Source organism: Andrographis paniculata, unplaced genomic scaffold (genome assembly GCF_009805555.1).
Source record: "Andrographis paniculata isolate CXL003 unplaced genomic scaffold, ASM980555v1 Contig53END, whole genome shotgun sequence".
NCBI lineage: Eukaryota > Viridiplantae > Streptophyta > Magnoliopsida > Lamiales > Acanthaceae > Andrographis > Andrographis paniculata.
The window spans coordinates 3,433,309-3,505,397 of NW_026137588.1; the positions used below are offsets into that span (position 1 = coordinate 3,433,309).

At 33.1% G+C, this 72,089-nt stretch overlaps 4 protein-coding genes and 1 pseudogene across 4 annotated transcripts; 3 read left to right on the forward strand and 2 right to left on the reverse strand.

Annotated features, from left to right (window-relative positions):
- Positions 1-5,952: 5,952 nt before the first annotated feature.
- Positions 5,953-7,464, forward strand: LOC127255370 (uncharacterized). Its single transcript, XM_051280876.1, has 4 exons — positions 5,953-6,011; positions 6,090-6,197; positions 7,055-7,194; positions 7,286-7,464. The coding sequence occupies exons 1-4, from the start codon at positions 6,006-6,008 to the stop codon at positions 7,413-7,415; spliced, it is 384 nt and encodes a 127-aa protein (XP_051136833.1). The 5' UTR covers positions 5,953-6,005; the 3' UTR covers positions 7,416-7,464.
- Positions 7,465-25,835: 18,371 nt separating this feature from the next.
- Positions 25,836-26,930, reverse strand: LOC127255242 (1,4-dihydroxy-2-naphthoyl-CoA thioesterase 1-like; annotated as a pseudogene).
- Positions 26,931-32,871: 5,941 nt separating this feature from the next.
- Positions 32,872-34,368, forward strand: LOC127255266 (uncharacterized). Its single transcript, XM_051280737.1, has 4 exons — positions 32,872-32,888; positions 33,153-33,298; positions 34,052-34,137; positions 34,225-34,368. The coding sequence occupies exons 1-4, from the start codon at positions 32,872-32,874 to the stop codon at positions 34,366-34,368; spliced, it is 393 nt and encodes a 130-aa protein (XP_051136694.1).
- A 1,309-nt stretch (positions 34,369-35,677) lies between these two features.
- Positions 35,678-37,292, forward strand: LOC127255267 (uncharacterized). Its single transcript, XM_051280739.1, has 5 exons — positions 35,678-35,797; positions 36,062-36,201; positions 36,354-36,513; positions 36,779-36,870; positions 37,070-37,292. Exons 1-5 carry the CDS (start codon positions 35,678-35,680, stop codon positions 37,290-37,292), a joined length of 735 nt encoding a protein of 244 aa, XP_051136696.1.
- A 9,264-nt stretch (positions 37,293-46,556) lies between these two features.
- On the reverse strand, positions 46,557-53,475 carry LOC127255224 (flavonoid 3'-monooxygenase-like). Its single transcript, XM_051280671.1, has 3 exons — positions 52,980-53,475; positions 50,078-50,542; positions 46,557-47,392 (listed from the first exon to the last, which is right to left on the reverse strand). The coding sequence occupies exons 1-3, from the start codon at positions 53,430-53,432 to the stop codon at positions 46,742-46,744; spliced, it is 1,569 nt and encodes a 522-aa protein (XP_051136628.1). The 5' UTR covers positions 53,433-53,475; the 3' UTR covers positions 46,557-46,741.
- Between the last annotated feature and the right edge of the window lie 18,614 nt (positions 53,476-72,089).

Below are 72,089 nucleotides of genomic sequence, written 5' to 3' on the forward strand. Positions count from 1 at the left end.
ATATAGAAAAAATAGTGCAAGGGCTTAGAAGAACCAAGAAAGATTGCATTCGAGTTTGACACCAATGGCCGGAGGTATATTTTTTAGATTCATTTTAATTTTGATTCTTGAGTTTTATTCCGGATTGAATCAATTATTATGCTAACATATTAATCAAACATGGAAAAAACCATGATTCAAACTACACTATAAGATTCAATCTAAGAACAATCCAAATTCAACCGCAACAGTTCAAGAATTTTATGATCGAAAAATTATAACATAATCAAAATTAATTAAGCAAAACAGTTCCATATTAGGACTAATACATAGAAAATTGATCTCCCCATCCATTGAATAACAGGAATTCTATATCAATTTGTGCAAAAATCAATCGAGAATATCATGAATAAATTTGAGTTGGGTTGGGTTTTTCTGGTTAGATTTGAATTTTCTTGAATTGAGATGTTTGAATTGGTGTTTTGGTTGTAAGTTGGTTTTTATAATAATGATGTAATGATTGATAGTTGGTTAGTTAAAGTAAGATGTATTTGATTGATTTGATATTTTGTATAAAAAATAATAAATAAATTTAATTATATTAATGAAACTTATTATTTTTTCATATTATATATATATTTAAATATTGTTACTGTAAAAAAAAAAAAATTCAAACGTAATGAATTTTATCTTTTGAACAAGCTGTATTCAAACATTTTGGTTGCATTTTTATAAATATAATATTATACTTTCTTATGATTTTTTTAAGGAATAGAATATTATTTATTTTTAAAAATTTAAATTATAAATTTACAAAATATAATATAGATTATTTTTTACATTTGTAAATTAATTTTACAATAAAGTGGTACCCATGTACATAAGACGAAATCAAATCAATCAAAAAAGGTACTCAACTGCTAATATTGTTCATACAAAATAATTTCGAAAGTCAAATACTGCAAGTTATGGTACTCAGGCTGAAACTGAAAATATCAAGCAACCACAAATACATAGATGCACTTCAAACAACACCTCCCGATGTCAATCCACATAACGTGTCTCCCACATATTGTATGTCAGCGTATCTCTGAATTTTGAGTGAGCATCAATGTCCTCTCCGTTTGGATGAGGGGTAGGAATATTATGAATATTTGAAGATTCAAAACTACCTTCCATAACAAGATTCTCCTCAAGCACGTAAAACTCATCTATATCTTCTTTGTAGTGCAATATGATATTGTAAATGGTTGCACATGCAAAAATTAGCTGAACTTGCCTCGAGAAATTGTAATTAAGCATAGGTCCACGCACGATTGCAAATCGGTGTTTTAGACAACCAAAGCCTTGCTTGAAAATATTCCTTAACTGTGCATGGCGATAGTTAAAGAGCTCATGCGGTCTTCTTGGACTACCGCCGGCCTCTCAGTAGCTTTGCAAATGGTACCTATGCTGTCGGTATAGGATAAGGAATTGAGGTGCATTACAATACCTTGAATCAACAAGGTAGTACTTTCCTGGAAGATGAGTACTAGAATGTGAGTAAATATGTTGTAGATTGATTAAAATTTCATATTATAAAATGATGACTACAATTTCACCCCCAATTTAACCTGGTGTAAAGAATAGAAAATCTTATAACACATCAATAGCATAGGCGAGAACCCTTGCGTCATGCGCGCCCACTCGAACCCAACAAGCACATACACAGAATAAAGATCAAAGTCAACAACAGTCATACAATTTTGCATTGGGTTACCTTTTCGCCCTTGAAAACGGGGTTGGTCCGAGGTAGGAACACATGTATCAATAAGGGTGCCATTGATCGCACCGACACAATCTTGCAATATAGGACGATTAATAATTTAGGACATAACAATTAACAAGTGTTTCATAAGCATATAGGAGCAAGAAAATACCTTGAAGTAGGGGTAAAATTTTGTTGATGATGTAATCTTCGGATGCGTGTGAGTGACATTGCCTGGACGAATAAATTGTACCCGATCTGGGTTACAACATGTCTAACCATAGCCACATGGAAAAATACTATTTCGGTTGAAATTGGAAGCGCTCTGTAGTGACACGCATCCGTGTCGAATGGCCGATAGTATACAAAAACATCGTAACTGACTCGTATGGGGTGAGCCATTGATCTGGGCTTTCGTAAAAAAAGTGGGGTGCTACCATTTCAGTGAGACTGGTGAAATTAGACTTACTTACATGAAGGAGATTTTTTATTCTCATAGGATGACCATTGAGCAACTCTTTAACAAAGCCCTGCCCTAATAGCAACGATTTGTAGTATGGCATGGGTCTTATGAATGAGGTTAAAGGTAATGTTGTGGTCGCCCATTGTAAAAAGTGTTACGACATCTTCTTCGTCTATTTTCCATTGCTCTTGGTGTTGCGCAAGAAGCTCCTTAATTGTGGGCAAATCCATGAGACGTGAACGAATATGGGACATTCTAGTGTGACAACAACTAAAATATACGTTAGCACAATGGTAAATATGACAAGATCATATCTTATTTAAATCACAATAACACAATAATATCTCTGTCATACCAATAATTACCTTCAATCAAAGGATATGTAAAAGAAAGCTACGGCCGAGATAGAATCACGTGAGATTTGTCTTTATTTGACAACAATGATTCAAAAAAATATGATGGTAGCACAAACACGAGTTCACCCATACAAGCGAACTCGCCAACAGACCCGCACACTAGAGAGAAATTAAAAGCATAAACTATTGAACTACCATCTTACAAATACTAGGAAATGGGTATGGCATCCGTGATATGTCCAAGGCTATGGTATGTCTAGTTGTCTGACCCACTTTTCTTGCATCTCACGACTAAGGGACAAGAAGCATTCATGCATATTGGGTAGGATTAGGTTTCTATGTGCAACATAAATATTGCACATAGAAAGACCTGGAATAGAGTTCAACACGGTAGTGCAGCGATAGAGAGTGTTATCCTGGGCTTCCTCGTGTTTACTACGTCCACTGTAGAACATCTCAAAACCCTCCCACAGTCTCTCGAACCACATACATCATCTCTTCATTTGTAGCACGTTCTCCTCGACGGCGGTGATGTGGATGAGAATTCACCCTCGGGGGACTCCCCAGTGCAGAGATTCCAATTGTCGCCCCATCAACACTCCTCCCTTCTTCATCACCACTTCCCGATGTGTCGTCCAAATTTTCGGTAGCCGTACAAACATATATGGTCTAGCGAGCTAGTCTTCTTGCGAATGCATCCAATAAGCTACAATCATTCCCAATAGTGATGTACCCCTGCCATATTTCATTACATTGGTTGTAGAAAGGGAAGCCACGTGTTAACAAATTAGCATGCTTCGGATATTGCTAAAGGGAAGATCAACATGGCATAGTCAATAAAATTAATAATACACTTTTATTATCTCCTTGAAGTTAAGAAAAAATGTTTATAACTCACTTGTAGTTTAAAAGTTTTGCACAATACTCTCTTATGGTTTAAAAATTGTACGACGCTCCCCCATATTTTAGAAAATACTACACAAAATCCCATAAAAATTACATGAAACCCCCTCGTGTTTTTAAAAGTATTGCACACAATCCCCTAAAAAGGGATTTTGTGCAATGTTTTGGAAATATATGAGAGTCTCATGTAATTTTCAAAGTATAAGGGAGAATGGTGCATACTTTTCAAACCAAAAGTGGGTTATATGTATTTTTGCCTTGAAATTATTATGCGGTTGAGATTTACCCTTTTCCATTCTTCCATAAGCATTGGATCACCAATAAAAACCTCCCATTTGGCATCCCAACCTAACCCAGTTTGCCTGTTTGTAGCTCAGTTAGGAGGCGGAAGGCTTCTTGCAGACGGACGTACACTACCAAAAAAATGGGCTTTCATTACGGGACGAAGATTCGTAACAATATCGTTGTAATAAAAATTGGTTTTTGTTATGACTTTTATTGTGACAAAAGTAATTTTTATTAGTCAACGTCTTTTTTTAGTTATTACGATAAATGTTTCGTAAAAATTACAAATATGACAAAAAATGTCATAAATACAATAATTATGACTTTATTCTGTAACAAATGGAAATGTATTTTTATAATTTTTTAATAAAAAATTAAAAATTAAAAAAATAATCAAACTTCAAATATTGAAAATAATTTTTAACAAATTGAATGTAAAATAAATATAAATAAAAATTTATTATTAATTAATTATATATATATTATTTATTACAAATAAAATATATATAATAAATAAGTAAAAATATATTGCATTTCCTACCCGCCGCACTCCTCCTCTATTGAAAATATATTTTTAACAAATTAAATGTAAAATAAATATAAATAAAGATTTATTATTAATTAATTATATTTATAAAATTTACTAAGAATAAAATATATATAATAAATATCTAAATCACAAGCCCTTCCCACACCCGCCGCCCTCCCCCTTTCTTCTCCAACGCATCTTCATTCTTTCTTCGTTCTCTTCTTTTCTCTTCTTCTAACTTGCTCAGCCGCCGCCGCCCCTGTAGGTTAAAAATCGATAATGTGATAACATTTTTCTCATATCAGTTTTTTAATTTATTTTTCTTCTGTTTGCAGTTTCATCTGCCTTGGTCGCTGGTCGATTTCTCCCCGCCGCAGCGTCCCGTTAAAGTGAGGGCTTTTGGAACACGTCTCCAGCGTCGACCCATCAGGTAGGTGGTTTATCTAGCTTCTCCCTTCTCTTATTTCTGCTTGTCCTGCTTTCCTTCCTCGCCATGCCCTCGTCAGTGATTTTTATTTATTCTATTTTGCGTTTCCATTTCATTTGTTCATTGCTTGTTGTTGGAGTTGGTTGTTCAGCCACAACATCCAATGGCCGATAAGTGTGAAAGATTGTAGTATTTTACATTGTAGAATGTCCTCTAGGTTTGATTTTGAAGCTCCTTCTGTTAGATTTAAAATATGCTTTTGTATATTTTACACACTGGGTCATATATTTGGAAGTATGATGTTTTGTTAGAAGCAAACTCTGGTATTGCGTGATCCACCATGTTGGTGATGTGTTTGTAACACAGATACTAAAAGTTCATTTAGTCAGCAAAGTGCAGCACTTTTGAATTTTTACATTGTTAATTGTAATTGTATACTATTGTGCCAAGTGAATTTATTGATTAAGTTAAGTGTGATGTTTTGTGTTGTTTGGTTTAGGGAATTTGGGCATCCTACACTATGATAAATATATGCGAAATTCCATTGGTGTATGGTTCTGTTTTAAGTTTTATGAAGATATGACGGCTTCTCTGTTTTTGTAATTGTATTGCATTTTAGTCATCTATAAGGCTGCTTTTTGGAATATTTGGGAAAGGGTGCTTGTGTTGTGGATTTTTTGGATTTGAAATTTTTCGAATGGAAAAAGGTTTTTTGGATATTATGTTTTGAATAGAAAATAGGTGTCGGATGTGATAATTAAATAAAAGGAAGAGGATTATTTTAGTATAGATTATATAATGCAACAAGGTTTTTTTTTTTTTTTTAAAAAAACAAAGTGCACACACAAGCAAAGTTAATAAAACACTATATCACTACAAAAAAATAGTATATTTGTAACGGAATTCCGTTTATAAAGTTCACGTAGCTAACGTAATTTCATCCCTAATTCCGTCTCTAATATCATTAGTATCGGAAAAAGTAGATTTAAGAATGAAAAAGTCTTGTTACAAAATTGATATTTTTTTGTAGTGTATGATTTGATGGTTTTGTGAATTTTATTTATTTATTTATTTATTGGTGTACCCTCCTAAGACTTTCACTCATTTTATCTTTTCATCCTGCAATAATTGCAATGAAGTACAAAAATGATCTAGTAACACTATCCAATATAGAGTGCTTCTTTCCAAAACAACTTTAATTGCATCCCACGAGCTTTGAATGGCTAAAAAATTCACTACGATCCGTTTATTCTTCATAGGCCACAGGTCGTATTGATACGGTCTCTGAGCTTCTTAGGCCTGTCTCTGAATCACCTATGACGGTATGATTTTGTGAAACCCTAAAGTTAACTAAGTGTCAACTTTAGGCTAACTTTCATTTCCAACCTGTATGCTTGCAGCTCTTCTGCAATCTCTATTGTAGGTTGGCACCCGTGTGCTTATATTATCTCATACCGGAGAGAAGAAAGTTGTTGTTGAGGGACTTCTACTCAGCCCCCCTGCACCAGGTTCGTGGCATGGTGCCTTAGTTTTATTCTTTTGAATCCTTCAATATGATGTTCATACCGCATTGTCGATGTTGTGACCGTACAGGTCTCATAGTGCAGTTGATTATGGTTTTATTAAGTATGGGCATCTTTAATTTGACATATGTGGCAGTTAAAGTATTGTGTATATATAGGTTGTTATTGTAGGGACAGTGGCTATGTTGGTGTAATGCTGATTCTGTGCTGATCTTATATTTTTTATCGCTGACATGACATTATTTATGGCTATGTTGTTATTATACTATTTAGGAGACACACTACAGTCCCAAAACCGATGAATGGCTACTTTATTATTGAGTATTTGTGTAGTCTCGACCTGCACACAATAGGTTTTTATGTGATGAGGATCACTAACATATATTTTGATTTATCAGTGGTCGTTACTCTGAACTTGAACTCATCTGCAGGGATCTGCTCATATTTAGTGCATAAATGATAATTAATCTCCAATGGCATGATACTACAACACATACATGGAGCAGCCCGGGTTTGGGGGTAACCGTAAGGAATTATTAATTATTGAAATTATTATTTTAATATTGTACATGATCTACTGCATTACGTAGGTTTTATTTGTGGATGACTGGTTTATAGTTCGAGTTGCAAACGCATTGAAAATTAGAAAGTAGTGTAGTTTGGTGCCTAATTAATGGGTCAAATATCATGTATCCTAGTACATGTCCGAATGTACATACTCGTGGTATATAAGTTGGGAAATATACACTTCAAATAATTTATGACATGTTTTACGTACAGTTTAATGTGTTGATATATACGGTGAACTACATACTTTTAAATTGCTCTTGTGAATGTTGTAGGTGACATACTTTCCTTGGTCAAGGTTTTCGTTACATCCGCCGCGGTCCCGGACACACCCCTTATTTTGCCGACAAATGCTGGGGCGACTACCTTTCGCGAGGTGGTCGGTGAAGATCCTATTGAGTGGAACTATAAGGATGTATGGATCTACTTTCACAACTTCCACATATGGCTTCCAAAATTAAAATAATTATTGCTTAAACTAAACCTTTTTTTGTTCGTAATTGCAGCTCATGCGCCACCCCTGAAGCATATCAACCGGTTCCTTTATGTTTTGCCTCTGTTTGCATTATCAATTGCATGTCGTGGATGTGCTTGGATAGTAGGTTCTTACGCCTATGTGAAATACATATGGAATAGATGCATAGACATTTGGATGTATCTTTTGTGTGGTAAGAATTGTTGCTATGGATTGATGGATCTCCCCACTTGCTTATTACTAGGTTGGATGTTTGAAATGCTTGTGTTTGACGGAACATAATGTCGAAGTGGAGATGTTGCTAGCCTTGTTCGATTGGTTAATTTACTTTGTTGTTTGCTGGAGGACATCGACTAGTAAATACTGTTATGTTAATATCCTATGTTAGGATTTCCTTATAGTGTTTGTTGTTTGCAATTATGACCAATCGTAATATTTATAGTATGGTTGTATAAGAAAGATCACAGCAGGTTAATTTGTTACGCACAAATTCAACTGTTCCACAACTACTCATTTTTATGAGACGTTTTTTTTTCGTAACAAAAATGAGAAATGACGTAACAAAATGTTTGTTTTGGTGTTTGTTGTTACAACCGGTTCTGTGACCATAAGAATGGATATTTTTGTTAAGGGTTCAATGACGTAACAAAAAAATAAATGACGTAACAAAAATATAAAATGTTGTAACGAAAAGTTGTTTTTCAACGTAACAAATATGAGGGATATTTTTGTTACGGTCAGTTTCGTGACCATAAGAGAATATATTGTTAATTACGGCTTCAATAACGTAACAAAAAAGCGTAACAAAAAGCGTACTCTGACAAGGGGTCAGAGTAAAATGTTTTGGTAACGCGAGGCATTGTTGTAACAAATATCGTGAGTAAAAGACCTGGCACACGCGTGGAAAGCTCAACTTTTTATTACGAGGAAAAATTTGTAACAAATATCGTAACAAAAAGCTTGCCATAAGGATCGTTGACCAAGAGTAGTAGTTACGAAAATGTGCGTGGAAAAAAACATTCGTTACGGATAAAAGTCATCACTAAGGCGTAGCAAATACGCAAATTGCATGAAAATTGGCTTTTTGTTACGAATTTCCGGCCGTAGCAGAAAACTGATTTTTTGGTAGTGGTACCAATTAATCCAAATAATAACTAAAGAAAACAAAGAAAAAAATGTGCTATAATTTTAACAAAATATCTGGAATAATCCAATAGGCTCATAACACAGCCACTCTGCGCGAACTCCAAGCTTTCCGATGAGGCAACACCACAAAGGGGAGCAATCCAGGGTCTCAACACCAAAGGACCCGGAATCCCACAAAGAACAAGGAAGAGCACAAAGTCTAGGAGGGATAAGACCCGATAGAACTCCGGAGAGCACTATGTAAGGAAGAATACAAAGAATCGACACCAAACGACTAATTTCTCACTCCTACCCACAAAACCCATGAACACCTATTGATTTATATAGCCACTGCGAGATTGAGGATAAGACCTATAAAAGGGGAAAAAAACTTACCTTATCACGAGGACAAAACAATTGGAACAATAAACCATTTGAATGGAGCCGAAGAAGATGATATCACCAAGGTTCATCCTGTTGTCATCAGAATGGGAATAAGAAACTAAGGGAAGAATTGGTCTGTTCGATATAGATAAGATCTCATCAACTGCTTGTTTTTCTTTCCCATTAACCTACTAGTCTAATACCTTACTCTTTAGTCCACTCATAACTGTTTGAAAAGTTTTACTATCTCTACCATACTTAATAGTAGATTTGACATCAGAAAAAATTTAGGAATGACATCCAAAATGTATTTTTAATATCCATTATATATTTTTAATATCCACTAACCATATTCTTATACATTAGATATATATATATATATTAATATCCACTAACCATCCAATTTAACATCCAGTTAAAAATACATTTAAGTTTATTCAACAAAACTCCCCCGTAACTTAAATGCTTCGGCCATCCACCGTGCCAATCATTTTTCCTGAAATTTTTGAGAAGTTCCTTCGGTAGTGGTTTTGTAAACATATCCGCAACTTGATCTTGACTTGAGACATGCACCAATTCAACACTTTTTTCCTTCACTTGATCTCGGATAAAATGAAAGCGAACATCAATGTGCTTACTTCTTTCATGGTTCACCGGATTCTTTGCTAACTCAATCCTGATTTTTTGTCAACTTGAATTATAGTTGCACATGGTTGCTTCAATTCCATATTGCTCAAAAAATTCCTTAGCCATATCGCATGACATACACACCAAGATGTTGCCACATATTCAGCTTCACACGTTGAGAGCATCACAATCGGTTGCTTCTTTGAAAGCCAAGTAAAGACGGTATTGCCTATGAAAAACGCATATCCCGCCGCGCTTTTCCTATCATCTATGTCACCACACCAATCACTGTCGGAATACCCAATCAACTTGTAATCATCCAATTTCGTGTATAACATCCCAAGTGATATTGTTCCTTGAATGTACCGTAGGATTCGCTTCAATGCCTTCCAATGTGAATAAACCCGCTCCTCATGAACCGACTAACAATGCCATCACTTAATAAAATATCCGGCCTTGTGCTTGTGAGATAACAAAGGCTTCCTACCGAACTCCGGTATCTACTTGCATCAACACGCTCTCCTCATCAAACTTTGAGAGTTTTACACCCGGTTCCATGGGTGTTGATACGGGGTTGCAATCCACCATATTGTACTTCTTCAAAATCTCTTTCGTATATTTTTCTTGTGATACAAATATGCATGTCTCTGCTTGTTGAACCTCCAATCTAGGGAAAAATTTCATCAAGTCCAAATACCTCTTCTTCAAGTACACCATTCAAGAATGCCGATTTGATATCCATTTGATATATCGGCCATTTTAATTGAGTAGCTTGTGAAATGAGTAATCAAATGGTTTCTATTTTTGCAACAAGAGCAAATACCTCGTCATAGTCAATTTTCACCTTTTTCTTGTATCCCTTTGCAACGTGTCGCGGTTAATTGCCTCAATTTCCGCCAACTCCCATGTGTTGTTGCGGTTAATTGCCTCAATCTCGTCATTCATGGCAAGTTGCCATTTTTTGTCATGCACCGCCTCTTCAAAGCTGATATATCTGCCAAAAGACATACAAGTTGTACCTCATTAGTCAATCATACAACTCTTTCACTTTTCACATTCGGGGATGTCGTGGTTTATCTTCATCATTGAAAATTTCAGCATGTATTGGCATGCTTGTTGGTGTAGCAATTGATGATTCTCCCACTCCATGAATAGCCTCCACCGAATCATTCCGATTCCACTCGCTTGCTTCGTCTATTCGCACATCACGGCTCACCATCACCTTCTTGCTTATTGGGTCGAGCAGCTTGTATCCTTTTGTCTTCTCATCAAATCCAATGAAAAGATACTTTTTGCTTTTATCTTCAAGCTTCATTCTTCTTTGATCTGGTACATGTGCATAAGCCACACTACCGAACACTTTGAGATGAGACACTGTCGGCTTTTGTCCGCTCCACGCCTCTTGAGGTGTAAGATCATGTTGCTTTGCATGTGGAAATCTATTTTTTATATGTATGGCACATTGTACAGCTTCCGCCCAAAACTCCTTCGGCATCCTTTTGCTCTTGATCATTGATCGAACCATGTCAAGAATAGTTCGATTCTTTCTTTCCGCCACACCATTTTGTTGAGGAGAGTATGGTGCCATTAGAAATCTCCATATGCCTTGCTCTTCACAATACTCCAAAAAAGCCCTCGAAGTATACTCGCCACCTCGATCGGATCGTATGGCTTTGATTTGTCTACCAATTGCCTTCTCCACCATCACTTTGAATTTCTTAAACACCTCGAATGCCTTAGATTTCTCTTTCAAAAAATAAACCCAAGTTTTTCGTGAGAAATCATCAATAAACAAAATGAAGTACCTTTTGCCGCTGAAAGATTCAAGGCTGACTGGTCCACATATATCGGTATGAATCAACTCGAGAGGAAATTTAGCTCGATATTCTGCCTTCTTTTGAAATGATGTTCTTGCTTGCTTGCCAAACACACATTCCTCACAAAACTTTCCATCATAATCCATGTCCGGCAGCCTGTGCACCATGCTCTTCTTTGCCAGCTGTTTTAGACCACCATGATGTAGGTGACCAAAACGAAGATGCCATAGTGGTGCCTTGTCTTCTATATTGACTTGCAAACACCTTTCTTTCATGCTTTCAAATTCAATTTGTACATTCGATTTATTCCCATCTCAACTCGAGCAATCAAACGCCCTGTTTTTTCCTTCAAGAATAGTACCCGATCTTTTAAAAGTATTAAGTAGCCTTTTTTTGTGAGTTGCTGACACTTAAATATTTTATTGCAATTTATCGGAAGTGTACGATATCGCATCAAGTAATAAATTGGTAAGTATACCGAGTCGAATCCACAGGGAATTAAAAGTATTCATTCACATTCTGGAAATTTTGTGTCATTTAAAGATTAATTGAGTTGAGTTAAAATAAATAAACATCGATTTGACAATTTGAATTCCTAAATTACAGAAAATTAATATAAGCAACTAAATTCTATTGATCAAAGATTGCATAACCTGCTAGATTATAATGAATTATATGATTTAATGATTCAGATTCAACAAATTTTAATGTCATTATGAAACTTCAGATTCAACATATTTTATGCATTCCCATCTCCCAACATGAAAGCAATTCAAGTCAAATGCTATAAGTTTGCAACATTCCCAGAAATGGTACTAGTTATAAGATAATGAATAGTTCATTTAACTTGAGAATAAAACCATTAAAACTTATGAATTACATCCAACCAATTCATCATTTTATCCGGAGTAAAATTAAACATATTCAGAAATTTAATACATATTAGAAATATTAAAGAAAATTCAGCAACTTGGATTAAAAATTAAAATTCATATTAATCACACCAATTTATTATTCTCTTATTCATGAATATAATTTATTAATTGTGTTCTCTATCTTTCCCAAGATCATGAGACATTATTAAGAATAACGAATGGAAATAGTCTCCCGAAAAATTCCCATTATTAATATTTGCATATAAAACCGAATACGCTCCCAAATCTGGTACTCATATCCATAAATATGTGGTGTTTCCCAACAATCAACACATCAATTAAATGTATGCAGAAATTTAAATTTTAATTCAAGAACAAAATAAATATTAATCTTTCATTAATTAATATCGCTACTTCCTGGATGTTATTAACAATTTAATACATCAAGATCCAATCCAACTCCCGTCTTTGATTGCAGAATGAAATATATATATATATCTATTCAATCCGGTCGCCAAACTTAAATTCCTAAACCAAAACTAATGTAGCAATCTTCGAACATAACTTCCTAATCTAAGGGAAGAAAAGAAAAAAAAACACGTATGTACAAGGATGAAGAAAAGTATTGCATGCGTCCACACTAGAGTTTCTCTAAATTCAAATTTTTATCTTTTTTTTTTCTTCTCTCTTTTTCCCGTCAAATCGATCCGCTTGTTTTTCCCTTTGCACAACGTTTCTCTGAAGAATCGCGTCTTTAATTTTCCAACTTCTTCACCAAGACTGTGCGTAGAGACTATCAACACCAAATCCCTAATTATTATTATTATTATTAATATTTTTATTATTATTATTATTATTATTATTATTATTATTATTATTATTATGTCCTGCCTCTCAGCACATTGCTTATCTTCTTTAACTCTTACACCCCCATCACGTTATTTCCGTCTTTGTTATTTTTTTCAACCTGAAACATATAGCCGAAACCTCATAAATTTTCTATACATAAATCAAGACATAGCGAAGGTTTTAATATAAAAGACATCCATGGTCAAATATATGCATAATTAACTAAATATTCTCCAAGCTATGATATTAAACTTAAATTAAAAAAACAAGCTAAAAATATAACATATTTACATAAAATAAAAGAAATTAAGTCTAAATAAACATACTTTTCAATGTAGATGACAACTAAAAGATAGCGTCCAATGGATGCTATCAAACATCCTCATTATTAAATGTTGCTCGGCCCTTGAGCAACAAAAATAAACATAGACCCAACACTCAAATTCATATCTCTATTAAGAGAAGAATAAATGCCTTCACAATATAGAAGCAAGTGGTTTTATGCAACATAAATGACTAAAGGCTGGAATTTCATAAACTTGATGAGTTGAATATCGCATACTCAGTCACACAAAATCCATAGGTGAGAAATTAACATCAAGACATTTATCTAGGACATGAGAGCTTCTAAATGAGGTATGATACAATTTTTCATTCATTTCTTCAAGTGATTGATAATTCGGTTTCACAATTTAAGGGAACCCCACTATCCTTATCATGGACGAGGCTTCAACCTTTTTGTTCATGACACTTTCACTGAGTCGCGACGGTTGAATTCCAAAAAGCTACTTGTGTCAGTGGAACAACGTGCCAATCATCATAGCCAAATTTAATCATTCTATATATTCTTTTCAATTTTTTTTTTTTTTTTTAGCTTTATGATAATCACTCAATAGTTAAGATGATTTTTTTTTTCATACCTCTATGATATTCCACTCTAGAAATAATTCACGTAGATTACAATCCCGATGCAACTTCTAGCTAAGATTATATACAACTTCCTATGTAGAAACTCAAGCATGACCTTGTTTAAAAGTAATATTCCATCATTTTAGTCATGTTAGCAACATAAAACATTACTCGATTCATCATTGTGAAGGCTGAAATTTTAATTTATTAAGTAATGGTACAAAGTGTTGAATCTTGGAAAAGTTATTTTTCAACAACGTTGAATAAGAGGTTTAGCCGTAATCTACACCAAAGATGTATGCCATTTCGACCCAAATATTCCCCAAACTACACCACAGTAGAAACAACACTATAACTTAATACAGTAGGATAATGAAATCCTTATTATCAGCTAATCTAAGCATACATTTCTATAAATCTTCCTAAACCTTTACTAAATGTACATGCCTAACATAACAACATCCTTACCAGAACTTAAGAAATAGACTATATATAGATGTCACCTGATACATTGCTAGCGCCTTGTTACAAGTCGAAAATTGAACAATTATCGGTACAGAGTGAATCTGACCATAGTTTTCCAGCCCGACCATTGCTAAGGGTGTATTGAGACTTTTACTTTGCATGCACTTACCAACAACACTTAAAGCTACAAAATAAATAAATAAAAAAATAAATTTACAGCATGTACAATATTTACAACAAAAACAGCGTGAAATGAGATATTTAGCAATGTGATTAAATCAAACTGATCAATCGATGGGTGGTCTCATCAATATTAGCTCGATCCTCCAAACTTCATGACCAAAATAGTGCTTAAGTCGCTGTCCATTTACTGTAAACTCCCTTCCATCATCAGCTTGGAGGACAATTGCTCGTGATTCAAGTACCTGCGATACTTTAAATGGACCCGACCACTTGGTTTTCAATTTCCCTGGAAAAATCTTGAAACGAGAATTAAATAATAATACCTTCTGTCCAGGTTCAAAACTCCTTGGTTTAATCAATTTATCATGATATTTCTTAGTTCTCTCCTTATAAATTTTTGCATTTTCATAAGCACTAAGACGAATCTCATCTAGCTCATTCAATTCCAATCTTCTCTATTCTTGAGCATCATTAAAATCAAAATTTAACCTTTTTTAGTGGCTAGAAAGAATTATGCTCAAGCTCGAGAGGTAAATGACATGCCTTACCATAAACTAATTTAAAAGGAGACATACCGATAGGAGTTTTAAAGGCTGTCCGATAAGCCCACAAAGCTTCATCTAATTTTACAGCCCACTCTTTCCTAGACTTACCAACAATGGCTTGAAGAATCTTTTTCAATTCTTTATGTGATATCTCGACTTGACCGTTGGCTTGTGGATGATAAGGTGTCGTGACCCTGTGATGCACATTAAATCTTGCAAGCAACTGGTTAAGTGATCGGTTACAAAAATGGGAACCATCATCAGTAATAATGGCTCGGGACACTCTAAAATGAGTAAAAATATTCTATTTCAAGAATTTTATTACTTGTTTTGAGTCATTGGCAGAACATGCATATGCCTCAACCCATTTTGATATATACTGAACAGAAACCAAAATATATTTCTTGCTATTTGATCGTGGAAAAGGTCCCATGAATCGATGCCCCAAAGATATTAGAAATAATTCTAATGTGCTGAAATATATATCTAGTATTTTAATCTACATTAAAATAGGTATTGCACGTTCTTTTTTCAGTGTTTAAGTGGATCAGTTTCTTGTTTGAAGTATGTAAGTTATTTATGCAGTTTTTATTGTGTAGCAAGAAGACAAGAGAGAAAGTTTTCTTCTTCTCCTTTTAATTTTTCGTTTGCCCCAATTTTTGTTCTGAATTTTGTATTGCGATACTTGGTATCAGAGCGAGGTTGGGCAAGCCGAGAGGTTGATGCCCAAATATCTCAAATTTAAAGATATGTCGATAGCGTCACAACAAGGTAAAGAATGCAGCGTTCTCCCTTTCCAATGTCCTATGTTAACCTCGACGAATTATACTAATTGGGCAATTAAGATGGAAGCCATCATGGATGCTCAAGGGATTTGGGAGTCCATCGAACCACCGGCCGGAGGTTGAATCATATCAAGTTTTTGCTCTTTATTTATGCATCAATGACGATAGATGCATTCGCCACAGTTTCAGCATTACGGCAAACCCGTGTCAAATATATAGCGGATTTGGGCGCATTCTTTTAATGCAAAAGATGAAAAAACTGTGGCTGTGGATGATAAGAAGAGCAAGATTGCTCAGGCTTTTATCTTCCAGGCAGTTCCAGAGGACATTCTCCTGCAAGTATCGAAGAAAAAGACAGCGAAGGAAGTTTGGAAGTTTGGGACGCACTAAAATTGAGGTATCTTGGAGCCGATCGAGTGCAGTAGGCAAGATTGCATTCGTTGAAGGGTGAATTTGAAAGGTTACGAATGATTGATGGGGAAACAGTTGATAATTTTTCTGGAATATTAAGTGGTATGACATCGAAATTCAGTAGCCTAGGTGCTACACTTGAAGACAGTGCACTTGTTCGAAAGCTTTTTGATTCGGTTCCAGACAAGTATCTTCAATTGGTTGCTTCAATTGAACAATATTCAGACATAGATGCGATGACATTCGAAGAAGTTGTTGGTCGTCTCAAAGCTTATGAAGATCGATTGAAACTTCAAAGTCGAAATGGAGTGGTGAGGGGAGCTTACTACTCACTAAAACTTACAACCAGTCGAATCAGAAGACTTCGGGAGAAAGATCGTCATCGACTGGAAGAGGGCGTGGTTTTTACCATAATGATAGAGGTTGTCGTAATGCAGGAGGTCGTGGCAGAGGCTTCGGACGAGACAGAGGTGGTCATGGGAATTTCACACCATCTCGAGACCATGGAAATGCCCAATATCGGGGCAGAGACAAACGGCATATAAAATGTTTCAATTGTGAGAAATATGGACATTATGCGTCGGAATGTAAGTTTCCGAAGGAGAAAAACAATGAAGCTAACTTAACCCGGGTTGAAGAGGAGGAACCAGCGCTGCTTCTTAGTATTTCTGGAGAAAATTCAACCAAATTTGTGTTGATTAATGAGTACAGCCTCCATCGAAATCAGAATGAAGGACTTGATGTTGATTTGTGGTATTTAGACAATAGTGCAAACAACCATATGGCGTGGAGAAAAGAGTTTTTTGCTGAGCTTAAAGAGGATATAACAGGGAAAATTCGGGTTAGCGATGGCTCCAAATTCAAATTGAAGGTAAGGGATCCATTTTATTAAATTGAAAAAATGGCGAGCAACAAATTATTTCAGAAGTTTACTATGTTCCAGCTCTACGGAGTAATATTTTGAGTTTGGGGCAATTAACGGAACAAGGGTGCAAGGTTGAAATGTTGATTGAATATTTGAAGGTGCATGATTCATTCGGGAAATTGATTATTAAAGTACAACGGTCAACAAATAGTTTGTACAAGATTTATCTTCACACTGCTCAACCCGTGTGTTTAGCTATTAGTCTTGACGATAAGGCATGGTTGTGGCATGCGAGGCTTGGCCATATTAATTTTCAGATCATGGAGTCGATGGTTGGAAAAGATATGGTGCGTGGTGTGCCAAGAGTGAAACACCCTGCTCAGGTATGTGAGGGGTGCTTGGTAGCAAAACAGCCCCGTCATCCTTTTCCAAAGGAAGCTAAATATTGTGCATCAAGCCCGTTGGAGTTAGTCCACGCAGATTTGTGTGGACCAATATCACCACAAACATGGGGTGGAAATCATTATTTTCTCTTGATCGTGGATGACTTCAGCAGGTTCATGTGGGTTTTTGTCATCAAAAGTAAAGATGAGGCGCTACCGGCATTTAAGAAGTTCAAGGCACAAGTCAAATCTGAAAGCATTAACAGAATGAAGATGTTAAGGACTGATAGTGGGGGTGAATTCACATCACAGAGGTTCAATGAATTTTGCAACCTTGAAGGCGTGAAAAGACAACTCACAGTGCCATACAGCCCACAACAGAACGGAGTGGTGGAGTGTCGTAACTGGACTGTTCTTGAAATGACGAGATCATTATTAAAGACAATGAAAGTACCAGAAAGCTTATGGGGAGAAGCAGTCCGTCATGCAGTGTACATTCTAAATCGAGTGCCAACAAAAGGGTTGAAGGGCATGACCCCCTATGAGGCTTGGAAGGGAAAGAAACCATCCCTCGCACATGTCAAGATCTTTGGTTGTGTAGCTCATGTGAAGAAGTCAGCGACACATCAAACAAAATTGAGTGATCGAAGTTCAAATATGGTTTATTTAGGAGTTGAGCCTGGTAGCAAAGCTTATCGTCTCTACAACCCCTCTCAAAACAAAGTATGTGTGGCACGTGATGTGGTTTTTGATGAGAAAATTAAATGGAATTGGGCAGATGCAAACTGTGATCAATCAGCAGCAAGTTCAGAGTGGTTTAATGTACAAATTCCCAACAGAGACGTAGGTGACAATCAAAATGAGTTTCGAGTTAATGAGGAAGGGGAAAATCTGAATCCTCAAGTTGAAACAGTCACAGAGATGCATAGAAGAACCTCTCCAGGTAGTTCTCCTCTTGCCACTGATTGTTCGACTGGAATAACTTCAAACAGCCGAGTAGAAGGTACAGCAGAATATGATCACACACCCATTCGTGGGTTTCGTTCCTTGTCTGATATTTACGGAGATTTCGGACCAGTCATTGGTGAGGAAGAAGAATTGATGTTGGCTGGGGAAGAACCAAGAACATTTCAAGAAGCGGCAATTGATAGAAATTGGGAAAAGGCGATGAAAAAGGAGATTGAGTCAATAAACAAAAACCAGACCTGGAAATTGACGACTCTCCCATCTGGAAAGAAACCTATTGGACTGAAATGGGTTTTCAAATTAAAGAAAGATGCCGAAGGGAATATAGTGAAACACAAGGCAAGATTAATGGCGAAAGGGTACGTGCAAAGAAAAAGAGTAGACTTTGAGGAAGTTTTTGCACCAGTGGCTCGACTTGAAACCATACGTTTGCTGTTGGCATTGGCAGCTTTGCAAGGATGGCAGGTTCATCATATGGATGTGAAGTCGGCATTTTTGAATGGCACAATTCAAGAAGAGGTATACGTTACACAGCCTGATGGTTTTGTTATCGCAGGAAAGGAGAACATGGTGTATAAATTACACAAGGCGCTCTATGGATTGCGACAGGCCCCGAGAGCGTGGAATATTCGCCTTGATAAAGCACTTAAGGGTCTTGGATTTCAGTGCTGCCCCCAAGAGCAAGCTGTCTAGAAGCAACAAAACTCTAATGACTTGTTAATAATAGGTGTGTACGTAGACGACTTGATTGTGACAAGAACTAGTGAAAGTCATATTCGGTCATTCAAGAAAGGCAAATGCAAAGTGTGTTTGAGATGAGCGACCTTGGAATGCTCTCATACAATCTTGGAATTGAGGTCCATCAAATTGGGGGTGAGATAACGATTGATCAAAGAGGGTATGCAAAGAAAATTCTGCACGCAGCAGGAATGGAATGTTGTAATCCCTAAAAGTATCCAATGGAACCAAAATTAATCTTCTTTACAGAAATTGGATAAATAATACCTGCATCGAGTAGTTTAATGACTTCTGCCTTTACAGCCTCTTGCAAATGAGGATTTAATCTTCTTTGTGGCTTCCGAATGGGCTTGTAGTCATCTTCCATGTAAATACGATGAGTGCAGAGCGAAGGACTCAATCCTTTTGATATGTGTTGTATATAATGATATTTTATTATGTTTTGGGCGATTATTGAGATACAAAATTTCGTATATATGCAACTCATGTTGTGTTTTTTATTGTGTAATAGGTTTCATGGAGTTGGCATGTTTTGGGGTGTATTTGGGAGACAATGAGCAGAATGCACGAAGGCTTTAGGTGTGATCACGCAACACAATGTGAGAAATGTGGAATTTACAAAAAGGCCATCCGGGATAAATTAACAATATAAAGAGTATGTGAGGATTGAAGTGCAAAGGTGATCTATTTAAAAGGGGACATTGGGATGGACTTGAGGAGACACGATTTTTTCAATTGAAGAGGGGAAGAGAAGGGGACTATCACTTTCTCTACCATGACACCATATTTCTTAAAGGGAAAGAAAGAAGAACACGATAGAGAACATATAGAACTTGGAGGAGGATTGCAGACGACTTTTTGGGACGTTCTTCTTCCATTTTCGTATTCTTCTTCTTTGTCGATTTCAAAATTTGAAGGCATGATGAACTTTTTTATTTGTGTTGTGTTTTCAATTTCTATAAATTCCGAATAATTTCATTTCTAGCGTAGGTGTGAATTTGTGTTTGGGATTGAATTTGTGAGACTTGATTTTGTTTAATTTGGTGTTCATCGATATTGGGTATTTCTAATTCTTCTAATTCATAACTTTAGAAATCTTAAATTGATTATTGCGCATGTATTGATTTGAGATTTCGTAGCTAAATTGGAGATTGGCACCCGTAATTGTGTAATTTTCCAATTGGTGTAGCAACCTAGAGAAATACTCTAGGGAAGAATTAGAATCAATTTTAAACAAATCCGCGTAGGAATTTTGTTAAATTGAATTGGGCCTTTCTAGTACTTAGAGCTGTTGAGTCAGTAAAACTACGGTCGTACCTAGGATTTTCACTCGATTAGGGAAATAGCTAACGCTCGTACCTTAGCTATCGACAAAGTTAGGAAAGGTTGGTTGTGAATGCGTGTAGATCAACTATAACCAATTTATCCAACTAGTCAATGAACTTGATTTTTAGTCGATGAATAAAATTTATATCCCGAACAGAAAATTCATGCCTATGCTAGAGTTTAATCTTCTTTGGTAATCCGCCTTGCATTTTATTTTATTTTATTTAGTTGAGCAAATTTATTTTCTCCTTATTTAGTGTGATAAATCAAAACCCCCCATTATATATAAAGTATAATTTTAAATAACTGAATATTCAATAATATTATTGTTCTCTGCGGAGATGACCCTACTCACTGAACTACTGCATTTTAAAATTTTTTTTGTGGCGTAGGAACTAATACTTTATTTTGCAGTTGTACGACACGCATGCAATTTTGGCGCCGTTTCCAGGGAACAATATAAGAATTTTTGATATTTGGTTTTTTTTTATTTATTTAGCTCTAATTTTCACTTAATGGTTTATGCCTCGAATTGGTTGTACAGGTGAATTAGTTTTTGATTCAGAAATCGAAAGGACTGCACGCCGTTTGAGGAAAGAAGATAGAGAGCGAAAGAGGGCTGACAAAGAAATTGTGTCGTTGGAACCTGACTTTACATCCAATGGAAGGGCAGAGAACTCTGAGGGAGCTAGCTGCTCCTGATTTAATTCAGCGTCCCTTGTGTATTACTTTTCCTGCTATAGCCGATAATACGGCATTTGAGCTTAAATCTGGACTAATACATTTATTGTCATTTTTTCATGGCTTGGCAGGGGAGGAACCATACAAGCACTTGTAGGAATTCGATGTGGTGTGTACGAGCATGAAACCACTGGGAATCACTGAGGAGCAGATAAAACTCCGAGCTTTTCCATTCTCCTTGAAAGACGCAGCCAAGGATTGGTTGTTCAACTTGCCCGCCGGGAGTGTGACCACGTTGATGGATATGAAGCGCAAGTTCCTCGAAAGGTTCTTTCCCACATCCCAGGCTGCGAATTTGCGAAAAGAGATCTGTGGCATCAAACAAACATCAGGGGAGTCTTTATACGAGTATTGGGATTGATTTAATAAGTTAATTGCTAGATGTCCGGAACATCAAATTTCTAAGAAACTTCTAAATCAATATTTCTATGAAGAACTAACTTCTATTAACAGGAGGATCATCGATGCTGCCAGTGGAGGAGAGCTCTCATGAACAAGACTCCGAGAGAAGCTTGGGAATTGCTAAACGATATGGCTATGAACTCTCAACAATTTGGGCCAAGGGATGTCGTGGGAGTGTAAGAAGTTTCCGAGGTAAGTTTTCCTATGCAACAACAATTCAATAAACTAACTGTTTTTGTAAGAAAACTTGCTGTAGGGAACGCTCAAGTGAAGCCATGTGGGATTTGTGCGAGTGTTGAGCATTCTACGGATGTTTGTCCTATATTGACACAAGAGGTGGAAGTGAATGCTGCAGGATTTGCACATAGAAGGGCTTACGATCTATATTCAAATACATACAATCCAGGATGGCGAGACCACCCCAATTTTCGATATGGTAATCAGAATCAGCAATCCTTTGGACAACAACAACCACCAGTTTTTCAACCACATACACAACAGCAGCCACAAAGGACCATGCCTCAAGCTTCCATTCTTGGTAACTCTTTGCACGATATGGTTAAAACTATTGCCTCTAATGTTTTGCAATTTCAGCAAGAGACAAGAATAAGTATTAAAAACTTGGAAGATCAAATGTCTCAAGTTGTGAATGAGGTGCGGGATATGAAAGAGAGGGAGAAAGGCAAGCTACCGGCTCAAACCCACATGAACCTGAGCAATGTTAGTTCAATGGTCTTGCGAAGTGGTAAGGAGCTAGAAGGTCCGAAGGTTGTTGCACAAAAAGAGAAAGCTGAAGAGGAGATTGAGAAGGAGATTGAGCAAGAAGCGAACAAGTCAACTGATCCGGTGAATTCTAAACCTCATATCCAATCAAATGCTAATGTTGCTCCATTTCCTCACAAGTTAGCGAAACCGACCAAAAATGATAAAGACAAGGAGATCATAGAGATATTTAAAAAAGTAGAGCTAAGTATTCCTTTGCTCGATGCAATTAAGCAAGTCCCCCGTTATGCGAAATTCCTAAAGGAGCTGTGTACCAAGAAACAGAAGTTGAGACGGGACGAAAATATGATAGCTGGAGAGACTGTGTCCGCTGTGCTGCAAAGAAAATTGCAACAAAAATGCGGAGATCCAGGTATGTTTGTAGTCCCGTGCAAAATAGGTAAGATGAAAATTAAAAGAGCTATGCTAGATTTGGGTGCAGCCATTAATGTTATGCCTAAGTCTATTTTTAACTCTTTGAAATTGGGCCCTTGAAAGAAACGAGGATAATAATTCAACTAGCTGATAGAACTACGCTTACCCCGAAGGAATAATTGAGGATGTTCTTGTGCAAGTGAATGAGTTAATATTACCGGTTGATTTCTATATTTTAGATATGCATGATGATAATTCACCTAATTCTTCGCCTATTCTGCTTGGACGACCTTTTATGTGCACCGCACAAACAAAGATAGATGTTAAAATAAGGACACTGACCATGGAGTTCGAAGGTGTAAAGGTTCATTTTTAATATTTTTGATGCAATGGGATATCCTATGGAGCCTAATACTTTGTGTTGTGTAGATGTTCTTACTCAAAATGTGCAGGAAGTCTTTGAATTGAGTGGAAATGATGAATTGGAGGTTGCACTCACAAACTGTTTGGATATGAACGCTTTGGATGAAGTGCCAATGAGTGGTGCACTGGAGGAAATTATTCGGGCTTTGCAATCTCTGCCGCATGAACCATTAAGGTATGTTTTGGTTAATTCATTTTTAACAAAATCTGATAAGGGGTTGTTGCCATCTGTTGTGCAGGCAGCGACTTTGGAGATGAAGCCATTGCCCTCGAACTTGAAGTGTGTCTAGGAGTTGGAAAGACATTACCGGTGATCGTATCTGCTGCACTGTCTCCAAGTCAAGAGGAGAAGTTGATCCGAATTTTGAGAGAGCACAAAGAAGCCATTTGGTGGACGTTAGCTGATATAAAGGGGATCAGCCCATTTCTTTGCACCCACAAGATTGTGCTTGAGGAAAATGCCAAGCCAATAAGGCAAGCTCAAAAGAGGTTGAATCCTGCTATGATGGAAGTCGTAAAGAAAGACATCTTGAAGCTCTTGGATGCCGATATCATCTATCCAATTTCGGATAGTCAATGGGTAAGTCCAATTCATGTTGTCCCCAAGAAGGCAAGAGTCACTGTTGAGGTTGACCATGATGGTAAGTTGATCCCGGTTCAGAAATAAACCGGTTGACGTCATTGCTTCGACTACCGTAAGCTAAATTCAGTCACAAAGGAAGATCATTTTCCATTACCTTTCATTGATCAAATGGTTGAGAGATTAGCGGGAAGATCTCATTATTGCTTTCTAGATGGTTTTTCAGGTTATTTCCAAATTGAGATTTCACCGGAGGATCAAGAAAATATGACATTCACTTGTCCCTTTGGAACTTTTGCTTATAGGCGGATACCATTTGGCTTGTGCAATGCCCTGCGACATTTCAGCGGTGTATGGTAAGCATATTTTCTGAATATGTAGGAAAGATTATTGAGGTTTTCATGGATGATTTGAGTGTATATGGAAATGATTTTGATACTTTTTTAGATAATTTGGTTGTGATCTTGAGAAGGTGTCGAGAGACAAAGTTAGTTTTGAATTGGAAAAAATGTCAATTTATAGTAGAAGAGGGAATAGTTCTTGGATATTTAGTTTCATCAAAAGGAATAGAGGTAGATAAAGCCAAGATTGATATTATCTCTGCCTTACCCTATCCCACTTCGGTGAGGTATTTGCGTTCATTTTTAGGGCATGCAGGATTTTATCGTCGGTTCATTAAAGATTTCTCGAAAGTGGTTGCTCCTTTTTTTCCGATTGTTACAAAAGGATGTTCAATTTGAGTTTGATGAAGAGTGTAAGAAGGCATTTGACAAGATTAAAGAGTTGTTGACATCACCGCCCATCATTCAACCACCGAATTGGGATTTACCTTTTGAGATTATGTGTGATGCAAGTGACAGGCAGTGGGGGCTGTACTTAGACAGAGAAGTGGAAAGATTCCATGGGCAATCTACTATGCATCAAAAGCACTCAATGGAGCTCAATTGAACTACTCCACTACTGAAAAAGAACTCTTAGCTGTTGTTTTTGCTTTAGAAAAATTTAGATCTTACTTGTTGGGTACTAAAATAATTGTATTTTCTGACCATGCAGCTTTGAGGTATCTAATGACGAAGAAGGAAAGCAAGCCAAGGCTTATACGATGGATATTACTTCTACAAGAATTTGATGTGGAGATTCGAGATAAAAAGGGAAGTGAAAATTTGGTAGCTGACCATTAAGTCGTCTTCCTATGGTTCATGATGAACTACATTTGAGGGAGTATTTTCCAGATGAGCAATTACTTGCGATTTCTTGTTCTTCTCCTTGGTATGCTGATTTAGTGAAATATTTGGCCACTAATAAATTCCCTACATGATGGACAAAAGCAAAGAAGGATAAGTTGAAAAGTGATGCAAAATACTATGCTGGGATAACCCCTATCTGTGGAAATGATGTGCAGACCAAGTCATTCGACGATGTGTCGAAGAAAGTGAGTGTGAATCCATTCTGAAGTTTTGTCATTCACTAGAATGCGGAGGTCATTTTGGCTCTCAACGGACTGCAAGAAAGGTACTCGATAGTGGATTTTATTGGGCTACATTATTTAAGGATGCTTATGAATTTTGCAAAGCATGTGATAAATGTCAAAGTGTAGGCAATATTTCTGCTAGAAATCAAATGCCCCTAATACCGATGTTGTTTGTTGAGGTATTCGATGTGTGGGGTATGGATTTTATGGGTCCATTTCCACTTTCACATGGTTTTCTGTATATCATACTTACTGTTGATTATGTGTCGAAGTGGGTGGAAGCAAAGGCCACCCAAACTAACGATGCTAAGGTTGTTGCAGATTTCCTAAAGTCCATGATTTTCACTCACTTTGGAATGCCTAAGTCAATTGTAAGTGATCGGGGCACACACTTTTGCAACAAAACCATTTTAGCGTTGTTTCGCAGGTATGGAGTTCTTCATAAGGTCTCAACGCCATATCATCTGCAAACAAACGGACAAGCAGAGGTTTCTAATCAGGAGATAAAGGGAATTCTAGAAAAAATGGTAAGGCCGGATAGGAAGGATTGAAGTTTTTTTTTTTTTATCCCCGATAGAATTATTTATTATCATTATTATTATTATTATTATTATTATTATTAATTCATTATACACAAACAAAACCCACATCCTCACCAGCAGAATATTCACAGTTGAATCACAACTTGGCATATTTTTTAATAGAGTCCGCAGCGCCTTTAAGCGATTCCGGCACCGGCAGATTGCAAAGAAGTGTGATGCGTGCAGACGACGTCAGCGTTTTTACACCATCATAACTAGAGTCGCGTTTCCAAAGTCGCACTACCCAAACCTGAACCGTCTTGCCGAGGCTGACGGTCGTAGACTCAGCCACGACGTGATCGCCCAACTGCGCTCTCTTTATGTGGTTGATGCTTAGATGCACGCCCGCAACCCTTTGCAAACCCGACGCCAAATGAGCGCCCATGCTCGCCAGTGACTCGGCAACATGGCCGACACCCCACCATGGAGCACCTTGAACGGCTGACACACTTTGGAAGTGACGAGGACATGGCCGGATACCTTGCTAGGCGTGAGCTCTTCGATCTCAAATCCAATAGAGTGAAGTAGAACATCCAATTCCTTAGTCTTGGATGATGACGACAATGATTGTGGTTGCCCTTGTCGATCCATTCCTCAATCGATCGATCGATCAATCCAAACCTCGCCTGAGTATTGCAGAATTTCTTAAAAAATGGAGGTAGATATCAATCCAAATCAAAATCAGGCGACCATCAACAAAGGATCTGGACGAAACTCCCAATTTCGAGAACAAACAAACAATTTGCTGCAAACTCAAAATTTCGAGAGCTGATAATACAATTTCCAACCAAACTGATAATACAATTCCCAATCCAAATTCAAATTGAATAGAGCAGAAATTCGAGGTAACCAACAACTTCAATAACTACACATACATACAAGCACAGCGGATAAGAACAACGAAAAAAAACTTAACTGATTGATTGATTAATTCAGCGTTGGACTGAAGGAGAAGAGAAGACGAAAAATGCTTATACGTCCTCTTCCACGGCGCAATTATCTATGAGAAAATTAAGATAATGAATTGGTATATGGAAGCAGGGCAGGTAGCACCAATGAGAGTGGCGTCGGCCCCACTGCCTGTCGGCATCGTCACCAGCGGCCATCGGTGAGTGGTTCCGGAAGGATTGAAGTTTACATGTGTTATGGGCATACAAAACTGCATATAAAACTCTGCTCGGGATGTTACCCTACAGGTTAGTCTTTGGTAAGCCTTGTCATTTATCAGTTGAACTTGAACATAGAGCTTTTTGGTTATTAAACAGTGTAACATGAATTTGAGTGAAGATGGAGAATGTAGGAAATTACAGTTGCAAGAGTTGGAGGAGATTCGAAATGAAGCTTACAAGAATATTGTGATTTATAAAGAAAAAAGTAAGAAATTTCATTATCAAAATATTTTGAGGAAGGATTTTAAGGTTGGTCAAAAGGTTCTGCTTTATCATTATCGCCTTAAGCTCTTTTCGGGTAAGCTTCGTTCTCGTTGGATAGATCCGTTTTCAATTACTAACGTGTTTCCGCATGGTGTAGTTGAAATTCAAAGTCTAAGCACGGAAAAGAGGTTTGTTGTGAATGGACATCGTCTTAAACTTTACTATGAGGGGTTCCAGAGCAAAGAAGTGGAGTGCGTAGCTTTCTTTGAGCCGCGTGATTAGCTTAAGAGATGTTGTGTCGAGCCAACGACAATAAACAAAGGCGCTTCTTGGGAGGCAATCAAAGTGTTTTAATTTTATTTTGTGTGCTTGGAGTTTTTGTTGTGTTTGTGAGTCAGTCTCATGCCTTGAGTTTTTATGTTTCGATGCAGGTAACAGATTCATGGTTAGATGAGCAAAATAGACAAAGTTATTACGCGTGGCCACGCATCCAATGTATTGTTATTAATGAGAGGGAAATTATTTTAAAGAAATCAGAACGAAAAACTTTATTGGGCGTGATCACGGGTAATGAAGCCTTACATTCTGAAAAATTGTGAAAAGAGAGACTTTATTTTGAGGAATTATTATATTTTATTATTATTATTATTATTAAATTTAATATTACTATATTTATCATTATTTCTATAATAAATATTATTATAGTTATTAAACTTTTTTTTATTATATATATATTTTGTATTATAGTTACTATATTAATCTTATTATTATATTTATTACTATGTCTATAATTATAATTATTATGATATTTATTATTATAATTATTAAATTTGTTATTTCTATAATTATAATTATTATTATAGTAATTAAATTCTAATTTTTTATTTCTATATTTATTACTATATTTATTATTACAATTAAGTTATTATTATTATTATTATTATTACACCTAATTATTTTTGTCTCTCTCTCTCAGCCGCCTGACTGCCTCCTCTCTCCCCCTCTCTCCACAGGCCGGTTCGAACCGTTGCACCTCCGCTAGCCGCCCCCGTCCGCCAGTAGCAGCAGCCACCGCCTCCAGTGGGCCTCCTCCGCCAAGCCGGCACGCTGAAGCCGCCAAGCCATCATCAGTCCGGTTCAAACCGCATCCTCCGCCGCGCGCTGCTCCCAAGCTCCAACCGCTGCTGTTCTGCGCTGCCGCTGACCATCAGCCGCGAGTCGCCGGTGGAAATTTCAGGAAAAGTCATTTACTCTTGATCTATATTGCATTCTCTTGAGAAACCTCTATCGATTATTGCCTATATATTATATAAAATAAGTTGACGATGAAAAATTTAATTTGGGCGATTTTCGTAGAGGTTCTTTGATGCAATCGATAAATGGATGCATATAGATTATTGGGAGAGATTATTGGGTGATTGAGATTGTCGAATAACATTTGAATGTTTATTGTGAAATTGTTCTTGGTGTTGGGGTTAATTGAGGACTTGTTATTTAGTTGTTGAATTTTCTGGCGTGCAGACATTATGACTAAAGTGTTGGCATCGGATTCGGTTACCGCAAGGGTTCCAATGGCTACGAGGTCTTCGACTATTTCAAAGACGAGAGGACGCAAAAGAACAAAGGAACAGGCATTGAGGGATTGCGAGGCAAAGATGCGGGTAACACAATGCCCACAATTCCAGTCGATTTTCCTACTTTTGCACCCACCAATGCACGGACGCAAAAAGGTAACTCAGTTCAAGTGTTGCCTCCAACTCAAGTTGGGGGCCATTTACATTCTTTCACACCCGAGGAACAGACAAGGTACGAACTTTTGTGCACTAAGAGCATTTTCTCGGGTAAGTGCATTCACGTTGAAACACTTGAGAAGTTAGGCATTAAAGATGTTTTCGATTACATATCTAGCATTGGTTGGAGTTGTTTATTTACTTATTAACAATCTGGTTTCATTGAACTTGCCCTTAAATTATTCTCTACATTTGTGTTTGACTTGCCTAAACAATTTGATGTAATGCAACCTATTGTAATTAGATTCCGTTTGCTTGTTAAAGTGTTTAAGCTTTCTTTAGCAGAATTTAATTTACATTTAGGTTTTGTGACTTCCGAGGAGCTTGAGGATGATTCTTTCAGTACCGCTGCATGTGCGTTTGTTGAGCCCTTTTCTGTTTTAGTCGAGAAATTATGGAGTGAATTATCTGTGGATGGAAAAGTTTGTTTTGACAATAATATGCCTGCCCGTAGACTGAAGGACCCCGCCCTTCGTTATATACAGTGTTTCATTGCTTCATTTATATCCGGGCGTAAGAGTACCTCCAGTATTGTTACTAAAACTGAATTTTTCTTTCTATGGTGCATGACTAGTGGCATTAGGGTTAATCTTGGAGACCGGTTGGTTGTGCAGTTTAGTAAAGTTTTTAAGAGAAAAAAGATTTGATTGGAACTTTTGATGTTATATAATGATTTATTTTGATAACTTCCCTGCATGTTCTCTTGTGTATTTTGAGCCGAGGTTGTTGTGCTTACTTAGTTCATTAGGATCTTGCCGTATTTGTTGATGAAGTTAGATGACGAGTGTGCTTAGCCTTCTAACAAAGAACCTTAAGTGAGTTATTTAAGCCTTATTTGAGCAAATTCACTCATACATATCATATATGCTCAATTTTTTTGGATTGTGTGAACATATGTTGTATTTGACTACCTAGAACTTGCTTGCTTATACTTATTGACTCCGCGTTTATTGAGAATTGATGGGATTAATTCATATTGTGAACATATGTTTATTAATTCATTATACGATATGTTTATTAATTCATTATACGATATTATTGCAATTTATCAGAAGTGTACCATATCGCATCAAGTAATAATTAAATCGGTAAGTATACCAAGTCGAATCCACAGGGAATTAAATGTATTCATTCACATTCTGGAAATTTTATGTCATTTAAAGATTAATTGAGTTGAGTTAAAATAAATAAACATCGATTTGACAATTTGAATTCCTAAATTACAGAAAATTAATATAAGCAACTAAATTCTATTAATCAAAGATTGCATAACCTGCTAGATTATAATGAAATATATGATATAATGATTCAGATTCAACAAATTTTAATGTCATTATGAAACTTCAGATTCAACATATTTTATGCATTCCTATCTCCCGACATGAAAGCAATTCAAGTCAAACGCTATAAGTTTGCAACATTCTCATAAATGGTACTAGTTATAAGATAATTAATAGTTCATTTAACTTGAGAATAAAACCATTAAAACTTATGAATTACATCCAACCAATTCATCATTTTATCCGGAGTAAAATTAAACATATTCTGGAATTTAATACATATTAGGAATATTATAGAAAATTCAGCAACTTGGATTAAAATTCAAATTATTCACAACAATTTATTATTCTCTTATTCATGAATATAATTTCTTAATTGTGTTTTGTATCTTTCCCAAGATCATGAGACACACTATTAAGAATAACGAATGGAAATAGTCTCCCGACAAATTTCCATTATTAATATTTGCATATATAACCGAATACGTTCCTGAATCTAGTACTCATATCCTTAAATAATTTTTATTTCCCAACAATCAACACATCAATTAAATGTATGTAGAAATTTAAATTTTAATTCAAGAACAAAATAAATATTTAGCTTTCATTAATTAATATCAGTACTTCCGGGATGTTATTAACAATTTAATACTTCAAGATCCAATCCAACTCTCGTCTTTGATTGCAGGATGAAATATATATATATAGATTCAATCCGGTCGCGAAACTTAAATTCCTAAACTAAAACTAATGTGGCAATCTTCTAACATAACTTCCTAATCTAGGGCAAGAAAAGAAAAAAACACGTCGTACAAGGATGAAGAAAAGTATTGCATGCATCCACACGAGAGATTCTCTGAATTCAAATTTTTATCTTTTTTTTTTTCTTCTCTCTTTTTCCCGTCAAATCGATTGCTTCTTTTTCCCTTCGTACAACGTTTCTCTGAAGAATCGCGTCTTTAATTTTCCAACTTCTTCACCGAGACTATGCGCAGAGACTATCAACACCAAATCCCTAATTATTATTATTATATTCTGTCTGCCTGCACATTGCTCATCTTATTTAACTCTTACACTCCCATCACGTTATCTCCGTCTTTGTTATTTTTTTCAACCTGAAACATATGCTCCAAACCTCATAAATTTTCTATATATAAATCGAGATGTAGCGAAGGTTTTAATATAAAAGATAGCGTCCAATGGATGCTATCAGTTGCCCCATACTTAAAATGTTTGTCTTCAGATCTGGTACATAATAAACATCTTGGATTGACCCAATCAAGCAATCTTTTTGTAAGTAATGAATCGTACCTCTTCCTATGACTTCTACTTTTGATGGATCTCCAAATGACACGTAACCATCTTCAATTTCTTGCAGCTCCTTGAATAGGTGTTTGTGTCTGCACATGTGTTGCCAGCCCCCGAGTCGAGGTACCACAAAGTTTCATTGTTGATGTTGCCTTCTTTTTGAGCCATAAAGAGAAAGCCTTCTTTTTCTTCATCTTCCACGGCTAGGTTAGTCGTTTCTTCTATCCTTTTTTCGGCTTGACAATCTTTTGCAAAATGCGCCACTCTACCACAATTATAACATTTATCAAAATTGCAATCCTTTGCATAGTGACCATACCTATGACACTTGTAGCACTCAATGTTATAATAGCTCGATTGGCCGCCTCTTCCTCGACCACGTCCGCTACCCCACCAATTCGGTTGGCTTGATTGTCCCTCTTCATGATTGTTGCCTTGACCACCACGACCACTTCCACGAACTCCACATCCACACCCTCTTCCTCGGAAATTTTGAGAGTACAATACCTTATCTTCTTTAAGTGACGCCTTGGTTTGAAGCGCTTGCTCAAGTGTCTCCTCCTTTTTTTTCTTCTTGCGTTGTTCATGTGCCTCAAGAGAACCAGCAAGTTCATCTACCGTGAGTGTTTTCAGGTCTTTCGACTCTTCTATCGCGCATACAACATCTCAAAATTATCGGTTAATGATCTTAAAATTTTTTCTACAACTCACGCATTGGTTAAATTTTCTCCATTGCGAACGAGCTGGTTGACCATGGATTGCACGCGAGTAATATAGTCGGACACACTTTCAGAATCCTTCATCTTCATGCTTTCCAACTCGCCACGAAGAGTTTGGAGGCGCACTTGCTTGACACGGTCGGCTCTTTTGAATGTTCTTTCTAAAATGTCCCACGCTTCTTTTGAAGTTGTTGCACCAGCAATCTTCTCAAAGTCCGACTCATCAACAGCTTGGAACAGCAAGTACAATGCAGCCTTATCCTTTGATCGCGTCTCTTTCAACGCCTTCTGTTGAGCCACCGTATATCCCGCCGTACTCGCCGGTTCTTCGAAACCTTCATGAACTACCTCCCATGCATCTTGAGATCCAAGAAGCGCTTTCATTTGAATACTCCAATTCTCGTAATTTGCCTTCGTCAAACGTGGTAACGATATTTGACCCATCACATTTGCCATCGGCTCTGATACCAATTTGTAAAATATTGAATGTGGAGACAAGCACACACACCAATACAGACACAAAATTATGGAGACAAAACACACAAACACACTCTAAAGTATGAAAACAAAATACTTGTTTTTATCTCTCAAATTAATCCTTACATCACATACTAAAAATACACCAACAGACTACATTTTAAAGCACACAAAAAGACATGGGATACTTCACAAATTAAAACCATAATTAATCCTAACATAAATGACATTATTCTAGGGTAACATCTTCCACACCCATTATATATTTTTAATATCCACTAACCACATTCTCATGCATTATATATATATATATTAATATCCCCTAACCACCCAATTTAACACCCAATTAAAAATACATTTAAGTTTATTCAACAAGGAATTGAAGGTGAGACTTAAAAAGCTACAGGAAACTGTTGAGAGGAAGGCATATGATGAATTGGTGAAGGACATCACGCCTAAAAAGGGTGTGGAGAAACCTTTTTCTTCGTACAAGGATCAGTTGGGCTTTGGTAAATGTTTTATTACTTTCTGTGTATTTGTTTCGCCATTGATCTCGTATACATCTCATTTGATTACTTCATGTCATGCTCATATATACTTTGCACCTTAAATATAATTTCTTTCTGGAATAAAATGAAAAACATTCAAAACTTAATGTCATTATGTTTTGAGAGGGAGCTTTCGAATATCAATCCGAATTGTTGTTTGACGTCTGTTCCAAGTTAATGATCCTACAAATAAGAGAGACCAACTGTAAATTTGAAATGCATCAAATATAGATCTACTTGGAGTCTGTATGCGAATCTATTTGAATATCAATCCGAATTGTTGTTTGACGTATTGTTTGATCACCAAACTTTTCTATTCTCACTTCTTACATGGCCGCCGCATTCTTCTCTGGATTACCAAAGAACCTAGAAGAGACGATGATAAAAGAATCAATTACACATAGACAAATGCTAGTTCGGACCTTGAAAGGGGTAGTTTTTCAGTCTACTTTTCAGCAGCATTTCTTACTTAGAATATCTTTAAATCTCTTTCTAATAATTTGGTTTCTTCTTAGCTAAGTTCTACATTTTTGGTGCATTAATTTTCCTCTCATCCATGTTGCAAGCTGGGTACTTTCCATATGCCGTGCTCAAAATTTTACCCCTCAAAATTCACTTGCTTTTGGCTGATGTCAAGTTTCTAATCTTGTGGGTCGATTTCTTGCAAACATTTTTACTTGTATCTGCAGCGTAATTGAAGTGCAATATTTACAGGACTTCATGTTGCGGTAACAATCTTTACCGCTTACTTGGTTGGATACGACGCATTCAGAGCCTTGTTTAACCACAGTCAAGCTATGGTAACTTTTCAGAACATTAATGGTGCATTGTGATACATGATTATCATTTATTAATGGATATTGGATTTGTTAACCTTTATTCATCAGAATGCTGCTGGGGGCATCCTTGGTTTGGTTGGCGCCATGCTGGTCGAGACACTTCTGTTCATTCTCAGATCTTCTTCTAGCCTAGATCGTCGATCTCCTTCTTCCCCATCAGCTACTAAGTTGAAGATAAAGAAGAATCCATAGCCCTTGACTTAAAAGATACCATTCTTATCGCCCACATTATAGAACAGAAGCAGAGTATACTTATTTTCTTGCAGGGATTTAAGATAAAGAGCATCCATCCACAGGAACACTTCTTCTACTTTTTTTTTTTTTTTGGAACTCCAAGTGGAATTAGAATGTTGCAGAGATGTTCATACTCAATTCATGATATGTTGATAGGTGCTTCCCTGTAGGTTTCTGGAATTTACAATGGGATGGTATATGCGTGGGAAAACATGCATTTTCTGAATCACATTTTTTGTAAACTTTTGCAATGTTGCTTGTTATTGCTACTTTTAGTTTTAGACATGTATTGAGGTGTTAACGCCACACCACTAAAGAATATAGAAGAACCACTTAAAAGTTTTTCCTGGGAGTTTGATAAGATGAGTTCACGAACTCTGACCAGTTAGTATTGTATTTCTCTATACTTCTTTATTGGTTCGGATTTGAGTGTATGCAGGGAGATTTTCATCACTGGGCTGATTGTTTAATAATTTTGACACCTATTTTGAAAAACACATTAAACGAAGGAAGGATTACAACTTTCAGACATCTTTTTAGAATCTGTTCTACCTTTCCCAAGAGAAGCTGTTCTGCAGATTCTCAGAGTGATAAAGAGTAATTTTGGAGAACTGCACCAATAAGCATTTTTACAGCTCTTATGAGATAGGTGTCCTCATACGTGGTTTTTAGTTTTCATTTATGGTTTTTAATGGATTTTATAATTTGACTTATGATGAGTAATATAATTGTCTCATTGCAATTGAAAAAGTCCCAATTAATTTACTCATCATCTTCGGTTACAAAACACCCATCCTATTAAGGCAATATGTTTCGTGGTCTTCCTCGAAGAAAGTAATCTTTGCTAAGAAAGTAATCTTTGCTAAGAAAGTAATCTTTGCTTGCAAATTCGTTTTACCCCTTACAAAGGGTGTGTGAGAAATAAATTAAGAAAACTGAAAAATTGAATTGTTATTTATAAATAGGCCGAATATATAGACTTAAATTTAGATAACCTGGTCTATAGATAAACAAAATATCAAATTTAAAACTAAAATTAAATAACTAAAATATAACATTCTCTCGAACTAAGTGGTTTGGAAAAACAAGTTGTGTTTGCAAACAAAGACCGAAGATAATGCAGCCACAATCGTCCAATGTGCAATTAAAAGCAATGTTGTCAACTGAATTAGATCGGAAAAAAAGGGACTCACGACGGAGTCAGACACAAAAGCACTATCGATAAAGTCAAAAATAACATGACTCTCGATGGAGTCAGAAAAATAACATGACTCTCGATGGAGTCGGAAACAACGACACTCTCGATGGAATCGGAAATAACGACACTCTCGATGGAGTCGGAAACAACGACACTCTCGATGGAATCGGAAATAACGACACCCTCGATGTATCATAGCCAGAAATCGCATGCATTAAATATTCATATTATTTGCTATATTTGGTTGAATTTGATTAGATTCTACCTGATTTGGGTATATATTATTTATTTATGATTTGCAGGAGAAAAATAATAAAATTGGTAGAATTTGAGGGAAAAGATACCAAAAGGCCCAAAGCCCAATTATTATAAAATTAGGGCAAATAAAAAGGAAAGAAAGAAGGGGGAGGCACGACTTGCCACCTTAACAACAAGGAGGAGAACACCGTGCAGAACAGTCCAAGGGAGAAATCGGGCAAGAGCAAGAAGGAGAAAGATTCCTTCAAAAAAGTTTCGAGTTCTACCCCTGCCAACATCATTCTCAGGCGATGCTTCCATGCTGCTTACCTCATGATCGTGACGCTCCGATCAGGGTTTGGCTTTTACTGGGGAGAAGTTCGTCGAATTTCTGGTTGGTTTTAATATTCAGCTGCATCATTCATCTCCGTATTATCCACAAGCTAACGGTCGGGCAGAAGCAACAAATAAGATCTTTGCTTTTTTTGTTCATCTTCCAATGAATTAGAGTCGGAAACAACGGGACTCACGTCGGAGTCGGAAACAAAAGCACTATTGATGAAGTCGAAAATAACATGACTCTCGATGGAGTCGGAAATAACGGCACTCTCGATGGAGTCGGAAACAACAACACTCTTGATGGAATCGGAAATAACGGCACTCTCGATGTATCATAGCCAGAAGTTGCATACGTTAAATATTCATATTATTTGCTATATTTTTTTGATTTTCATTATATTCTACCTGTTTTGAGTATATATTATTTATTTATGATTTGGAGGAGAAAAATAATAAAATTGGTAGAATTGGAGGGAAAAGAGAACAAGAAGGCCCAAAGCCCAATTATTATAAAATTAGGGCAAATATAAATGAAAGAACGAAGAGGGAGGCGCGACTTGACACATTAACAACAACTAGGAGAACACCGTGCAGAACAGTCCTAGAGAGAAATCGGGCAAGAGCAAGAAGGAGAAATATTCCTCCAAAAAGATTTCGAGTTCTACCCCTACCAACATCATTCTCAGGTGATGCTTCCATGCTGCTTACCTCATGATCGTGACGCTCCGATCAGGGTTTGGCTTTTACTGGGGAGAAGTTCGTCGAATTTCTGGCTGGTTTTAATATTCGGATGCATCATACATCTCCCTAATATCCACAAGCTAACGGTCGGACAGAAGCAGCAAATAAGATCTTTCCTTTTTTGTTCGTCCTTTAATGAATTAGATTCGGAAACAAAGGGATTCATGACGGAGTCGGAAACAAAAGCACTATCGATGAAGTAAAAAATAACATGACTCTCAATGGAGTCGAAAATAACGGCACTCTCGATGGAGTCGTAAACAACGACACTCTTGATGGAATCGGAAATAACGGCACTCTTGATGGAGTCAGAAACAACAACACTCTCGATGGAATCGGAAATAATGACACTCTCGATGTATCATAGCCAGAAATCGCATGCATTAAATATTCATAATACTTGCTATATTTGGTTGATTTTGATTAGATTCTACCTTATTTGGATATATATTATTTATTTATGATTTGCAGGAGAAAAATAATAAAATTGGTAGAATTGAAGGGAAAAGAGAACAAAAAGGCCCAAAGCCCAATTATTATAAAATTAGGGCAAATATAAAGGAAAGAAAGAAGGAGGAGGGGCGACTTGCCACATTAACAACAAGGAGGAGAACACCGTGCAGAACAATCCCAGGGAGAAACCGCGCATGGGCAAGAAGGAGAAAGATTCCTCCAAAAAGATTTCGAGTTCTACCCCTACCAACATCATTCTCAGACGATGCTTCCATGCTGCTTACCTCATGATCGTGACGCTCCGATCAGTGTTTGGCTTTTACTGGGGAGAAGTTCGTCGAATTTCTGGCTGGTTTTTATATTCGGCTGCATCATTCATATCCCTATTATCCACAAGCTAATGGTCGGGCAGAAGCAGCAAATAAGATCTTTCCTTTTTTTGTTCGTCCTCCAATGATTAGCGAGTAGATCTATCTTTCCTAATCTAGAAGTGAAAAATAACTTGATATAGATTTGGGATAATAGACTTGTTTTAATTTATAACATTTCTTTGGTTCCCAAGTATTTATGTGGTTTCTTATTTCTTTTATTTATAATTTTTATTTTAGTTGTGTATTTTGCCGGATATTTCAATTGAATTGAAGATTGACTGCTAAACTGAAGTAGGCGTTTGTAATTACGTTTAAATTTGGTTCAAGTAGCAACTAGGGGCAGACACCACTAGGAAATCAAATAATCAATTTTAAACAATTTGCATTGGTAATTGTGAAATTGAATTAGACTCTTCTAATTCGCAAGGCAGTTAGACTAGTAAATTCGTTGTGGCGTCACTAGGGTTATAGTCTAACTAGGAAAGTAGTTGACGGGCGTGCCTAAACTGTCGAGAAATTAAGGAAAATTTTTTTATTAGGTGCGTGTCGGTAAATATAACTAATTTATTTAGAAACCAATAAAATTAAATATTTATCGATGATCAAATCCACTATCCAAGTTGTCAATTTCATTCTTAGACTGGAAACTTATTTTTATTAAATTTATATTTTAATCTTAGAGTTTTTAGTTTTTTATTTTATTTTTATTTCCTACTTCAAAAAATCCCCCCTTTTATTATATTTATAAATTAAACAATAAAAAATAAAACCTTTTTAATTCCCTGGGGAGACGACTCTACTTCATCTATACTACGTTATTTTTATTGTAGAAGTAGGTTTATTTTATTTAAATTTTGCAGCGTGTGATGACCGTATGTCAAATTTTGGGATTTGATAGCCAGAAATCGCATACATTAAAAATTCATATTATTTGCTATATTTGGTTGATTTTGATTAGATTCTACCTGATTTGGGTATATATTACGTATTTATAAATAAATAATATATACCTAAATCAGGTAGAATCTAATCAAAATAAACCAAATATAGTAAATAATATGAATATTTAACGCATGCGATTTTTGGTTATCAATGGAGTCGGAAATAACGGCACTCTCAATGGAGTTGGAAACAACGACACTTTCATGGAATTGGAAATAACGACACTCTCGATGGAGTCGGAAACATGGACACTCTCAATGGAGTTGAAAAGAACGACACTCTCGATGGAGTCAGAAATAACGGCACTCTCGGTGGAGTCAGAAACAACGTCACTCTCAATGGAGTTGAAAACAACGGTACTCTCGATGGAATTGGAAACAATGACACTCTCAATGGAGTCAGAAACAGTGACACTCTTGATGGAGTCGGAAAGAATGGAACTAAAGAAACGCAGCAGGCAGATAGCAGACAAATGCACAGGTTGAATATACCCGGAGAAATGCGGGTTCGTAGGCTATATCTACGGCCGAAAAAGTAGGCTCTAATACCATGTGAGAAATAAATTTAAAAATTTGCATTGTTATTGATAACCAAAATAGAGGTCTATAAACATGCATAATATAATATATACAGACTCGATTTAAATCTAAATAATCTAGTTTAGGGATAAAAACAAATTTTAATTTAAATCTATAAATAACTATAACGGAAAAAATCAACTTTGGTCCAAATATAACCAAAATTTATCAATTTTGGTCTCAATATAAAAACTCATAAATTTTAGTCCAATTATAAATAATTTCAATCAATTTTAGTCTCATTATAAAAAATTACAATCAATTTTGGCCCCACCATTGAAAAAAGTAATGAAAATTATTGACGTGGACATAACGGAGTTGACGTGGTAGCTGACCTGGAAACTACACGACCATGTAAAATTATATACGGCCATATTGTTACATGGCCATGCATATTTCAGTGTACAATTATAAACGCCTATGTTTTCACATGGCCATGTTTAATTCTACACGACCACGTATTTTTCTGTTTTGATCTAAAAAAAAAAAATTTTGTTATATTTTTTTTAAAAAAAATTATTTTGAATTTAGAATTGTCGATATAGTTAAGATGGAAAAAAATCAATAGTAATCATAATATAATTAAAATGTATCAATTTTAATTCAAATATAAAAATTTGAAGGATATGTTCTTTTGAAAGATTTTGCCTAAAATTCTACTATTTATCAAAATTTTTCTACTTACAAAAATCAAATTACACAACTATTTTTTATTTTTTATATTATACTAAAAATTATTTTACATTGTAATACAATTTCAACATATACATATATAATTGTGTTAAATGTAAAATTAGTTTTTAATACTATAATATACAAAAATAAAAAATAGTTGTGTAATTGAATATTTTTAAGAGAAATTTTGTTGGTAAATAGTAGAATTTTTTAGACAAAATATTTCAAAACAACATACTTGATAAATTTTTATATTTGAACTAACATTTTAATTATATTAGAATTACTATTATTTTTTTTATTTTAACTATATCAACTATTTTAAATTCAAAATATATTTTTTAAAAAAATATAACAAAAAAATAAAATTTTAGATCAAAACATAAAGGTACACCGTCATGTAGAATTATATATAACCGTGTAAAAACATAGTTTTGTATAATTATACACTGAAATATACATGGTCTTGTAACAACATGGTCGTATATAATTGTACATGGCTCTGTAGTTTCCACGTCAGCCATTTCCGTTAGTTTTTTAACGGTGGGACCAAAATTGATGGAAATTGTTAATAATGGAACTAAATGAGTTTTTTAACGGTGGTACCAAAATTGATTGAAATTGTTTGTAATGAAACTAAAATTAATGAGTTTTTTATATTTGGACCAAAATTTATTTTTTCCTAACTAAAATATCTCAACAGGGTAAATGGTGAATATGCTCTGTTGTTGACCATTGAAAAGTGTTTTTGGTGTAAATCTTATATCCAGTTAAGTTTGAATTAATAATAATTCAAGGGAAAAAATCCAAACTAGTCTCATTGATATCAAAATTAATAAATTTTGGTCACATTATAAAAAATTAATCAATTGTAGTCCATATAAATTATATCAATCATTTTTGGTCCTATCCTTACAAAATTAAAGGTATTCGTTGACGTGGACATAACATATTATAATTTGGCATCTGACTTGGACCAACACGCCTGTGTTCAATTACACATAGCCGTTTATATGTAATTCGGTATTGAATGTGGAGACTAATCACAAAAGCTTGGAGTAAATCTCTTTGAATACATGAGATGAATCAAAATTTGAAATTGAAAGCTTCATCATTAGTTCGAGAAATTCGGCTACGACGGTTTGCAATTGGATTCTCTCATCTTCAAATCATTTCAAAATTGAAGCTATAATTTTCATCGCCATTCTCTACTCCTTCAAATCAATTTTGATGCAATTCTTCAACATAACATTGCAAAACAAGACAATTTTCTCTAGGAAAATCAAATCCTTCACCTTTACGAAAAGCTACCATTGGCGGCAGAATCTGGCTACTGCCACCATGAGCAACCGTTTGTTCTTCTCCAACTCGGGAGCGAAGGAAATCAGTCTCGAGAGACATCTTTTTGTAAGTTTAAAATAAAATATAATCGATTAATTCGCAGACTTTGAACTTTATGATTCTCAAAAAATCAATGAGATATGTATATGCTATATACTTATAAACTGACCTTGGTTGGGAACCATTCTCGCATACAGAACGATAAGTTGGATTTTCTGATTGGGACGATGAGTTGGATCCTCTGGTTAGGACGTGAGTTGGATTTTCTGGTTTCTCCCTCTTAGCCTCAATGCCAGAACACATAAAAATATTTTGTGTGTGATAGAATAGATTTGTTCTGACCTTTTATAGGCACAGGGAGGACCAGAATCCTTTACGTTAAAAATCATTATCCCACGTTCTATTAACGTGGAATAATGATAAAGTGGTTTTAAACAACTTTTAATTTGACTAGACAAATTCTATTATTATTATTATTATTATTATTATTATTATTATTATTAAATCTATTATTAATTTTATTATATTTAAACCATTAATTAATAAGTGACATGAGGTCATATCATACATTTTGCCACTTGGCCGAGTGACTGAACATGTCTTCATGGTTTAAATAAAATAATAAACTTTATTGGTACAAGTCCAACATTATTCATTAAGTATATACTAATATGAGTAATGACGGTTCTACGTCATTGAATCGACATAGTTCCTTCCATGTACCACATACTAATTTTCTACTTAATTCATTCATAATTGGAAACATTGATAATGGTCCACTTTAATGTCTAAGATAGACTGCATCTTGTTCAAACAGTAATGCGCACAAATAAATGAACAAGAAAATATTCAATTTCAGAAACAATGCATAAGGGAGCTCGAGATGTCAAATACATAAACATAATGTTCATGAAATTACATTCATAATGCACGTTCTTTCAACATGTGCAATAAATGTCTTTGGAGGTAATCCTTTAGTTAACAGATCCGCAATCATAAGATTGGTGCTAATATGCTCAATTGACATCTTTTGTTTCTTAACCTCTTCTTTAACGGCAAGGTACTTTAGATCTATATGTTTTGCACCTTTGGAGTACTTGTCGTTCTTTGATAAGAAAACTGCTGTGGAATTATCGCAATAAATTTTTAGTGGCTTGAAAATATTGCCAATTACTCCAAGCCCCAAAATAAAGTTTCGCAGCCAATTTCCTTGAACTGTGGCCTCAAAGCATGCCATAAATTCAGCTTCCATAGTGGATGCAACTATGACAAATTGCTTCGCACTTTTCCATGATATTGCTCATCCGGCTAGTAGGAACAAATATCAAAAAGTGGATTTTATGGTATCAACACATTCAGCATAACTCAAATCTGAATAATCAACCACCTCTAGACAATCAGACTTCCTGGATGTAAGCATGTGGTCTTTTGTCCCTTGCAGGTATCTCAACACTTTCTTTGCGGCCTTCCAGTGATCTAATCCCGGATTGCTTTGGTATCGACCAAGCATTCCAACAGCAAAGCTGATGTCTGGCCTCGTACAAGTCTGCGCATACATCAGACTTTCCACAATTGATGCATAAGGAATTCCATTCATTTTATTGCGTTCCAATTTGTTCTGTGGACATTGCATGAGACTGAATTTGTCCCATTTCTGAATTGGAACGACGCTAGAAGAGCATTTTTCAATTCTGAATCTCTTCAAAACTTTGTTGATATATGCCTTTTGAGGCAATCCTAACAATCCTTGTGATCTATCACGGAATATTTTTATTCCGATCACATAGGATGCCTCACCCATATCCTTTATTTTAAAGTTTTTAGAGAGAAAATTCTTGGTATCACATAATAAACCAAGATCATTCGTTGCAAGCAAGATATCATCAACATATATGATCAGAAAAATAAACTTGCTCCCAATGGCTTTCAGATACACACATCTATCGACGGTGTCTTCATTAAATCCAAAAGAAGTTATGGTATCATGAAACTTGAGATACCACTGTCGGGAAGCTTGTTTAAGCCCGTAAATTGATTTCTTAAGTTTACACACCATATTTTCCTTTCCTGTAATGGAGAAGCCTTTAGGTTGCTCCATATAAACTTCCTCATCCAAATTTCCATTTAAAAAGACTATTTTCTCATCCATTTTGTGTAACTCTAAATCATAATAAGCCACCAAAACCATGATAATTCTAAACGAATCTTTCTTAGAGATTGGTGAAAATGTCTCATTATAATCAACACCATTTTTCTGAGTAAAACCCTTGGCAACTAGTATGGCCTTGTATCTTTCAATGTTGCCATTTGAGTCGCGTTTGGTCTTGAAGACCCATCTACACCTGACTCGTTTACAACCTTCAGGCAACTCGACAAGATCCCAAACATCATTATGCTTCATAGAATTTAACTTATCATTCATGGCATCTAACCACTTATTAGAATTATTACTTTCCATGGCTTGTCAAAATGAAGCTGGATCGTCATTGAGTCCTAAATCACATTCAAACTCTTGTAGGTATACCACATAATCATTGGAAATAGCAGGGCATCTTTTTCTTACAGACCTTCGCAACACTATTTCACGTGGTTCATCTACTACAAGTTCATTATCTTTATTGTGGGTCAATTGTTCGTTAATTTGTTGTTCGTGTCCAGTGTTAGGAGGTTCAACAACAGGAGGAACAACAACATTATTAGGAGTCAGTGGTACAGTAATGTGCACCCTAACTTCTTGAATGTCAACCTTTCGAGATTCTTGACTCCCACTAACTTCGCCATTCTCAATGAACTTTGCATTTCCAGCTTCAATAACTCTTGTACTATGATGAGGACAATAAAACTTATACCCTTTAGACTTGTCGGGATAACCAATGAAGAAACCACTTATCGTCCTTGAGTCTAACATTTTTTCATGTGGATTATAAACTCTTATCTCTGTCGGGCAACTCCAAACATGCAGGTGCCTTAAACTAGGTTTTCTGCCAGTCCATAACTCAAAGGGAGTTTCAGGAACTGCTTTAGTAGGAATCCTATTTAATAAGTAAATGGCAGTTTTAAGTGCATGCATCCACAACGATATTGGCAGTGAAGAATTACTGAGCATACTCCTAAGTCCTAACCATATCCAAGAGTGTTCGATTACGCCTTTCAACTACACCATTTTGTTGTGGTGTACCTAGCATAGTGTATTAAGCACATATGCCACACTTTTCAAGAAATTTGGCAAACGGACCCAGGCATTGACCCGATTCATTATATTTTCTTTAATATTCACCACCTCTATCAGATGTGATGATTTTTACTTTTTTATCTAGTTGTCTTTCAATCTCATTAATAAACACTTCTAGAGCGTCTACTGGCTGAGATTTCTCATGTAATAGATAGACATAACCATAACGTGAAAAGTCATCAATGAATGTGATGAAATATTTTTCTTTTCCAAAAGAGGAAACATCAAATGGTCCGCAAATATCAGTGTGTATTATTTCAAGAAGCTGCATGCTTCTTGTGGCTTCTTTGTTTGTGTGTTTTGTTTGTTTTCCTTTTATACAATCCACACAAATACCAAGACCAGTGAAATCTAAATCCGGAAGAATTTCATTCTTCAATAATCTTATAATTTTTTCTTTGGAAACATTTATATTTTTTCACTAAAATCTTGTTTGGACTTCCAATAATAGGCCCAAAATATTTGGGGTCATGCCTGGCTTGGCCCAGTTTTTAAATTTAATATTTAAATTTTAACATATATATATATAGATAGATATATATTAATTTTTGAAATAAAAAAAAATTAAAACATAGTTTGACGGTAAAGTTTTTTGCTCGGCTTCTATATATTTGGTTGCGGGTTCAATTTGCTAAAAATATAAATAATTTAATTTTTTTTAAACAAATTTAATCAGTTTCAAACCGGGACGTGTTCGGGCCAGCTTTTCTAAGCCCGACTTTCAATTGAGCCGTGCAGGCCCAGCACGATTTGGTATCGAGTCGGCCCGGCCCGGGACGAAAAAAATCGTGTATTGTAGTTCATCAATGAATTGGTCACTATGTTGAGATATGAAAAAGATGTGCTAACTGAAAAGATTCGTATATGAATATTATGTCTTTTTTCTTTGGTTGCCCTTTGTCAGGATGGATCTGGACATCCTAAGTGTATTGACTTGTGGTGGGCAGGGGGGCATTCTATCTAGCCTTACGCAGAAATCGAGTGCCTCTGTTGTTAATAATTCATCCAAGTGGTCTCTTGTCTCTTGTCACGGTATTGGTGTCATCATCAAGAGGCTGCTCAGACATGTGTGAATTAATATTTTGATATAATATGCTTTAAAGAGAACATATATATATATATATATTATATACAGCATTTGATTTATAAAAAGTCCAGTCCATAAAACAAACAATAAGGGCGGTATGTTTCAAAGATTTGATAGAATTCCATGAGATTTGTATTTTTTAAAATTTCAATTAAATCCATGTATGGTTAAAAAAAATATAATGAAATTTAAAATAATGAGATTTAAAAACAGGATTATTTATTGGTAATGGGGTACCTACCCTGTTACTTTTAAATTTTACTTTTATATCCTTATATAAAAAATATATTATATATTATAAATATATTTATATAAAATTACATTAAATAATTTTAAAATTAATTTTTATTTGAATTATAGAATTAAATTGTTTTAAATTGTTATTTATTATAAATTTTATTTAAATTATAGAATTATCAGGATGACAATAAGTCAGATTCAGCCGAAACTGAAATCCGTCCCGAATATATATTGTTAGACTTGAGACCCAAATTGGGTCTGATTAGACCAGATCCGGCCGAAATTATACCCGATAAAACCTGATGGATATAACAAATCCAATTCTTTTTACGATTCTTAAATTTTAATTGAAAATTACACATGTACCGACCAATATATATTATTTATGTATTTTATGAAAAAATATTATAATAAAATAATAAATAAATTAAACTTAAAAAAAATATTTTTAATATAATTATATTTTTAGAAATTATTTTTTCATATGTATAGTCGATATATTATTAATATTATAAATCGAGTCCGGGTGTGGGTATGGTCCACTTAGACCCTAGACCCGATTCGGATCCAATTAGAATACCCATAATATTTATTATAAATTAGATGTTTAATTTATCAAAATAAATAAAATATATAGGGGGGACAATTATGTCATTTAGAATATAAGAAATCCAAATCCTTCCACTCATATAAAAAACAAACAAGACGTGAGAAATATAAATTCCATATAATGTTACCAACCAAACATATGATAGAATTTTAAATCATAATATAATAAATCTCATCGCATACAAGTACAAGTACACATTTAAAGCCAAGAACGATTTTGACAATACATATTCACACCGCACCTTCTTCATAATTTGCTTGTGTAGTTTATGGTTCTCAAAGAGGCAATTAATTTGCTTCGGTTCCATACACAAGAGGTGCCAATCTGGGCTTCGGGAGCAGCGTCAAGGGCTCGGCCCGTTGCAATGTTCGCCCATAGGATTCCTCCATGTTCAATGTTTGACACGCCCTCCCGTCGGATAGATCAAAGCTAAATGCATGTATCAAGTTTGTCGTCAATAGTTGTACCATATGAATGCCTAAGCTTACCCCGGGACAAATCCTTCGACCGGCTCCAAATGGTACCAATTCAAAATCATTTCCTTTAACATCTGCATTGGGTCTTTCTCCACCTTCCAAGAATCGCTCTGGTTGAAACTCAAGTGGATTGGTCCATAGGTCTGGATTCCGGCCTATGGCCCAAACATTAACCAAAAGTGTAGAGCCTTTGGGAATAAGGAACCCATTAACCTCACAACTCTCGTCCGCAATTCTTGGAAGAGAGAGTGGTGTGGGAGGATGTAGACGAAATGTTTCCTTGATTATGGCTTGGCAAAAGGGTAAATTTCCCAAGTCATGTTCGGTCACAACTCGATCCCTACCAACTATTGCATCGAGCTCGCCTTGAGCTTGGGCGAGGATTTTTGGATGGCGAATGAGTTCTGCTACCGCCCATTCCACTGTGCTTGATGTTGTATCCGTGCCAGCCGCAAACAAGTTCTACAATCATTTTTTATTAATTCGATTAAGAAATAAACTAAAGTTGTTTGTTTCAAATAATATATAGTCCTTGTATTCCAAAACTCGGCCCTCCAAGTGGCCTCTATTCCCTCTTAATAAATCAGCTCGTGGTTTCTCAATATATATATATATATATATATATATATAGGTTGTGTTCTCTTACTGTTTAAAAGCTTTTGGAATTTTTATTATTAATTAATATTGAGAACTTTGAAATATTAATGCTATCTATGTGTATTTGTTTGTAGGATTTTAGTTTTGAATGATATAATTTTAAAATTTAAATAATTATTTGATATGATATAAATATGTATCGATGTGATTTTGAATGTAAAATTAAATTTTGATATAATATAATATAATAGTAAAATGAAACTAGGCGATTTGATACTTTTTTAGAGGAAAAAATTGAAATAGTAAAATCATATCAGAAACCACACAAACTTACTAAATTGGCAAAAAAATAATGTTATGTATCGATGCAATATATTTTCAGAATGTATATATATAATTAGTAATCCAAATCCTCACTAAATTAAACTAATTAGAAACTTTATAGAGCAAAAATCATTATTAGTCCCATTGAAATTCAGTTTTTTCATTTTTGGTCCCACTCAAAAAATATTATAAAAAATCGTCTCATACAAAATATAAATTATCAATTTTGGTCTCATCGTTTAAATTTCAAACGGATTGTACTAACGTGACTGTTATGAAAACTGAAGTGGCGGCTGAATCAAATCGAACACGGCCATGTTACACAAAACACAACCGTGTTAGACTTTAAAGTTGTTTCATCATAGCATAATTAAACACGGCCCGTGTTCTATGATCCATACCTACTGTGACACTGAGCGGCCATGCTCTGTTACGCACATAACATATGTTTATATGTCATATATATATATATATATATGTATAGATAGATGCAAGTAGGTAGCTAGCTTATTAAATACATAAAATATGTAGAGATAGTAGCATAGGTATAATAATTAGTTTTTTGAAAAATATAAATTTCAAAAATACTAAAAATATTAATTGTACAAAAATTAGTAAATACTTAGTGTGTTATTATTCATTAATTTTTTTCTAAAATATATTAAATAAAATATTTATTTTTTATATTATATTAAAATTTAATTTTATATTTAAAATATCATATTATATATATTTATATTACATTATATAAGTACTTCCTGTATCATTTAAATCTATTCTTATTTTTCTTTTTTGTTTGTCATTTCTATTTATTCTCATTTCATTTTTTAGTAAAAAAATATTATTTTTTATTTTTTCTTTACCAAAAATGTAAAACTTTTAGTTTTTATTTTTTCTAAATATAGATATTAGAACACGGGCGTATTTATACCAAACACGGCCGTGTTCGATCTGATTCAGCGTCACCTAATTTTCCGTTACAGCTACGTCAATACAATCCGTTAAAATTTAAAAAATGAGATCAAAATTGATATTTTATATTTTGTATGAGACTCATTTTGATAAATTTTTTCAATGGGACCAAAAATGAAAAATTTGAATTTCAACGGGACTAATAATGATTTTTGCTCAACTTTATAGTATGATTGATCTAATCTTTTAAAGTAGACTTATATATGTAATAATCATGTATTTACTTTTGGTTGCTCCAAGGCTTCTTGCTAATGGTCACAAAATTATGATATCTATGACCATTAATTATAAAGATTTTATTTTAGAGAATGTCTAAAAAAATTTTTTTTTTAATTCTCTATCATTTTAGCGTAGTACCTGAAGTTTGGTCCATTAACGGCAAAAAATTAGCAGAAATTGTCCTTTATCAATAGAATCACCACATGAGCATCGACAAAACTACTCAACAACAACATGGCGATTCCAGTGACGAATGACTATGTCTGCCAAATTTTTGTAGTTGGAGGACTAAATGTACACATACATACTCCTCCTATTGAACTAAAATGATAAATGGTTAAAATATATATAACACTAAAACAAACAATTTACCTTTGATATAAATATAGGCAAAACTGCATAAAATTCACATGTGGTTTTAGAAAATTGCGTCAACTTTCCTATTAGTTCAAAACTGCGACAGACTCTTTTGTGGTTTCATAAACTCTACGTCTAACCCTCGGGCGGTTTCCAATTGACGGTGCTTGATCTACACGTGCCTAAATTGCGATTGAATTGTATAATCTCCACTTCTAAACTCCTAGAATTACCAATATATCCATCATCTTCTATTTAGCCTCAAGGAATAGTAAAAAAAAAACTAGTTAGAACAAGTCGATGACAACACAGAGCTTCCAGATTTCGACATCCTATTTCCGATCGCAACTTTGATCGGTAGGTAGGAAATAGGGTGTCTAAATCTGGAAGCTCGGTGCAATCGAATTTTTCTAACTATTTTTGCAGTTTGGGCGCATGTATGTTAAATACGGTCAATTGTGGACGGCTGGGGGTTAGACGCAGATTTATGAAATTATGAGGAAGTCTGACGTAATTTTGGAAAAATGGGAGATGTGTGAAACTACAAGTAGATTTCTGCAGTTTTACCAATATATATATATATATATATAGGGCACAACACCAAATTCATCCCTTATAATTCGAAATTTTGACATAGATAAAGCCATTAAAAAAAATAAAAATAAAAAAAAAACTTACCAAAAATAAAGCATTGATTTCGGCATCAGTAATCGTTTCAGCTTCATCACCGCCACCGCCACCGCGACCCTCCTTCAACGAAATCAACACACTCAATAGATCAACGTCTCCGTCCATTCCTTGAGGCCCGTTGGCATTGTGTTGTTCGATAATGGAACTAAAAAATGCATAGAATCTTTCGCGAAGATTCCTCATCTTGGCAGCGAGCCCTTGCAAGTCGGAGCCCTCGAGGAGAGGGATATAGTCGCCCACACTAAACACGCCCGACAACAACATTAACTCGAGTACCATTCCTCTAAATTCCTCTGCGGTGCCATCCCCGCAACCCTGGCCATGGCCAACTACCCGTCGACCGAGTATCACACGTGCTAGTGCATTGGTGGTGCACACATTCACCATCTTCCCTAAATGAACCGGCGCCGGACCGGTGCTTGATATAGCTTTCAAGAGAATCTCTACCTCTTTCTGTATAATTATTTATATATTATATATATTGATTGATAATATTAGGAGAATATACTTGTAAATTTTACACTATGTTTACCATATTTAAAAATTTATTTTTGTACTATTTAAAAAAGAAGAATCAATTACTAAAAAGATATCATTTAAAATTAATTTTTATTTAAAACATAAAAAAATCAAATCTCCATTTAGATATGTATTATATATATATAGTTTATGGAAATTTTGAAATTTTGAAAAAATACTAAAAAATTAGTATTTTATGTGATATTTTAGGTGACGGTTTAGCACCGTGTTGTGACAGCATACTAGGTGCTAACAGATAACACATATATATTACTATAAATAATATATCATTTATATTAATATAACACATGAACTAATATTATATAAAAACAATTGATTTTAACACGTGATATAATCTTATAAAATACATGTTATAATTATAAATATGCAAGACACTCATTTATTACAAACAACATACGGAACTGATTTTTTCAACTCAGTATTGTAATCTTTCCCAATATTTTACAAAAGAAAATAAGTATTTCATATAATATATTTTTTTAATGGTACGAAAGATGAGTAGCTCCAAAATTTATATTTTTTTAATATGTAAATAGGATGTATATTTTCTATTCAAAATATTATATAAATATGTATTTATGTCACATTAAAAATTATTTTCTCCTCAATTTTTTTTTTATTATTCTAAAATTAATTCAAAATTCCCAAACACTTCCGAAAATCTAAACAAACCTTTAGTGAAATCTATTAAAAAAAAAAAAAACTATTTCATAAAATAATTAATATCTATAGTAGTAATTAGTATAAATATCTAAAGTGTGTTTGTATCTTTATTTTTATTTTTTTAATATTCAATTAACAGATAAATATTTTATGTTAAACATATTTATTTTTAAAATTATTTCTATTAAAAAAAATAAATCAAAATATTCTAAAACACATACAAACATCCCCCATAGATATTTGTTTAAATATATTGTCTCTATTATTGTTTTTATTATTTAATTTTGCATGACCGTGAGTTTTACAACTTTCAGAATTTATACGCAGTTGTCATTGAATGATATGTGGGTACATGATATATTTTGTTAGGGTGTACATGAAGTGCAAGTTGCTATTGTGATACAAATTCATGTGTGATCAATGTTTTGAAATATCAAAATTGTGACACATGTAAGATATATTTTACTAGAGTGACAATTAACTATATATATATATATTATATTATTTGTAATTTTTCCGACTATGTTATCCTAGTTTTTGCTTGAGTTTGTGCATTAATTGTTCTAAAACCACACAATGTGGTTTGATGTTGTATTTGTGTTTTGAGTTTGTGTAACAATTGTTTGATATGATATTTCATGAATATATATATATAGTACTCCCTCCGTCCCAATACATAGTCTTATTTATTATTTTTGTCTGTCCTAAAACAATAGTCTTATTTTCATAAATAACCATATCACCATAAAACTACACCTACTTTTTCATTTTTATTATACAATTGCCACTACTTTTTACACTAATACACTCACAAGGGCAAAATAGTCTTTTATCCATGCTTTTTACCAACTGCCAATATAATATCAATATTCCTTAAATCTCGTGTCCAACCAAATTAAGACTATAGTTATGGGACAAAGGGAGTATATTTTTATTGAAAAATATGCGTAAAATTTATAACGAGAATAATGAAAACTCAAAGCAAACACAAGTTTTTGTGTATACAATCTGTCTAGAACAAGTTTTTGTGTATACAATTTGTCTAGAACATGCCTATTATATATTAGCACATATAGCATTAAGATAAAGTTTAATGCTTATGAGTCAATTGGTTTACACTATTATTCAGAAGTTTTTAAATTTATAAAATGATTAAATGTTTTTTCTTGTGTGATCTTAATATATTTTTGCAATATAGTACATAAACTTTTAACGGATTTACACTTTATCTTATATAATTGGTTCATCATAATTTTTTACTAGGCTAAACAAATATTTTATACTATTCAAAGCACAGTTCTGAAATAATTGGTCCCTGTGTACACCTTGTTTTGTTTGTGGTTTAAAAATTAATTTGAAATGAAGTGTAAGTTAAGTTTTTGTTTAAATAATATTTTAATACAATATTTTATTAAAAATTATGTACGATTATATTAATTTTAATTTGAAATCTTTTTATTTCTCACTATATATACAGAGAGATCCATGAACTCTCACTATCTATAGTGATGTCCATGTACAAACTCTCACTATATATATAGGGAGAGAAAGAGCTATTCTCTACATAGTGATCTCTATATCCACACTCTCGCTCATGCTCATGATCGTATGTGTATATATGTATATAAAAGAGTGATAGAGAGAGAGTAAGAGAGAGAGAGATGGGAATGGTTTCATAACTATTTACCTCTCGAACATAAGTGAAGTGATCCAAAGCCTTGTTCGAGAACAAATGGAGGGCACAAATTTTCCTAAGCCACCTCCATCGCGACCCATACGGCCTAAAAACCATATCCTCATTATTATAGACGTATTTACCACTCGCATTGGGTGGTCGACTCAAGAAGTTGGAATCGTGCACCTTCAGAAATTGCTCGACCACCTCACTCGACGAGGCCACCACCACATGCACCAATCCTAGTTTGAGGTACATTAGGGGCCCGTGAACCCGTGCCATGGCCGCCAATGTTTGGTGGGGCTTCGTTCCTAATTGAAAGAGGTTCCCAATTATTGGCCATGGTCGTGGCCCCGGCGGCAATGGAAGCCCTCCGCCACCGCGCCGGAGCTTGTTGATGAGAAAGCGAAGGAGAAACCCTAAGATGGTAGTGAGAGAGATAAAGGCAACAAAAGGTGTTGTCATCTTTGTGTGTGTTCTTAATTGTATAGTGTGGTTGTGCTTTCTTTTGGAGACATTTATAAGCAATAGGATAGGGTTTGTTTGCTTGCTTGCTTGGATATTATTATCATCACTGTTTTGGATATTTTATATGATATTTTTTTTTGTGGATATACTTTTCTGATGAAAATTAGTAAAAATAATATATAAATATATATATAAATACATATTCATATATATTGAATAGCATATAAATACAAAAAATATATATTGATGATAGGTTTTAGGAAACCTAATGGCATTTATACGCAGGCCGTCCCGACTCCAATTGCAGACCCTATAAATATATGATAAATATATTTTTTAAATAATATCATCGATAAATATAATAATAAATTCCACAAAAGTAAAATTATTTTAATTATAATTCAATAAACAACCATACTTACAAAATATATCATTAGTCGAAAATAAATAATATTTTGACAATAATAAAAATAATAATCCAATAATAATAACAACACCAACAATATAATAATAATAATAATAATAATAATAATAATAATAATAATAATAATAATAATAAATATGAACTCTATATATATCATTCATTACAAAATCTTTAGGTGGATGAACGGCGATTGAATTTACAATTAAAAAGATAGAGTAGACATGGTTAGGAATAAGATAGAGGTCAATTGGAAAAATGTTTGATTAAAATTTAAATTTAAATTTAAATTTTAGAAGAAAATTGAATTGAATAATTATAAAATATATATAAAATAAAATTTTAAATTTAATATATCTAATAATAATAGATTAAAACTTTTAAAAATTTAGGCTCTTCTTATATTTTGGACCCAGTGGCTCACTCTCCTCTTGCTAAGAGCCGTCCATAGTTATACGTATAGACCAACATCGTCCTTAATCGACCATGATTCCATGCATCAAACTTAACTCTTCTCTGTTTTGGAATCAATACAAAAAGTATATTGATGAGGTAGGTGTTTAATAAACTAATTAATTCTTTCTAGCTTTAGTTATCCTATCTTAGAACAACTTAAGGGTGTGTTTGTTTGGAGGTTTGAATTTTGAATTGGGATTTGAATAGTAAAAATTTTGAATTTGAATAGTTGTATGATGTGATATAAATAGGTGTTGATGTGATGTTTTGAATGTAAAATTGATTTTTAGTATAATATAAAAAATGAAAAATAGGTGTTTGATTTGATGTTTTTGGAAAAAAAAAAAAATGGATGAATAGTGTAAATCCAATCCAATCCCCAAACAAACACACCAAATTGGTGATTGTTTTTCTTATGTACTATAGTCTGATTTGTTATGTGGACACACAATTCACATCTTAGATTTAATGACGATACTCCTTGGAAAAAGACATATGTAAAAATCTATGGAGGTTGTTATATTAAAATTGAAAAAAAAAATTTACTACTAGAAAATTATAATATTGTCGCGAAAAATTTGTCACGGAATGATCCATTGTCACAACTTTTACTAAAAATTTAATAAAAATTATAGTATATAAATTAACTGTCGTGGACTTCCACAACAATCCTTGTTATAATAATTAATTTTTCCTATTTGTCGCGGACTTCCGCAATAATCCTTGTTACAATAATTATTTTTTCCTATTTGTCGGAAGGCCACAACCAAGAAGAAATAAATTTATTGTTTCCAAATTTTTTACAACTTTTCACTACAATAGTTTTTAATAAAGTTTATTTACAATGCATTGTTGCAATTGTCCGCGAAAAATAAGGAATAAATTTATTGTTTTCAAATTTGTTGCAGCTTTCCGCGACAATAGTTTTAAATAAAAATAAAAAATAAAAATTATGCATTATTGTGGTTGTTCGCGACAATAATTTTAATAAAATACACCTTACATATTGTTGCGGTTTGCCGCGACAATGTTTTATTTATTACTTTAATTTGTTGCTGTATTTTGCGACAATATTTAAATTTTTTATTTTAGTTATCATGAATTTTTTGAATAAGACATTATTCCGAAAAATATATTTTAAGAAATTAGATAATTTTCTAATTTTTTATAAAATATTACTCCCTCCGTCCCAGATACCGTGTCTGCTACACTGTAGACACGGTATTTTAGGGGGGTGTAATTAGTAGATAATTAAAAATGTATTAGTGAAAATAATTATCCTATAATATAAATAATTATAAATTAAGATTAAGATAACTACTTAGTTTAATTAAAATTAAAAAAATAAAATTTAAAAATTTAAAATAGATTAAAGTGTGTAATCATTTTCCAAGAAATGAAAGTGACATGGTATGTAGAACGGACAGAAACGGCAACGTGGATATGGTATCTGAGACGGAGGGAGTATTAATAACTTTTAAAATTTTATATATTTTTTATAGTTGTTGCCAATGTTTGCGACAAACTTTTATAATGTCAAATATAGTTATCTTTTTAATGAGTCATATCATATACATACACATAGAAAATTGTAAAAAATATTTCACATGTATACGCCATTATAACTTTTGTCCTATATTTATCTCGCTGGCAAAATATATCTCTATGTTTACAAAAGTCATTATTTATGTCCTTTGTCCGCGCGTGACATTCACAACACACGCGGTTACGCGCTATCATGCGCGACCAAATGATAGAAATAACGATTTTTGCAAACACATGAGATATATTTTTCCAGTGTGGAATATTTTTTGCAATTTTTCCTACAAATACATATATATATATATATCTATTAGAATGATATGGTCCCACCGTTCTTAATTTCTAACACCACAATATTTAAGAGTTTTTTAGAATTTTTTAATAAAAATGTATTTTTGATAAATTATAGTATTATATAAACTAACAATAATTTAGATTTCTTAAAAAAAACAAAAAAAAAAAAAAAACTCATTTTAAATGGAAAATGAGTAATTTGATCATTTTAGTTTAAGACATAATTTATTTATAGAAAATTGTTGAAATTTAGGAATTTTACAATTCTAAAATGATTTAATCCTTCATTAATGAAAAACTTTATCTTATATATTAGTCTACTTATATCGTAATATCTCTATCCGTCTCTAAGGGTTCCATTTAATTTTTGTGTGTTAATATTTGAATATTAAGTATTATATGAAAATATAGTACAAATTAAGGGAAAAAAAAAAGCAAGAAATACTTATATTAGTGTCTTATAGTACTATAATAATGAAATTTGTGCAAAAAATTATATAAATATAAGAATATTTTTAATATTAATACAATGACGCAAAAGGTAAATAAGACTCTTAAAGCCGAATGGAGAGAGTATTATATATATATTCAAATATTTTCTCAAATTTTTAATTTAGTATATATGCTATAGATTATATATATATATCTATCGGACCTGTCGCACGGTCAATCAATTATTTTATCTATTCCGTGATCACAATTTAATGTAATACAGGGGAAGAGATCGTCTTCACAGGGATTTTGTGATTCACTCTTTCGCGTTCTATTGCAGTAAATAAAATGGGCGAATTTTCTTTTATTAACTAATGAAGATAAAATAACAAAACAATTAAATTAACGGATAACTAACTATTAAGGGAATGTCTGGCTCAAGGGATGATGCTGTAATACCCCGTAAAAATACTCTCCGGAAGTTCTCCGGAACTTGCCGGAGTTCGACGCCGGAGTCGGACAATATTATTTTGGGCCTAATTTATTTTAGGCTTTTGGTGTAAGAAATTAAGGAATTTGCTTTAAATTAAGAGTAAAATTGAGTTTTGGGTAAAATAAATAATAAACTAGATTTAGTTTATTCATATCTCTTGATTTAGATATCTTTATCCGCAGTTTGTTAAGATATATCATATCCAAGTGTGAATTTGATAAGATATAGCGTATCCATAGTTTGTTAAGATATAGCGTATCTAAGTTAGAGTGCCTGTATATATATAGAGGATGAGTCTAAGTCTTTTATGTTTAATAAAGTATAAAATAAAATAAAAAAGAAGTAGCCAGCCAGCAGACATGCCGTCCAACCCCTCCTCTCTTCTTCCTAGGGCCGTTCTTGACTTCCGAGGGCCCGGGGCGAAATAAAAGTTAGGGGCCCTTAAATATATATATATATATATAATATTTTTTACCTATAATAAAATATAAATAAAAAATAACATTTTTTCTAGCATAAATTTTAAAAATTGCGTAAGGTTCCCTTATATTTTAACAAACGTTATATGAAACCCCTGCTATACAAAAAAAATATAGATGAAAAGTCATCTTCTTATCACCAAAAAAATATAAAAATGAGTTTAATGGAACATTTTTTAAAATATAAGGGGGTTCATGCTATTTTTAAAGTAATTACACTGAGTTTCAAAATTATAAATGAGTTATTGATAATTTTGCCTAATAATAATAACAATAATTTTGTCTAATATTTATTATCTTTTTAGTGCAAAAAAAATAATTAAAACAAAAATAAAAAATCTCTAAATATATATAAATGATCTACTCCAATTTTTTTTTTTTTTTTACCTATAATAGAATATAAATTATTAAATAAAATAATTTTTTTAGAATTTTTAGATAAAATATCAATAATAGTATTAATATTAACAATCTTAAAACAAAAATTAGGGGTCCATAAATATGTATAAATAATATATTTTTTTTATCTATAATAAAATATAAATAATTAAATAAAATCAATTTCCTAATATTTTTATATACAAAATATCAATAATACTATTAATATTAACTTTGTCTAATTTTTTTTAATGCATAAAAAAATATTTTTAAAATTTGAAGGTATTTGGATTTGAACCCAAAACCTCAAAAATATTTAGATTTTGCCAATTTCTTCTAGAAAGTTGATTATAATGCTTATGTGAAGATTATTATTGAATTTTAAATTGAAAATCGTAGAATTTATGGGATGGGTTTAAAATCTTAGTTTTGTCCTAACCTAGTTATGGTTTTTGGAAAAATATTTACGATTATATTTAAATATTATGATTTTTTAAGTTAAACCATGCCTATTGTGCTTGACACATTTTTCGAATGTTTATTTGGCGAAATAAAGTGAAATTATAACGAACATTTTGGGTTTTAATATTCCACTTTTTGGTTGGTTAAATGTTGGCAATTAGAATAAAAAGAGTTTAAAATACTCTTTTTGAAATTTGCCTAAGAGCATGTTGAGCATTTGGTCAAATTGGTAATTGAAACTACCCGTCGAGCCCGATCAAATCGTCGATCGTTTGGATGATAAGACATAGCCTTTCACCTTTGTGCCTTGCAAAAACGTGAAGATATACCGGTATTTTAGGATAACCAGCTAACCTTGAACTAGAACCCGAATTGGCTAGGTCGAGGGATCGAGATGGCCGGTTTCTTTTTTGGGTTATTCCAAGGTGCCCGTCATTCACGATAAAAAGGTCTTTAGACCGTCACCCGTGATGGAGGGATGGATTGCGTACAATCCCCTCTTGGTATGTTATATTGGAAACTAGAGGGTTGTAGGCCGTTTGGCGCCCCTTGCAAACTAATAATAAATTGATTTACGTGTAATTTGGGTTTCGAACCCTTATGTACACATTGTGGAGCTTTCCTTGAGAGTTTTGACCCTATGTTTTTGTTATGTGAAACTATGTGACGTGTCATAAGAAGTAATAAGGTTGGAAAACCGGATCGATACCTGTCATTTTATTCAATTATCTTCTTCAAATGATTTTGTGGCATTATACCGTATTAATTTATCTTCGATTAATTGTGCTTACTTAACCGTTGTATTGACCCTCTTCTTACAATCTTTTTGTAGGCGATCATGTTTCTGTTATACCTAAATGATGCATTCATATCATATGATCCATCGGGGGAACTATAACTACTTTATCTTCTAAAATATTTTTGAAATCCATTATTAATGTTTAAGAACTAATGCCTTTTGAACTATTTACAACTTATGCTTTTGACTCGAACCTTATTTATTTAAATGATAAATCGGTGCGCTTTAATTTTAAATCTTTATTTAGCTGTTCGTATTTATTATTTTAGCCTTAGCACCACAACGTAGGACTCGTTGGTTGATGAACGAGCCTTACGGTATGGCGTAGCGGTGATGCTTAGGTTTGAGCCGGCTGGGGTGTTAAAGATGCAGTTATGGAACTTGTGTTTTATCATTAATTCAATAGAGTTAGTTTTTATTAAAGTATCAATAAATTGGTTATAGTTACCAACAAGCTCTGAAAACTAATTTTTCCTTACAATGTAAGTAATTAACGTACGACCGTTAACTATCCCTAATTAAGCAAATAAACCTAGGTGTCCCATAAGAAATATTGTCTAATCGCATTCTACTCTAGAAAAATCCAATTCAAAACAATTACTACCTAAGAGGAGCAATTAGATTTGATTATCTAACCCACGAGAAGGAACTATTCAACCCGGTTGTCACCTATTCAAGTGCAAATACAATTACGGATATCCTACTTGAATTGACTTTAGATTATCAGACTATTTCAAATATCGGTACCAAAATATTCAATTAATCTAACAACCACAAACGTTATTCTCAGCATTAGACAAATAGTGATAATTAAAAAGACTTTTATAAAGAAAACTAACAATTTCCAAAACAAAAGAACCAAAACATTATTATCCCTCAAATCAGAAAAGTATCTACTCCATAATCAAATAACAAAGAACAATAGAGAAAGATAAAGTCATAGTGAGAGAGAAAATCTTCTCAGTCGATTTGCTCCTGTGCGATCTATGAGTCTGTCAGTCTCATGCTCTTGTGCGTATCTGCTCTAGCCGTCTTCTCTCATTTTCAAATGTGTGATCCCCCCATTTTTATTTAATTTTTTGCCCTAATTATTTTGTAGCTGAGTTTTTGGGCCTTTAATTAAATTCCCATATCATGAGGGTATAGTTAGTCATGGCCATGACTAACTAAGTGGTGCAAATTTGAATTTTTCTTTACTTTTTATGTCAATTATGTCAAATTTTTTATATTTTCCCTCTGCACACAGCAAATAAAAAATACGCATTTAAATTAGGTAGAATCCAATCAAAATCACTCAAATATCGCATATGATATGCACATAAAACGCATGCGATTTCTAACTATCAAATCTCCCCACACCTAAAACCATGCTTGCCCTCAAGCATAGATTCGAAATAAGCCAAAGAAATCGCACACGACTTAATATGACAAGAGAATCCAACACAACCAATTCAATATGAAATCGAACACATCTAGTCAAGTCAACCTCACAAGATAACGTGTATACGCACATGCTCTCTGAAGGAATGAAGTGTATGATTGGCTCAACAGGTAGTGCAACAAAAGATTATCCTATAGGCTTGAGTAAAAATCAAATCTCCAGTTGGTCTTTTCTCTAATTGTTTTGTCAACACAGATCTTCGTTTATTCTCATTACCAACTTCATAAGTTTCCTGCACCTCATAATTAATAACATTAATTGCATATAACGATTCAGATTCAACAGGACATTTGATGGAATTAAAAATATTGAAATGAAATTCTTCTCCATCAAACTCCAAGTTGAGTGTGCCATTTTAATATCTATCTTTGTTCCTATAATGCATATAAAAGGTCTTCCTAACAAAAGAGGTGGTGGATTAAAACAATGTGCATCGTGCATATCCAGAATATAAAAATCAACAGGAAAAATTAAGTCATTCACTTGAAGTAGTACATCTTCTATCATACCATCAGGATAAGCATTGGTTCGATCAGCAAGTTGAATAATAATTCTTGTTTCTTTTAGAGGCCCTAGATTTTAAGAGTCGTATATTGATCGTGGCATGACATTAATAGCAGCTCCTAGATCTAGCATAGCCTTAGTTATCTCAGTTTTTCCAATCTTACAAGGGATAGAAAACATACCTGGATCACCATTTTTAGGCGGTACATTTCTTTTGAGAACAGCAGAAACGTTCTCACCCGCTATAATGTACTCATCCCCTCGCAATTTTCTCTTGTTGGTGCACAATTCTTTCAAAAATTTTGCATACTTGGGGATTTGATTGTTAGCTTCCAGGAACGGGATATTAAGTTCCACCTTCATGAATATCTCAATCATCTCTTTTCGCTTATTTGCCTTCTGTGGTTTCTTCAACCTGTCAGAAAAAAAAGCTGATTTAGCTTCAGTAGGAGGAATAGAGTTAGGAGGTACCTTTTTGTGAAGCTCAGTTTCTTTTTCAATTTTTATTTCAATATGATCCTCATTATGTTCCTTTGAGATAGGAGGTGGACCTTCTAATTCCTTTCCGCTACGAAGTGTTATGGCACTTGTATTCTTTGGATTAGGCTGGTAAGAACATTCAATCATCAAGTCACTGCCGATAGTGATTGAGCTGACATTTGTTGGATTTGGCTCAGGCTGAGCGGGCCACTTTCCTCTTTCACGTAGCTGTCTCACCTGCTCTGACACTTGATTGATCTGACCTTGTGATTTTTCAACTGTCGATCTCATCTCTTGTTGGAACTTTTTCGTCTCTTGCTGGAACTACTGGGTAGTGGTAGCCATAGACTTCACCAAGTCTTCCAAAGACAGAATGGAGTTGCTTGTGGGTGCTTGGGGCAGCTGTTTCTCATAGAAACGAGGTTGTTGCATCTGCTGCATAGCTCCAAATGGTTGAGGAGTATTAATCTTTTGTGCGTTTCCATAACGCATGTTCGGATGATCTCTCCAGCCTGGATTGTAGGTATTGGAGTACGGGTTGTACACTGGAGGTCCATTCACACCATAGTTTGCAGCGTTTACATCCACTGCATAGCCTTCTTGGAGGGTCGGGCATGCATCCGTAGGGTGCCCTGCACTTGTGCATATTCCACCTGGACACTCGAGTTAGATTTTTTCATGACCATCTTGCGAACAAAGCTCGTCAACTCAAAAAGTTGTTGCTGCATCGATTGGATAGAATGGTCGTTACTGTTTCCGCTCGTCTGTCCATCATCCCTCGAACCAAATTGCTGCGTGTGTTCAGCCATCCTCACAATAAGATCCCAAGCTTGTGCTGGAATCTTATTCACTAGAGCTCCACCACTTGCAGCGTCGATGATGTTTATGTCCATCAATGACAAACCATCATAAAAATATTGAATCAATAATTGAGGGGGAATTTGATGTTGTGGACATTTAATGACAAGCTTAGTAAATCGCTTTCAATATTCATGGAGCGTTTCACCTGATTGTTGCTTGATGCCACATATTTCCTTCCTCATAATTGCAGCTCTGGAAACTAGAAAGTACTTCTTGAAAAATTTCTTTTTCATGTCATTCCACATGTCGATGCTTCCAAGTGGGAGATAGTAGAGTCAATCCTTTGCATCATCTTTGAGCGAGAATGGGAAGGCTTTGAGTTTGATTTGTTCGCCATTAACACCTAGTGGTTTCATATTGGAGCACACCATGTCGAACTTTTGCAAGTGTTTGTGAGGTTCTTCACTTGCAAGTCCATGAAAAAAAGGCAGCAGTAAATGAATTAAGCCAGATTTCAGTTCAAAAGCAATAGTGTTATTGAGTGTTGGAAAGTTAATGCATAAAGGCTGCTGTGTCAAGTTGGGAGCAGCCAACTCCCTTAAAGTGCGGAAATCCTCAGCCATGACAGTCTTTTGATCACTTTCAGAGTCGCTAGAGCTGAAGACTCTGAGGTTGTTTAAAGATTCTGCCAGCTTTGCAACTTGAGCAGCTTTTCGTTGTTTTGCTGTCTTTCACAGCTTTCGCTCAACCTTCTCGATCTCAATATTAAATATCAGTTCACCTGTACGAGAAGAATATGGCATAAATAGGATGATAAATAAAAATAACACAAAAGAGTAAAACAAAGCGTCAATCCCCGACAACGGCGCCAAAAATTGACCTGTCGCGCGGTCAATTAAATCACCTATTCTGTTATCACAATTTAATGTAATACAAGGGAAGGGATCGTCTCCACAGGAATTGTGTGATTCACTCTTTTGTGTTCTAATGAAGTAAATAATTGGGGGAATTTTTTTTTATTATCTAATGAAAGTAAAATAAGAAAGCAATTACATTAACAGAGAACTAGCTATTAAGGGGATGTCTAGCTCACGGAGTAATGCAGTTTTGGCACTTATCTTTTATCAATGATTCAATAACGTTAATTCTTATTAAAGTATCAATAAATTGGTTATAGTTACCAACAAGCTCTGAAAACTAATTTTTCCTTACAATGTAGGTAATTAACGTACGACCGTTAACTACCCCTAATTATGCGAATAAACCTAGGTGGCCCATTAGAAATATTGTCTAATCGCATTCTACTCTAGAAAAACCCAATTCAAAACAATTACTACCTAAGAGGAGCAATTAGATTTGATTGTCTAACTCCCGGGAAGAAACTATTCAACCCGGTTGTCACCTATTCAAGTGCAAATACAATTACGGATATCCTATATGAATTGACTTTAGATTATCAGACTATTTCAAATATCGGTACCAAAATATTCAATCAATCTAACAACTACAAATGTTATTCTCAGAATTAGACAAATACTGATAATTAAAAAGAACTTTTATAAAGAAAACTAAGAATTTCCAAAACAAAAGAACCAAAACATTATCATCCCTCAAACCAGAAAAGTATATACTCAATAATCAAATACTAAAGAACAATAGAGAAAGATAAAGTCATAGTGGGAGAGAAAATCTTCTCAGTCGATTTGCTCCTGTGTGATCTATGAGTCTGTCAGTCTCCTGCTCCTGTGAGTATCTGCTCTGGCCGTCTTCTCTCCTTTTCAAACGTGTGATCCCCCCCTATTTATTTAATTTTTTGCCCTAATTATTTTGTAGCTGGGTTTTTAGGCCTTTAATTAAATTCTTATGTCAGGAGGGTATAGTTAGTCATGGCCATGACTAACTAGGTGGTGCAAATTTGAATTTTTCTTTACTTTTTCTTCCAATTATGTCAAATTTGGTATTTGCCCTCTGCAGACAGCAAATAAACAATACGTATATAAATTGGGTAGAATCCAATCAAAATCACTCAAATATCGCATATGATATGCACATAAAACGCATGCGATTTCTAACTATCAATGGAACTTGTGTTTTATCATTAATTCAATAAAGTTAGTTCTTATTAAAGTATCAATAAATTGGTTATAGTAATCAACAAGTTCTAACATTCAATTTTTCCTTACAGTGTAGGTAATTAAGATACGACCGTTAACTACCCCTAATTAAGCAAATAAACTTTGGTGCGCCCATAAAAAATATTGTCTAATCGCATTCTAATTTAGAAAAATCCAATTCAAAACAATTACTACTTAAGAGGAGCAACTAGATTTGATTGTCTAACCTCCGGGAAGGAACTATTCAACCCGGTTGTCACCTATTCAAGTGCGAATACAATTACGGATATCCTACCTGAATTGACTTTAGATTATCAGAGTAATTTAAATATCGGTACCAAAATATCCAATAAATCTAACAATCACAAACATTATTTTCAAAATTAAACAAATATTGATAATTAAAAAAAAAACTTTTATAAAGAAAGTCAAGAATCTCTAAAACATAAGAACCAAAACATTATCATCCCTCAAACCAGAAAAGTATTCACTCCATAATCAAATAACAAAGAACAATAGAGAAAGATAAAGTTATAGTGGGAGGGAAAATCTTCTCAGTCGATTTGCTCCTACGCGATCTATGATTCTGTCAGTCTTCTGCTCTTGTGCATATCTACTCTGGCCGTTCTCTCATCTCTTTCTGCGTGTGATCCTAATTATTTTGTAACTGGGCTTTTGGGTCTTTAACTAAATTCTCATGTGATGAGGGGTATAGTTAGTCGTGGCCATGACTAACTAGGTGATGCAAATCTAAATTTTTCTTTAATTTTTTTGCCAATATGCCAAATTTGATATTTGCCTCTGCACACAACAAATAAACAATATGCATATAAATTCGGTAGAACTCAATTAACATCAATCAAATATCGCATATGATATGAAAATAAAACGCATGCAATTTCTAACTATCACTATCATTTTTTTTCTATTTTCAACCTTTTTTTTTTTCCTTTCTTTTATATCTTATATTGTGCTTGTTTTATCTTAAAGCGAGAAAACAAAGAAGAAAAAGAAAAGATAGGGTCAAAACAAGGACAAAAATTAAGTCGAATCTACAAACTGAAGATGGAAAGTAAGGAAAAACAAAAATAAAAATAAAAATAAAAATGGGTGAGAGAAAAATAAATTTATTATTATTTTATTGTTATCTATTTTTTTTATTTTTAAAATTATATTTTGGTACGATCTTACAAAAATATATATTTGAGTATGTGTATTTTATTTCATATCATATCATATACATCGTGTGTGTATATATATATATATATTTGATAATGGTGAGAGACCCACCATTCTCAATTCCTTAGCCTACAATTTCTAAGTTTTATTTTATTTTATTTTTTATATATTTGCGAAAAGTGTAAGTTTCACTGTCTTTATTTTTTAATGTGTATAGCATTAATTTTTTTTTGAATTTTATGATTTTTTATATTTGTAAATTGGGTAAACTATTTTTTTTTTTTTTTTCATGTATCTGACATCTTTTATCATTTTAAAACTTTAAGTAGACCATGTCTGAAAATAGCCTCGTAAGTAAAAATTTTTTGCTAAAATGATCCTCCGGTGCCGGCGTCGCCATGCTGGCCTATCGTTGCTGACGTGGCGTTTACGTGGCTGACATGTCATTGCCACGTAGATGCCACGTCAGCGACACGTGGAATTTTTTTTAATTTTTTATTTTACAAAATGTCTTGGTAAACTATTTTTTTAGTCCAATATGATCCCCTTTATCAATTTTAGGACATTTAAATGGACTTTGTCTCAAAATAGTCTTGCATGTAAAAATTTTTCGCTAAAATAGTCTTCTGACGTGACATCTACGTGGTGATGACGTGGTAGCCACATCAGCGCAACGTAAGCAACGGCAGGCCAGCACAGCTAGTCCGGCACCGGAGGACCATTGTAGCGAAAAAATTTTCCTTACGGAACTATTTTTAGACATGATCCATTTAAAGTTTTAAAATAATAAAAGGGGTCAGATACGGGATTAAAAAAATAATTTACCCTTATAAATTTGTACGTTAAATTTATAGTTTTTAATCTTCTTTTAGATGGATATAAAGTCGAAACCGGAGAAAAATAAATGCGAGCCTAAAGAATACGGAGACAAAGGAGGAGGGAAATGAAAGAAATCAAAAGAAGAAAAGTTTAATAAGAAATGTAGTATACTATTTTAAGCTTTTTCACCTTTAAAAGTTTAGTTAATTTTATAAATTATACTGTATTTTCTATATCTTTTTATTGATTTATATTTAATTACAATTCTTGAAGTATTTATCTCTTATTTTATAATATTTTTAGATTTTATCAATTTTCATTTATAGTAAATAATAAAAAACTAAAAATCCTACCCATTTTTATTTTTATGTTCTTTTGTATATAAATATATTAGAATATAATTATTTTAATATTTGTATAATTAAAATAGTAAATTATGTAACACGCCCTCGTATTTTAGTAAAAATGCACGAAATATCTTATATTTTATTTATTGCGTGAACCCCTTGTGTTAAGGTAAAGTTTGCATGAAATACCCTTCTTGTCCAAAACTGATATTTGGTTCTAAATAAATACCTAAATTACGCAAGTTTTATACAAATAAAAAACGTAAAATATCTTAAATAATTGTTTTTGAATAAAATAAATAAATAAATAAATAATCAATTATTTATTTTATAATTTTATAAAAATCAAATAACAATTTGTCTCCAAACACTATAAAATGAATGATTAATTCATTATTTATTTATTTATTTTATTCAAAAAAATATTTAAGATATTTTGCTTTTTTTATTTGTATAAAACTTGCGTAATTTAGGTCATTCAGAACTAAATATTAGTTTTGGACAAAGACGATATTTCGTGCAAATTTTACATTAACACAAGGGTTTCACACAATAAATAAATCACATGCTGTTTCGTTTATTTTTACTAATACAGTCTTATATAATTTACTCTAGTTAAAATAATTTTATACTCCTTAATTTACAATTTTTATATAATTATGTTTTATGAATTTTTGGTGATAGTTTTATTTTATTTATTTATTATTAATCATACATTATATATATTTATAAAATCATTATATTTTATTTAATATTAAATTTAGTAATGTATTTTTATATTTTATTTGATTTTAATACTATAATGTATTTTTTGAAATTAAAAAATATTAACTAATTTAATTTATAAAATATTATTATAAAACTTGTATGTTTAATTAAAATAAGTATTAGTGTGTTATGTAGTTCTAATATATTTTAAAACATTGTTAATTTTTTTTTATAATATAGTATTATTTATTATATATGAAAATTCATTAATTTCTAATTGCTTTTATTTTTTTTTGTGTATATATATTGTTTTGTCCGTGTTATAAACATTGTCCGTAAAAAAATATTTTAATAAACTTTCATCTAATCTAGCTAATCTAATAATACATATATATTTATAGAAATTTACATATTTATTGGCAAATATTTATTTTATTGTGTATTTAACTTTTTAAATGAGAAATACATATTTATAGAAAAATTTCATTTCATTGTCCAATTTTGTGTGTGTGCGTGTCTTTTTTTTTTGGTAAATTATAAGTTATGGAAACTAGTTTTAATTATTGATGGAGGTTTTTTATTCAAAATTATTAGTTGTTATTGGATATATAATTTTTTTATGAAAAATGTTTATTTATGGGTAAAATTTATTTTTATATTATGTATTATAAAGTTTAAATTTTTTATTATCATATTCTCGAGATAAACGAGAGTTAGTGATCCAAAAAAATAAATAAATTTTTTATTTTATTTATATATTATTTTTTTCAATTTATTTTTTTATATATAAAATTTCAATTATGTTTTTGTTTTTTTCTATTGGTTTATTGATACGAAAAAAGTAGTTGTTTGTATATATTTTATTATTTAATAGAATTTTATTAAAAATTTAAATCATTGATATTGTGGATTGAATATTTTATTATTATTTTTTATTTATTACAATACACATATTTAGTTGATATTAAATTTACTGTTCGTCAATTTTTTAAATATTAGTATGTATATATATTATTTAGATTCAAATGAGAATAATGTGTCTCTACAAGATAAGTACGGAGATATACACAATTCTATTGTATTTATTTAATTTAATTTAATTTATTATCTTAGATATTTTCTATTATTCTTTTTATTTAGTAGTTCATTGATATTATAAATTGATAATTTATATATGTATTATTCTTTGATAGAATACATTCAATTTGTTTAATATATTACTTAATAATTTTTTTATTGCTTTTATATATTTTTATCACCTTATTGAAATAACTAATGACTAGTTTTGTATTTTGTTTTTATTGATTTATCTATTTATTTTACTTGGGTATATACATATATGAAAATCCAAAGTATACACCTACTTTTTCCTATTATTTCAATAAAGCTTTAATTTGTTTTAGTTTTTAATCATAATTTAGTTATTTGATATATCATTTTAAATAATCGTTGTTCCATGTTTAGAATATTTTTATTATTATATTATTAATAATATCATATTATTTTTAAAATATTTTTAAGATTTCGAGATTATATCATATTCTATTATCGTAAATGACCAACACTATAATATTGCACACTAATATAACATTATGTCATTCATTATTGATACGGTAGGTTTAGTTTATTTAAATCCAAACATAATTTAAATAATATTTGTTTTATGACATAAATATTCTTATTATTAATTTTATACTATTTAAAAAAAAAAAATTTAAGATTTTTTCTATCAAATGATTCTTGACTATATATTTTTTCTTTATTTTTTTTGTCATGAAGTATTGTATTTCATACTTTTATTATTGTAAGTATTATTATTATATTATTTATATTTTTTAAAATTTATATTTTATTTTAATACACAAGAGAAAATATATTTTATTTATTAATTTTAAAAATATTATTTATATATACAGTCGTGAATAGCACGGGTCTATTTGCTAGTTATATAATATATTGACAAGTCATAATATTATAAATAAAGAGATATAAAATATAGAATTTCATTGTCGCAAATTTCCACAACAAATATATATAACTTTAAAAATATTACCTTTTTTATATTTTTTGTCACATAATTCCGCAATGAAGATAATTTTCATTAAATTCTGTTGCAAATGCCAACATAAATATATTAAATTAAATAATTACAAAAGTAATTCCTAATTTTTTAAAAATTATTTTAGTTTTGCCGCGAAATCATATGTCTAGAAATTAGTTAGAATTGAGAATCTATATATATTTTTAACAATGGTCACATGGTTGCGACAATTTTTTTATTACTATTTTTATATACTTTGTATTGAATGATTTTTGTAAGTTAAAAGTATATATTATGTAACCATATAATTTCGTGAAAGTAATAAAAACGAGTACATGATATATAAGGTGTTTTTGGCTTTGGCTTGGCTCCGAAAGTACTTTTTTGAGAAGCACTTTGAGGTATTTTTGAAAAAAGTAGAAGCAGTTTTAGTATCTAAATTACAATTTTAACTCTAATAATAATAATAACTAATTAAATAAATAACATAAAATAAATAATAAAAACAATTAATTTATATAAAATTTAAATATAATTGTATTTTAATGATTAATTTATATATTTTATTTTAATTAAATTTAAAATATATAATAAAAAATATCAAACTTTATAAATATAAATATTAATTATATAGTAGATAATTTAATATTTTTAAATATAATCTATAAATTTAAAATAATTTGTAGAATAAAATTTATTTAAATTTATTTATATTTTTAATTTTCATTTTTATAAGTATAAAAATATAAAAATATAGTTTGTACATAAAATTTAATAAATATTTTTTCAATTAGTTTAGATAATTTAAAACTTTTAAATATAATTTATAAAATTCTAAATAAATTAGAAAAAATTAATAAACAATATATTTACATTACTATAATTTTAACAGTTTAGAAGCACTTTCAACTTTATTATATCCAAACTTATTTTTATAATTATTCATTCAAACTTAAAATCGCACTTTTGACTTTTGCTTTTGCTTCTGCTTTTGACTTATACTTATTTTTTAATTCAATCTAAACGGGCTCTTATTTTTTTATATATCATTAGAAATATATGTTTTTTGTTCAACATAGTTATACAATCATAATGTTTATGAAAGTAAAAATTATTAAGCATTATTTTTTACCTATAATTTTTAAAGATAATTTCTAACAAGAGGTATAAATATATGTTACAATTCAATTTCAGGTTTGGTTCGAAATGTAGACAATATAGTCCGATCAAATTTTCCTGAACTTTAGATATATATAAAACAAAGTTTCTGATATCCGGGATCTATGATTTGATGTTTAAGGTATATTTAAATTTGAATTAATCTAATTAAATACTTTAATTAATGCTATAATGATTGCAACTTTTAATTTTCAGTAGCAGCTTTATAGGTGAAAATCTCAGTATGAATATGAGATTCATGTATTATTTCTATTGAAAGTGAGCGAATTATTAAGAAAAAATTTAGGATATGCTCGAAAAGTTAATCAATGTTCCAAATGGATTGACCAAATAATTGGGATATTATTATGTGCAACTCCAAAGGATACCAATAGATGATTACTCGAAACAAACAAAATCGGAAAAAAAAAAAAAAAATTCAGCCGCAATTGCAAATCAATATCGTGGAGGTGCTCGCTCTGTGGGTCGTGTTCGAAAAGTCATGGTAGTATTGAATATAATTAATTATGGGAACAATAAATTGTCTAAGATGAAATATTAATTTTACTGATATATTACTACAATTTATCTTGCAGACTAATGAGTTGAGATGCACTGTGACAGAGATAGAATTATATCATCAGTGTTATAGTAAAAAAGATGAAATTCCTACCAAACAGGTTGTCGCTCTCGAGGTAATCCAAGTTCGTTTATATATATATATATATATATTTCATATTGGATTAATAGAATATTTAATGTATGCGTATTTTAAATTTACAGACAGAGCTACAAAAATTTGATGAAAATAATCCTACTTCAGAAAGTTATTTAATGACATGGAAACTCGCGGCCACTACCTGAAAGTGTGCACTGCGCAAACCCCCGGTCGAACCTAATATACTGCAAAGCTCAACACTACCAGGTCATCCCTTATGGAACTGGACCCAAGCAATCTTATTAAAGCATATGGTGATTTCAATTCAAAGGGACGTGGCCCTAAACTTGGTTATAGAGGTAAGATAGCCAAGATCCAACCACGTTTTTCATGTTTACATCATTCTTCGTCGGGCTTGTCTTTTGGAACAGTTTCAATGAAAGAGTATTTAAAGGTTAAAGAACATTTGCAAACAACCAACCAAATATTGGACGAGGTTTGCATATATTTTTGTTAATATCAAAGATAGAGTTTTATTTTTATATCTTGAATAATAATTATATAATTATTTTCAGGTGATAAAAATCATTTCAACACATTAAGTTTTTCAAAACATCAATAATTCTACTTCTAACAAACGGATTATCC

Excerpts from the sequence above, each read along its gene's own strand:
- LOC127255266 (XM_051280737.1), top strand. Across the intron at positions 33,299-34,051 it reads CAAGGATCAGTTGGGCTTTG|GACTTCATGTTGCGGTAACA; the intron begins GTAAATGTTTTA and ends CAATATTTACAG. Across the intron at positions 34,138-34,224 it reads TTAACCACAGTCAAGCTATG|AATGCTGCTGGGGGCATCCT; the intron begins GTAACTTTTCAG and ends TTTATTCATCAG.
- LOC127255224 (XM_051280671.1), bottom strand. The coding sequence starts at position 53,432 with ATGACAACACCTTTTGTTGCCTTTATCTCTCTCACTACCATCTTAGGG. Across the intron at positions 50,543-52,979 it reads ACTTCACTTATGTTCGAGAG|AAAGAGGTAGAGATTCTCTT; the intron begins GTAAATAGTTAT and ends ATAATTATACAG. Across the intron at positions 47,393-50,077 it reads AAATCAATGCTTTATTTTTG|AACTTGTTTGCGGCTGGCAC; the intron begins GTAAGTTTTTTT and ends AAATGATTGTAG.
- LOC127255267 (XM_051280739.1), top strand. The coding sequence starts at position 35,678 with ATGACTCTCGATGGAGTCGGAAACAACGACACTCTCGATGGAATCGGA. Across the intron at positions 35,798-36,061 it reads GAAATAACGACACCCTCGAT|AACAGTCCAAGGGAGAAATC; the intron begins GTATCATAGCCA and ends AACACCGTGCAG. Across the intron at positions 36,514-36,778 it reads GAAATAACGGCACTCTCGAT|AACAGTCCTAGAGAGAAATC; the intron begins GTATCATAGCCA and ends AACACCGTGCAG.
- LOC127255370 (XM_051280876.1), top strand. Across the intron at positions 6,198-7,054 it reads ACTCAGCCCCCCTGCACCAG|GTGACATACTTTCCTTGGTC; the intron begins GTTCGTGGCATG and ends TGAATGTTGTAG. Across the intron at positions 7,195-7,285 it reads TTGAGTGGAACTATAAGGAT|CTCATGCGCCACCCCTGAAG; the intron begins GTATGGATCTAC and ends TCGTAATTGCAG.